The following is a 72,089-nucleotide window of genomic DNA, read 5'->3' on the forward strand; positions in this document are numbered from 1 at the left end:
ACGAAAATCCGACGTAAAAAAAATGCGATGGCATTTTTGTAATTTTTGCGAACTTTTTTTACATCGCACCTGGTAGGGTCTGACGTAAAAAGTCCAATCTACGTCGGACCCTACCAGGTCCGACGTAAAATAGACGCAAATTTGAATAAGAGAGCGCGAGGCACACCGCGCGCATTCACTTTTCATTACTTTTCGTTTTTTTCTCTGTAAACCCTCTCCCTCTCCTTTGTTACTAAATCATTTTTTTGTTTTTTGCAGAGGGATGAACTCTTTGTTACTCATTTGCACATTGTTGCTGCTCCTCAGGTATGAAATAAGGTTTCGTTAACACTTTTCTACTTAGCATTGCTACTCTGGCTATCTGTTTTATTGGATTTTTTGGTTGTTCTATTTGTATAGGTAGTGGACTTTTTTTTTTGTTGTTCTATGAAGCATAATGGCTAGTTCTACAAGCAGAACGGCCTGTTCTGCAAGCAGAACGGCCTGTTCTGCTTGGAGAACGGGTCGTTCTGCTTGGAGAATGGGTCGTTCTCCAAGCAGAACGAGCCGTTCTGATTGCAGAACGGGTCGTTCTGCCTGCGTTCTTATGTTTTTTTTGTTTTTTTACTACTTTTTTACGTTGGATTTCGTAATGTCCGACATAAATTTACATCGGGTTTGCAGGTCCGACGTAAAATTTACGTCTCCCGCTTCTACGTCAGTACGTTTTCTGACGTAAAAAGCCTAAAATATCCGACGTAGTACACCTCTTTTGTACTAGTGATTACATTGCTCAATAACTTTATATTAAATGTGAATTTTATAAATTCAATCATTAGATTGAAAGTTTTTTACTCTTTGATCATATATGCAAAATTTTATATGAATTCAAAATGATTTGATACTTCATTCTTGTAAAACAAAATTGACGTAATATATACATTCCAAATAAAATATGAGCACTTTGATTACTTGATATAAACATATAAAGTGATATGAACTTTCAATCTAACGGTTAGATTTACAAAATTCACATTTAATATAAAGTTATTGAGCGGTGTAATACTTAGTAAAAGTTATCATTTTAAAATATATAAATTATTACTTAAACTTTTAATTCAATTTATAATAAATAATTTAAATTTTATCATAAAATTAATTTTAAATACAAATAAGTAGATTGTTAATTATAAAAGTAAGTATATATATAAATAAAGATTAATTAAATATAATATAATAATTATTATTAGTAATATAATTATTATATATACTATTATATATTTATAACAGTCCAGATACACCAAAATGATAAGGATCCAAAGATAGTATAAGTATGAGATTGGATAGTTGAGGATGACTTAAATGAATAAATTTGTACTACTTATACTAACAACATGCATCTGCTTTTCGGTAGCTTATCTCATCAGAACTTTACAGTTAAGTGTGTTTGACTTGGAGTAATATATGGTTGGGTGACCTTCTGGGAAGTTTCTAGAAATTGTGTAATTAAGGACAAAACGTGCTAAAAAGTTTAAGTATTGTGAAATAAAATCCTTAAGAGGCCATATATGAGTGGTTTGTAGCGACCAAATTTGCGACGTCTATAAAATTTAATAAAATAAAAAATAAATATTTAATGACTGATTTAGTGACCAATTTATTCGGTCACTAATTTGGTCCCATACACTTCAGCGACCAAAATCATTGCAACCATTTTGCGACCGAAATTTTCAGTCGCTAAATAGATACCGAAAATTTTTCCTGTCGCTAAACAACTTAGTGACCAGGATTTTAGTGATTGATTAAATTCAGTCGCTAATTTTGTCGCTAAGGTAAATAACGACCGGTTTTAGCAATTTAGCAACCGATTTTGGTGGTCCCTAAATTGCATATTTTTTGTAGTGACGGTAAAGGTATATTCTAAAAAATATTTCATGTTCCAAAAGACCTTACATAGCATCCTGGTAACTTATATTTGAAACCCTTAAATTAAATTTGTTTCGTTTATGTCTCTTTAGTTTATAGTTATATGATAATGAAATTGAGGTGTTTGAATGTACAAATATAAAATTAAAGTTATCATATTTTTTTTACTTCTTATTCTTATTTTTCATTCTTCTGATGGGAAGTATTATGGAATCTTTAAATGTTGATTGGAAACCAAGAGTAGATATGGAATTTGATCATTTAGAGGTAGCTTGGCAATTTTGGCTTGCTTATGGTGCACATGTTGGTTTTGGAGTTAGGAAACAATATGTGAATTTAAAAAAAAAAAAGATGGTACTGCTACCTCATGTTGATTTGTTTGTTGTAAGGAAAGGCTACGATTGATAGACAAAAGGGATGTTTTGGTTAGTGTAGACCCCTAAAATTGTCCGGGTCGGAAATAAAGCTTGAAGACTCTCGAAGACTGAAGGAAGATCAGCCAGAAGGACTCCTGGAAGGCCCTAGGAGGGTTCTCTGTAGGTCTAGAGGTCTTAGAATAGCTTAAAATAAGGAAGTGGAGGGAATGAAGCCCAATACGGCCGTACTAAACTTAATACGACCGTATTGAAGCTTCAATATGGCCGCAGTGAACTCAATACGGCGTATTGAAGTTTCTGAAACTTCAATACGGCCGTACTGAAATCAATACGGCCGTATTGAAGCTTCAATACAGCCGCAGTGAACTCAATACGGCCGTATTGAAATTTCTGAGTTTCAATACGGCCGTATTGAACTTCAATACGACCGTATTAAAGTTCAAAAATTTCAATACGGCCGTATTGATTCTGTAGCCCGTATTGGGCCTGTTCCCTATAAATATGACGTCAATTGGACGTCATTTGACACTTTTACACTTAGTTTTGACTCCCTCCTTGAGTATTCTGGGGTTTTTGAGCAGTGTTCTGCCCTAGAAATCTCTCTGGGAGTCGATCCGACGAAGTTCTGGAATTCCGAGCACTTAGCTTGGAGATTCGAACCTAGTCGAAGGGAAATCCTCCGGATTTCCATAGTCAAAATTTTATAGGAGGGAGCGAGCGGGCTTGTAGAGTGAGGGAACGCCAAAAAGCTTCCCAGTTTTACGAAATATATAAAAGCACGCTTCAAAGGTTTCTTCTTAAAGTCCTTCCTTTTACTGCTTTCTGTGTGCATATTTAAACTGTCATCATGTAGATAGTTAATTTATAATTGCTTAGAATAAATAGGGGTAATTTAGTAATTTTACACTGTTATTTTAGAAATAATCTGTCATAGGGAACCCGAAAGGGGCGTTGTGGGGTGCTAACACCTTCCCCACGCGTAACCGACTCCCTTACCCAACTCTGGTTGTAATGGCCAAAGTTGATTTATAAAATCAATTGCCTTATCCCTTTTTCCAATGTTTTGAGTAAAACATTGGTGGCGACTCCACGAACCCTCCTTTTGCGAAAACCACTAATCCATGGAGGGTCCCGCTTGGGATTAATATGGATTGGTGAGACATTTAATAAATAAATTGGATAAGATCGACAAGGTCTCAGTTTGAGAATAAGTCGTTCTAATAATCCAATACATTTTCAAAACTAAAATAAAAGCGAGCTCGACCGTCTTCGCGACCGCCGAGGCCCGTTTGGGCCGGTGGCGACAGATGGCGACTCCGCTGGGGAAGCCTCGAGAGTCAGTCCCATTTAGTGACAGATTATGTTTAACAAATAATAGTTAAAAATTACTTTATTACCCCTCACTTGTATGATAACATGTTTATCTATTTGGCTTTAATAACTGTTGTATTTTTAAATTTACGCAATTGTTTGAAATAAAAACTGCACACAAACCTTTGCACACAACAGTTCCCTCTATACCCGGGGGCATGAGTGATTAACCATAGGGAGTGGATGTTAGTACGGCCGGTTGTCGAATGGGTCTATAGGTGCCCGTAGACCGTTGTCGGAAAACATCACTCAAGGTGATAACCATGAACTTGAGTCCGACGGTGCCTTGGAGCTTTCCATCGACCTACGACGAGAGGAATTGGGTCCCTATAATGGGGGCACCTTGGGGGCCTTTGACCAAGTGAGAACAGTTAGATCCTCCTTGAATATGCACTTTTCTGCAGGAGACCCCTACCTCGTGATTCGCTCGTGACTGTTCGTGGATGAGTGAATTGTTTGTGTAAATGCTTATGTGCAATTGTTTGTGCATTAATAAATAACCTCGTGATAAGGTCTAAAAAATAATCCCCATGCATGAAAATGTCATGACATGAGAGGAAAAACCAATGTGTGAAAATATAATAAAAGTAAGGAGCATAGGCATCATTATCAATAATACCTCATGCATCCTCATCATCATTTATAGGTTCACTAATACCCTCTCGATGTGAGTGAAAGAGACCCGTGACTATTGAGATTCTCCGTTGTGGAGAGATAATAGCCTAGGGAGGGTGATAAACTTTCATCTTAAAAAGGCAGCGCCTCAAAGATGAAAGATTATCAAGCTCACATCAAGAGTGTATTCATATCATAAATAAGCTAATTAGAATAAACATTCATTTTAGAAAGTGGCTGGTCATCTCTCTGTCCTCACACGCGCAAAGAAAATCAAGAAAATGGAAGCGCTGGAGGACCAAAACAAGTAGCTTACAGCCGAACTCTCACAGCTCAAAGAACAAATGGCGCAAATGATGGAACTCATGCGTCATCACAATATACATGGATCACACCACGGTGACCATGAGTCCCATCATCATGAGGAGGAGGAGCATGAAGAAGATCCTCCACATGCCATACCTATTGGGGCTGGAATCATGATTAAAGAGCCCGAAGTTTCAAAAGAACAATTCCACGCCCTAGAGGATCGGCTAAGGGCTATGGAGGGGCATGATTTTGATGTCAAAGATGCCGCCGATATGTGCTTGGTGAGGGACATTCAATTCCCTCCTAAATTTAAAGTGCCAGATTTCCCGAAATACGTGGGATCGACTTGCCCCAAAAGTCATCTCACCATGTATTGCCGAAAAATGGCTGCATATGCTACCAATGAAAAGCTCTTAATTCATTGCTTTCAAGAGAGCTTGGCTGAAACTGCACTCAATTGGTATATGCAGCTGGATGGAAATCAAGTGTGCACGTGGAGGCAGTTGGCCGACGCCTTTCTCAAGCGCTATAAGTATAACATCGACCTAACACCCGATAGGTCCGATCTTCAAGCCTTGAGCAAGAATAATGATGAATCTTTCAAGGCGTACGCCCAACGATGGAGGGAGTTGGCGGCACAAATAGAGCCCCCGCTGTCGGATAAGGAGACGGTGTCCTTGTTCATAAACTCGTTGACCGGTCCCTATTATGACAAGATGATAGGGAACACGACAACACTCTTCTCGGACATCATCACCATTGGCGAAAGAGTGGAACAAGGGCTGAAAAGTGGGAAGCTAGCTGGGCTTTCCCAATCATTTGAAGCCAAGAAGACCTACGGGAAGAAGAAGGAGGGAGGAGTCAATGCCGTAAATATTTCTTCATCTTCTTCCACTTCGAAGTCAGGAAAGTCGCAATATAACCCTGTGAAGAAGTTTGATAAACTTCCGACCACATATAGCGACCTCCTACCGAAGCTAGTGGAAGCACGTCTTCTAGCTTACGTTCCACTAAAGAAGATTGATCCACCTCATCCCTATTGGTACAAACCGCAAGACAAATGTCTATACCATTCGGGGGCATCGGGGCATTCAACTGAGAAATGTAGAGCTCTCAAAAATAAGGTCCAAGACCTTATCGATGCTGGGTGGGTCACTTTCGATTCGACAGCACCCGACGTGAGCGAGAATCCTCTACCAAAGCAGGAGTAGAGAATGGCAAGCCATGATAGGGCCCCTCCACTTTTTTCTTTTAGGGACTCATGATCAGTACCCGAGATCATGAGGACCTTTTCACGTAAATAAGGGTTTTGTACAGTTCTACATACATATATCAATAAAGAGGCATATTTCACACATTATTCTCTCATTTTGTTCTATTCTCTCTCTCTCATTAATATTAATAAACTCTAAACCTAAACAGAACCAATAAAATAATTATGTCTGTAATTGTTCGCTCTGACCGGGATCCAAAAGTTGAGGATGAATGGGTTGAGTTGGACAGTAATGAGGAGACCATCTCTCCGGATCTGCAAAGACTGCTAGATCAAGAAGCTCGTCTACTCCAACCGTGTCAAAAGAAATTGGAGACCGTGAATTTGGGGTAGGGCCGAGAAATAAAAGAGGTCAATGTTGGGACCCATATCGGTGATGAAATAAGGACACATGTTTCCACTATGATTATAATAAAATCATTCTTCATTGCTTCTTTTCTTGCTTATAATAAAATTCTAAACCGCATCATTTTTAACCCTGTTTGAATAAACATGAATGAGGTTAAAATCATCTTAATAATAATAAACCCACATCATTTTGTGTGGAAGTGTGCACGACAACTTGGAGCACCTTTCCTTGGCCTCAATAAGTGCCGTCATGGATAAAAAGAAATCCATTCAGGATAAAAATCCTTTAAAATAAAAAAGCTCGGCAGGAAACCCAAAAAAGGGGGCTGCACAAAAATAAGAGCAAAAGACCCGCTAGGAATCCCATGGAAGGGTGACCTAGGCAAAAGTTAGGGTTGCAAAAATAAACAAAAACAAAAGTCCGCTAAAACGCCACAAAAGGGTGTTTTAGGCAAAAATAAGGACAATCAAAAAACAAGAGAAATCCATGATGGTACCATGAACCGAATTCAAAAAGAAAGGTTCAAGAGAAGCTATCCAAGTTGTCAAAATCACAACGTCAATAAACAAAGATTTTCTTAACTTCATAAGTGTTTAATCAAACAAGCCTAAACACATAAGCCCACCTTGGCCAAACATTCTTACAAAATCCATTTTTCAAAAATAAAATAATCCCCTCTAAAACACAAACTTTTGAAAATATATCCTTTCCTTCTTTTCTCTCTTGTCCCAAAAGATTTTGGAATAATCTAGTGGAAGCATGGAGAAATAAATCATCACTGATAATGGATCTAATCTGAACAACCAAATGGTGGAAGAACTGTGCCAAGAATTCAAAGATCCAACACAACTCTTCCCCATATCGGCCAAAGATGAACGGGGCAGTCGAGGCAACCAATAAGAGCATCAAGAAAATAGTGCAAAAGATGGTTGTCTCATTTAAAGACTGGCATGAGATGTTACCCTTCGCTCTTCATGGCTATAGGACTTCAGTACGCACGTCTGCAGGAGCTACTCCATTCTCCCTCATCTATGAGATGGAGGCAGTTTTTACTCGTCGAAGTCGAGATACCTTCTCTAAGGGTAATCGTGAAAACAAAACTTTCCAAGGCAGAATGGGTTCAAAGCCGATACGACCAGTTGAACCTTATCAAAAAGAAACGGCTGAACGCCATATGCCATGGTCAAGCCTATCAGAGGAAGATCAAAAAGGCTTTTGACAAAAAAAGTCCACCCTCAAGTCTACCATGAGGGAGAGTTGGTAATAAAGAAATTGCTATCAGCTCAAAAGGACAAAATCGGAAAGTGGGCCCCAAATCACGAAGGACCGTACGTGGTAAAGCGAGCTTTCTCAAAAGGAGCATTAATCCTCACAGACATGGATGGAGAAGAACTTCAATACCCAATCAACGCTGACGTGGTAAAGAAGTACTATGCTTGAAGACGTTGCTTGCATAGGCCCGCTAGGATGAAAACCCAAAAGGGCGTCCTAGGCAAAAGTTAGGGCAAAATAAAAAGCCCGCCAGTACAAGGGTACTAGGCAAAACAAAGGCAAAATTATCCCCGCTAGGATACGTCCTAGGCAAAAGTTAGGGGCAAAAGAATAAGATGTAAAAGCAAAGCAAGCAACGATCGCTTGAATCGAAAACCGAAAGGCGGTTCAAGTGATTATCTTCTAGAAGCAAGCGTCTTGCAGCATCTACACTCCTGGCTCAGGCCGAAGCAATTAGGGGAACGTAAAGAGCAACAATTACAGATATAATTGTTAAGCCCAATGTATATAGCCTACCCTGGCCAGCCATTCTTCAGAAATTTCCTTCTGTATATCTTTCTGTAAAAAAAACACTTGTGAATATCAAATAAAATATCCATTTGTTTCTTTTCTCTCTTGACCATGTGATTATGCCTCTAAATTGATGTTTCAAAAATTGTACGAAACTCTTTTAATAATCGGTCAAATAAAGAAAATTGGAGGGGTTCCTATAAAATCCATAATCTCCTGCATAAAGGCTCACAAAAATACTCCCTCGCGTCAATGACAGAAAGTCCTCCAAGAAGAAGAGGATAGGGAGAGCCACTCACTTTTCTAAATAAATGAACAAAAATAAAAAAAATTGTATTGCATTTGTGCATCACACACACATTAGTTGCACATTCAAAGACCTTATCATGAGGCAACCGCATAAAATAGAAAAATAGAAAATTGCTTGTGTATGACAGCAGCAAACAAAATGCAAAGATTCAGAAAATCAACAGCGTCATACAGAATAACTGAGCCTGGAGAGGCTTGCCGAAAGAATACTCTCAAAATAACTGAGCCTGGAGAGGCTTGCCGAAACAATACTCATACAGAATAATTGAGCCTGGAGAGGCTCGCCGAAATAATACTCTCAGAATAATTGAGCCTGGAGAGGCTTCCTAAATAATACTCTCTCATAATAACTGAGACATTTCTGTACAGAAAAAGCCAAAAAATGACAAAAAAGGCAAAAATACAGAAAAAGCCAAAAAATGACAAAAAAGGCAAAAATACAGAAAAAGCCAAAAAATGACAAAAAAGGCAAACATACAGAAAAAGTCAAAAGTCGACAAAAAAAAAAAAAAAAAAGACAAAGATTTCACATCTTTCAGAATAACTGAGCCTGGAGAGGCTCGCCGAAATAATACTCTCAAAATAACTGAGCCTGGAGAGGCTTGCTGAAATAATACTCTTTCAGAATAATTGAGCCTGGAGAGGCTTGCAGAAATAATACTTCCTCAGAATAACTAAAGCCTGGAGAGGCTTGCAGAAATAATACTCCCCAACTGTACAGAATAAAAGAGCCTGGAGAGGCTCGCAGAAATAATACTCCCCAGAGAAATCTCAACTCAAGCTCACGGAACAAATCCCCAGCGAGAGCTATCAAAGCAAAATCGTCAAAATCCCCAATGGAAGTACGATCTCCCAAGCAGAATATCCAAGTCAAAGGACTTAAACTTCCTCAGTGAAGATAGCTCTCCAGCTCAAGTGTTGAGTGAGGCTAAGCCTGCAGAGGCTTCCTAAATAATACTCTGGGATACATAAGATCCCTCATTCCCCAATCGCCTACTCAAGAGGCACTCCTTCAAAAAGAGGAAAAATAAAAAAGATCAATAACCATTCCCCAAGAGGAATCCGGCACTCAGCCGAACACTGAACTTCAAATCCCCAGTCGCCTACACAAGAGGCACTCCTTCAAAAAGGAAAACCCAAAAAAAAAGAAAAAAATCAATAACAATTCCCCAAGTGGAATTTGGCTTTTTAGCCAATCATTGAACGTCAAGCTGATACGCCTAACAGAAGAGGCTAATCAAAATCAACGACAGAATCCCCAGCGGATAACAGCCTACACAGAGGCGACAAAAATCAGAAAACCCAAAAGAGATACCCGAATAAAGATAACCGGGATACTCCACCAACGTCAAAGGACGTCAGCCAAACATAAGGCATCGCTCAATTCAAGAAGAGCATCTGTGTCTACACCCCAAGGAAACAGAAATTCCTCAATGGGTACCAACAATGCAATGCAAGTTGGGGCACAGGAACCTATGACTGACTGCACATCCCCTAGACGGATCCCTGCATTATCCAGCCCTCAGTGGCACCAAAATCAAACCGTCGAAGCAGCATCGTGGACTGTGGAGACAAAAATCATCTCAAATCCCTGGAGAGGGCAAACTCACATTGCCAATGTCGTCAAGAACACGGAGGCAGACCCTGGAGAGGGCAAACTCACCCTGGAGAGGGCAAGACTCACGCACAAGTCTGGAGAGGCGACGACTAATACTCACCCTGGAGAGGGCAAGACTCACGCACAAGTCTGGAGAGGCGACGACTAATACTCACCCCGGAGAGGGCAAACTCACCCTGGAGAGGGCAAACTCACGCACAAGTCTGGAGAGGCGACGACTAATACTCACCCTGGAGAGGGCAAACTAACCCTGGAGAGGGCAAACTCACCCTGGAGAGGGCAAGACTCACGCACAAGTCTGGAGAGGCGACGACTAATACTCACCCCGGAGAGGGCAAACTCACCCTGGAGAGGGCAAACTCACCCTGGAGAGGGCAAGACTCACGCACAAGTCTGGAGAGGCGACGACTAATACTCACCCCGGAGAGGGCAAACTCACCCTGGAGAGGGCAAACTCACCCTGGAGAGGGCAAGACTCACGCACAAGTCTGGAGAGGCGACGACTAATACTCACCCCGGAGAGGGCAAACTCACCCCGGAGAGGGCAAACTCACCCTGGAGAGGGCAAACTCACCCTGGAGAGGGCAAGACTCACGCACGAGCCTGGAGAGGCGACGACTAATACTCACCCTAGAGAGGGCAAACTCACCCTGGAGAGGGCAAGGCTCACGCTACCAAAGTGACTAGAAGCGCGGAGGTATGCACCAACCTGGAGAGGCTACTCAACAATTTTCCCACCTGAAGACACTACAAGTCGGAAGGATGGCTTATTCCCCGGACAATTGGGTCAACTCCTTTACTTGTCAATCGGTACACCAAAAGGCCGTTTGACTAAGTAAAGGGGGGGCAGCTGTAGACCCCTAAAATTGTCCGGGTCGGAAATAAAGCTTGAAGACTCTCGAAGACTGAAGGAAGATCAGCCAGAAGGACTCCTGGAAGGCCCTAGGAGGGTTCTCTGTAGGTCTAGAGGTCTTAGATTAGCTTAAAATAAGGAAGTGGAGGGAATGAAGCCCAATACGGCCGTACTAAACTTAATACGGCCGTATTGAAGCTTCAATATGGCCGCAGTGAACTCAATACGGCGTATTGAAGTTTCTGAAACTTCAATACGACCGTACTGAAATCAATACGGCCGTATTGAAGCTTCAATACAGCCGCAGTGAACTCAATACGGCCGTATTGAAATTTCTGAGTTTCAATACGGCCGTATTGAACTTCAATACGACCGTATTGAAGTTCAAAAATTTCAATACGGCCGTATTGATTCTGTAGCCCGTATTGGGCCTGTTCCCTATAAATATGACGTCAATTGGACGTCATTTGACACTTTTACACTTAGTTTTGACTCCCTCCTTGAGTATTCTGGGGTTTTTGAGCAGTGTTCTGCCCTAGAAATCTCTCTGGGAGTCGATCCGACGAAGTTCTGGAATTCCGAGCACTTAGCTTGGAGATTCGAACCTAGTCGAAGGGAAATCCTCCGGATTTCCATAGTCAAAATTTTATAGGAGGGAGCGAGCGGGCTTGTAGAGTGAGGGAACGCCAAAAAGCTTCCCAGTTTTACGAAATATATAAAAGCACGCTTCAAAGGTTTCTTCTTAAAGTCCTTCCTTTTACTGCTTTCTGTGTGCATATTTAAACTGTCATCATGTAGATAGTTAATTTATAATTGCTTAGAATAAATAGGGGTAATTTAGTAATTTTACACTGTTATTTTAGAAATAATCTGTCATAGGGAACCCGAAAGGGGCGTTGTGGGGTGCTAACACCTTCCCCACGCGTAACCGACTCCCTTACGAACATTGGTGGCGACTCCACGAACCCTCCTTTTGCGAAAACCACTAATCCATGGAGGGTCCCGCTTGGGATTAATATGGATTGGTGAGACATTTAATAAATAAATTGGATAAGATCGACAAGGTCTCAGTTTGAGAACAAGTCGTTCTAATAATCCAATACATTTTCAAAACTAAAATAAAAGCGAGCTCGACCGTCTTCGCGACCGCCGAGGCCCGTTTGGGCCGGTGGCGACAGTTAGAAAGCATAGAGTTGAGACTAGAACTGATTGTAAAGCAAGAATTTCACTTGCGGTGAAAAATGGTAAATTTATCCACTACAAGAAATTTTGAAATTACAAACGACTAAAATCCGTGGCGTAACACTTCATTTTTGACGAATTACAGACGGACAATAATCCGTCAAAAAATTGCTCGTCTAAAACATTTACCGACGGATTATAATCCGTGGGTAACTTTATGACGGAATTACCCATGAATTTTGTCTGTGGGTAATTACCCACGGATTTGATCCGTGGGTATTGTTGATAATATTTTTAAAAAATTATTTCAAAATTATATTAAATAACATCCTTATTTAGTGTAACCATTTCTCATATCTGACTTTTCAACAGTTCCACTCCATGACACTTCACGCAACTCCTCGTTGAACTCTTCACCAATCAGAGCTCTCCATGGGTAATCCTTTTTGAGATATTCGCATGCTTTTAGGATCAAAGATTAACCCTACAAACCCAACAAATTAACACAAGACTTTTCAACTTGCCTTGTCGTCACTTGCACATTTTTCTGGAAAACTTCCCAAAAGGTCACCCATCCTTAAATTAACCCATATCAAGCACGCTTAACTGTGAAGTTCTTAAGGAATAAGCTACCAATGTAACACCCCAATTTTCAAAAAGGTTATTATTATTATATTATTATTATTATTAGATGGTATTTGGTCATAATTATTTTAATAATTATAGAGGAATATTATTTTGTACGTTTTAAATAATTATTATTTTGGACAATTATTTTGTACGTATTAAATAAGTATTTTTATTAGCATTTTTAAATAAATATTTATATGTTTTAAGAGAAGGTTGATTTTATATGATATTTTGTTATTGAAATTATATTATTATATTTAGGGTCAGAAATATATTATTATTATAGAGAAAAAATATTTTATAATATACATGTATTTATTTTATTTAATTATTTTGAGGAAAATTAGAAGTGGGTTAGAAGAGAAGGAAAATGGGTTGGGTTGACCCAGTCCAATGGATTAATTTTAAGAAAGGAGTCAGGTGGTGTTAACCCTATCTGCCTCATTTGCGTTCTAAAGGGTTAGGGAAAAAAAGAGGAGAAACAAAGAGCTCTAAGGAAGAGTACTCAGGAACGATCTTAGATCACACCAAGACCATTCATCTTCTGCTCATCCAGGTACGGGGGAGATGGGTTTCTTCATATGTGAATATAGGGGTGTTCGGGTAGTGAGGGCAATCCCTAAGTCCCTCTAGAAACTCTATTTAAAATTCTGAACGATTATCTGTGCAATCGATGTTCTAAATTCTTAATTCATTTGGAAGAACTTATTTCTCGAATTGTCTTTGAATTTCATTGGGGCTTTCTTGTTAATTCTTTATCCTTAAATTTGATGACTTGAATTTTATGTGTTAAGAAGAGTTTAGATTTTTTTTTTGTAAAACCAATGGAAACCAATTTTTGAGGCTTGAGATGTGTATGGATTGATTTGGAACGTATGAAGAATATAAATGGAGTTAAACTGAACCAACGGGGTGTAGAAGTAGTGAAAATTGGTAAAAACCTTGTTGAAACTCGTAAAACGCAGGTTTAATTTCACAGAGGGGAGTCTGGGCAGAGATTTGGGTGCTCAGCGCCAGTTTTGGGCGTCGGGCGTCGGGACCCCGACATACGTTTGTAATTTTGAGATATATTTCTGGGTAGTTATCCAAATCGAGTGCCGTTTGTTTTGTTAGAAACTAGACATCTGGGGATACCATTTAGACACAAGAATCGTGTAAAAATATTAATATTTGATCAAGTTATGTGAGTTGCAATTTGAGCCTTCCAATCTGTGTGCGAACCACAACATCAATTTTTGTGAGCCCTGAATGGTAACCTAAACGACTTTATTAGGATTTGTGTTCTTCATGAAAGTTGTAGATATTGATGTTAGGATTCTAATGGAGTTGGGATCACTTAGAAAGGATATGTATATCTCGAGTTATGGTTAAATTATTAACTGAATGTCATAGATATTGTGATGTGTGTGAAGAATTATGTGAAATTTGTGGTCTATGATGTTGATAACTTAATGATAGGTACCTAGCATGTGAGGATGATATTGCATGGATTGTTATTGACATGTGATGATGTTATATAATGGAGATGCATTAATTATGAGTTACGTGGGATGCATGAGTTGCATGAGACTTATGAGTTGCATGTGGTGCTTGAGAAGCAAGACGTGGCTATATTGCATTGGACCCTGGGCCCAGAGAGGGGTTGAGACAGGGGGGACCATGACGGGAGGCATTCCATGCGTGGGCCGTTGGGTGTTTAACTGCGCAGCTCACTGGCCACAGAGGGTTTAACGGTGGGTGGATTGCCTTTGCACGGGCCGCTGGGTGTTTAACCGTGCAACATACCGGCCTTGGGAGGGTGTGAGAACGGTATGCCCGCATTGGCAACAACTAAGGGAATTGACGAGGTACGCCCATTGTGCGGAGTGCCAAGTTGAGACTCTTAGGAGAGGAGATGTGTATGAGCATATAGTGAGCATGTGTATGAAAGCTTGTATGATTGAAAAAAATGATGTTTGGTAATTATATGAGATGTATTTGTTGTTTATAGTTAATGATGATATTTTGGTGCACGGTGTGGGGTGGGAATTGGGTAGCTCTATGTTCATATATATGATGTTATCTATCTCTCACCGTCCTGTTTTTATGTGGTTTTCTTTTAGGTGAAGATGAAGGAACTCATAGTGTTGAGTTCTAAAGGGAAAGGGTTCTGCTCTGATAGGATGTGACATTGGGGCATGAATTTAGGACGCTTTAGTTATGAATTGTTATTTGTCGTTTGAGGAGACTTATTTTTAAGAGTTTTATATTCACCTTATATTTGTAAATTCTGGATTTCTTTCATTTTTCTTTAGAGACCTTGATAATTTTCTTTTAAGAGTAAAACTTTATTATTATTATTATTATTATTATTATTATTTCTATTTATTTCAAGACTTGTGAACCTATGAGTTTTTATTAAAATATGTGGACCCTTCTGGATGTTATATTTATTGAATTATTCTTATTGTTGTTACTTATCTATTATGGGGTAGAAGGGTGTCACATTTAGTGGTATCAGAGCAGGTCGATCCAATCGGCCGTGAGTTATGAGTCTATTATGCTTGTTTGGTAGATGAATGATGGAATATGTTTTGCTTTATGATGAGGATAATGATGATGATGATGATGTTTCCCTTGTGTTGTTAGTGTTGTGCTTACACTTATATTGTTTTCTCAGAATTTGGCTGAAAGACATGATATAGCTTAGTTGAGGCTTTTCATGATTGCTTATTTGTTTTGATACTTCTTGCTTACGTAAGAAGTAGTGGTTGAGTGGTATCGCTCGTATTGCAAGCATATGTGCCAGTAGTAGTGGACGAAGCCTTGCTAATCAACTAGAAATTATTGGGACCTTAGATTTGGGTGAGACATTGATTTGTCGAGAGTTTACGGTTAATGGAGTTTCTAGAATCTATTGTTGTAGCGATTGAATCCAAGGAGGTTATATATGAGAATTGGAGTTTTGGTATCCTTGATGAGAGATTGAAATGTTGGTAATTCCCTTGAGTGTTGGTGTTGGCATGTTTACCGTTTATGGTTTAGGTAGTGTCGCCACCCGCCGAAACGGACCTTGGCAATCGCGACGATGGTTGGACTCTTTTTAATGTTTTGAAAGTGGTGGATTGATAGAACGACTTATTCTCAAACTGAGACCTTGTCGAGCTAACAATTTTATTAAATGATTCACCAATCCATGTTAATCCCAAGCGGGACCCTCCATGGATTAGTGGTTTTCGTAAAAAGAAGGGTTCTTGGAGTCGCCACCAATGTTTTACTCAAAACATTGGAAAAAGGGATAAGGAAATTGATTTTATAAATCAACCTTGGCCATTACAACCAGAGTTGGGTAAGGGAGTCGGTTACGTGCGGGGAAGGTGTTAGCACCCCACAACGCCCCTTTCGGGTTCCCTATGACGGATTATTTATTAAATAATAGCGTAAAATTACTAAATTACCCCTATTTATTATAAACGATTATATATTAAATATCTACATGATGACGAATTTAAATATGCAACAATCAGAAAGCGGTAAAAGAAGGGATTTTTAGAGAAGAAACCTCTTGAAGCGTGCTTTTTATATATCAATGAAGTTTAGGAGGCTTTTTGGCGCTCCCTCCCTCTACAAGCTCGCTTGCTCCTTCCTAAAAAATAATTTTTGACTATGGAAATCCAAAAGATTTCCCTTCGACTAAGTTCGAATCTCCAAGCTAAATGCTCGAAATTCCAGAACTTCGTCGGATCGACTCCCAGAGAGATTTATAGGGCAGAACACTGCTCAAAAACCCCAGAATACTCAAGGAGGGAGTCAAAACTGTGTGGAAAAGTGTGGAATGACGTCCAAATGACGTCCTATTTATAGGGATGAGGCGCAGTACGGCCCCTGGGTTCAATACGGCCCGTATTGAGTTTTTGTACTTCAATACGGCCGTATTGAATTCAGTACGGCCGTATTGAAATACAGAAACTTCAATACGGCCGTATTGGTTTCAGTACGGCCGTATTGTAGTACAAAATGTGCAGTACGGCCGTACTGAACTCCAAGGAGGCCGTATTGAGCTCCAAACCTCCCACTTCCTTATTTTTAGGTACTCTAAGACCTCTAAACCTACAGATAGTCATCTTATGGTCTTCTGGGAGTCCTTCTGGCTGACTTTCCTTTGATCTTTGAGAGTCTTCGAGTCTTATTTCCGACCCGGACAATTTTAGGGGTCTACAGCTGCCCCCCCTTTACTTAGTCAAACGGCCTTTTGGTGTACCGTTTGATAAGTAAAGGAGTTGACCCAATTGTCCGGGGAATAAGCCATCCTTCCGACTTGTAGTGTCTTCAGGTGGGAAAATTGTTGAGTAGCCTCTCCAGGTTGAGTTTGCCCTCTCCAGGGTGAGTATTAGTCGTCGCCTCTCCAGGCTCATTGCATACCTCGGTGCTCTGGACATCTGGGTAGCTGAGTAACGCCTCTCCAGGCTTGTGCATACCTCGGTGCTCTGGACATCTGGGTAGCTAAGTATCGCCTCTTGTGCATACCTCGGTGCTCTGGACATCTGGGTAGCTGAGTATTGCCTCTCCAGGCTTGTGCATACCTCGGTGCTCTGGACATCTGGGTAGCTGAGTATTGCCTCTCCAGGCTTGTGCATACCTCGGTGCTCTGGACATCTGGGTAGCTAAGTATCGCCTCTTGTGCATACCTCGGTGCTCTGGACATCTGGGTAGCTGAGTATTGCCTCTCCAGGCTTGTGCATACCTCGGTGCTCTGGACATCTGGGTAGCTGAGTATTGCCTCTCCAGGCTTGTGCATACCTCGGTGCTCTGGACATCTGGGTAGCTGAGTATTGCCTCTCCAGGCTTGTGCATACCTCGGTGCTCTGGACATCTGGGTAGCTAAGTATTGCCTCTCCAGGCTTGTGCATACCTCGGTGCTCTGGACATCTGGGTAGCTGAGTATTGCCTCTCCAGGCTTTGTGCATACCTCGGTGCTCTGGACATCTGGGTAGCGTGAGTTTGCCCTCTCCAGGGATTTGTGATAGTTTTGTCTCCACAGTCCACGATGCTGCTTCGACGATTGTTTTTGATTTTTGTGCCACTGAGGGCTGGATAACGCAGGGATCCGTCTAGGGGATGTGCAGTTACTCATAGGTTCTTGTGTCCCAACTTTCCATTGCGTAGTTGGTACCCATTGAGGAATTTCTGTTTCCTTGGGGTGTAGACACGAAGATGCTCTTTCTGATGTGAGCGATGCCTTATGATTGGCTGACGTCCTTTTGACGGTGGTGGAGTATCCCGGTTATCCTTATTCGGGCGACTCTTTTTGTTTTTCTGGTTTTGTTGCCTCTATGTAGGCTATCATCCGCTGGGGGATTTTGTCGTTTTGTTGTGATTAGCCTCTTCTGTTAGGCGGATCATCTTGACGTTCGGTGTTTGGCTGGATGCCGAATTCCGCTTGGGGAATATTTATTGATATATTTTTTATTTTTCTCCTTTTGTAGGGGTGCCTCTTGAGTAGGCGACTGGGGATTTGGGGATCTTATGTATCCCAGAGTATTATTTAGGAAGCCTCTGCAGGCTTAGCCTCACTCAGCGCTTGAGTCAGAGAGCTATCTTCCACTGAGGAAGTTTCAAGTCCTTTGACTGAATATTTTGCTTGGATGATCGCGCTTCCATTGGGGATTTTGACGATCTTGCTTTGATAGCTCTCGCTGGGGATTTGTTCCATGAGCTTAAGCTGAGGTTTCTCTGGGGAGTATTATTTCTGCGAGCCTCTCCAGGCTCAGTTATTCTGAGAGAGTATTATTTCGGCGAGCCTCTCCAGGCTCAATTATTCTAAGAGGGAGTATTGTTTCGGCAAGCCTCTCCAGGCTCAATTATTCTGAGAGAGTATTATTTCGGCGAGCCTCTCCAGGCTCAGTTATTCTGTGGGAGTATTATTTCGGCAAGCCTCTCCAGGCTCAGTTATTCTGAGAGAGTATTATTTCGGCAAGCCTCTCCAGGCTCAGTTATTCTGTACAATTTGTTGGGTTTTCTGTATTTTTCCTTTTTGTTGATTTTTGGCTTTTTCTGTATTTTTGCCTTTCTTGTCGATTTTTCGGCTTTTTCTGTTGGAGGGATCTCAAACACACTCACAGATGAAGTATGCAGAGGAATGAAGATGTTGTGATGAATGAGAATGGACCAATACGGGCCTTATTGAATTCAATATGCCCGTATTGGCGTGGACGTTATGGCTAATGCTGCCGTATTCATTTCGGTACGCCCGTATTGAGTTGAAAATTTGTTCATAACCCTGATTTTAGTACGGGTGTACCGAACATGATACGGGCGCATTGTTTTTTCTGAAGTTTATATTTTTTGTTTTTTTTTGTTTTTTTGTTTTTTTGTTTTTGTTTTTGTTTTTGTTTTTTGTTTTTTCAATAAATAGAGAATAAGTGATCTTCCAGTACACCTATCATCTGTATGCATGTATGCGGTATGATGCACCTAATTCTATTTGATTTATTTTTTCAAAAGAATTAACCGATGCGTTTCTTTGTTTGAGTTTTGCCATTCCTCCAGACGGGTTGTGCGCTGCTGATTTACATAACCGAGGAATGATGCGTGTTATATCAAGATGGGCGTCATCAACCCAGTGATTCTTCCCTTCCTTTAGAAGACATGTCAACCCTCCTATTGACCACTATATCTCCATGTTTCCACTAGATTATCCTAAAATCGTTTGGGACAAGAGAGAAAAGAAGGGAAGGATATATTTTTTCGAAAGTTTGTGTTTTAGAGGGGATTTATTTTTATTTTGAAAAATGGTTTTTGTAAGAATGGCTGGCCAAGGTAGGCTTATGTGTTTAGGCTTGTTTGTTTAAGCACTTATGAAGTTAATAAAATCTTGTTTATTGACGTTGTGACTTTGACAACTTGGATAGCTTCCCTTGAGCCTTTCTTTTTGAATTCGGCTCATGGTACCATCATGGATTTCTTTTGCTTTTTGATTGTCCTTATTTTTGCCTAAAACACCCTTTTGTGGCGTTTTAGCGGACTTTTGTTTTTGTTCATTTTTGCAACCCTAACTTTTGCCTAGGTCACCCTTTCGTGGGATTCCTAGCGGGTCTTTTGCTCTTATTTTTGCGCAGCCCCCTTTTTGGGTTTCCTGCCGAGCTTTTTTTATTTTAAAGGATTTCTTTTTATCCATGATGGCACTTGTCGAGGCCAAGGGAAGGTGCTCCAAGTTGTCACACACACTTCCACATAAAAATGATGCGGGTTTATTGTTAAGATGACAATCTTAACCTCATTCATGCTTATTCAAACAGGGTTAAAATAATGTGGTCTAGAATTTTATTATAAGCAAGAAGAGAAGCAGTAAGAAATAATAAAGAATGATTTTATTATAATCATAATGGAAACATGTGCCCTATCGAGGCTCGGGGGTCGGGCTGTCCCCGAGGAGTAATCTCTAATAGTCATCAGGTCTATACATCCCTATTGGAAGGAGAAAAGCACTTGATGACGACGACCGGCCTTGACGCTTGTGAACCGGCCTTCCTAAAGATCTGGCTTAAAGAACGTCGAGAAGGATCTTGGTTCCTCTTCGTCCTTTGATCTTTATTAGGGTTGTATCCTAACCCTTGTTTCCCTGGATTATCCTTGATAATAGGTAGCTCGGGAGTCCCTTGGGAGTCCTTGCCAAGTCCTTGTCCGGGCAAGTATCCGTTCTTGGTAAGCATGTAGGCTACCTTCTTCATTTCTTGGGGAAACGTTTCAACATTGGCACTTTCCAATGCTTGGAAGGCGGTCTCTAGATTTTCCTCCTCGGATTCTTTATTTTCCTTTCCTTTATTCTTGGGAGCTTTTATCATGAAGATCATTGGGAGTGTAGATCCTGCCACTCCTAGTCATGCCCCCAAGTCCAGCGATGTTAGAGAAATCGCTGTTGGCAGAAAAATGGATGTCATATATCCATGGCACAGCCTTATTTGATTCATAGGGAAAAGGCCTTGGAGTAGTGATCCTTAACGGTGTCGGACCTTCCCCTTTGTTCGTCTTGATTACCAACAACGAAGTTGTCGTGTGCTCGCTTGGCGCAGTTGTTGGTTTGCATTTGATAACAAATGGCGTGCGATCCACTCTTTGATTATACGCATCGATTAATTCTTTCTTTTTATTAATGTTTATTATTAAATTACTTGGAGAGATGTATGCAAATGAATGACTATGAAATGCAAAGGCAATTGAGAGATTTCATAAATCAAAAACTTGATTTCATTGATCATAGAAAGTGTACAACTTATCATACAATGCTTTGAAGCAATTTTTTACAATATGAGAAAAGCCGATAAAAACCCACAGGCGGGTTCATTTTTCTCCTCCATTCGTCTTCGGCTTCCTCTACATGGCGTGCCATTGCTTCAACTTGCGTATGGACCGCTTGGCTCATATCATCACTGATCTTCTGAGCGTCCTTCGCCTTTTGAATATGATAGTTGATCATGGCCTGCAGTTCATTAAGTTCGTCTTCGGCTCGATCCTTCTCCTCTCGGAGTCTAGCCATTTGTGCTAGTCCTTCCCTTTCCCTCTTGCGGAAGTTGGAAAGGCTTGCGGTTTGTTGTTGAGCAACTTCCCGCCATTGTTGTGCGTCGGATCGAGTCAAGAGCAGATCGTCTTGCATGTCCTTGATCAACTGTGCCTGCCTTGCATGCTCGGCTTCAAGGCGTGCTATCTTTGCGTTAATTTCTTGGAGTTGACTACTCGGTTCAACCTTTGGCATTTTGGATGCCCGAGTAGCCTCCTCATTGAGGTTAGCACACTCATCCTTGAGCCGCTCTATCTCGTGGTCCTTCTTCTTGCATTGCCTTTGTAGACCATCGATGACGAAACTGGATTCTTCATTTTTCTCTTCAAGAACTCTCATTTGAGCTCCCATAATTTCCAGCTTCTTGGTCAAGGCGTCGACTTGTTCTTGCATTATCCTCCTTGTAGTTGCGGTTGCGCAAGAGGTGGATGGTTGGGACACCCCTCTCTCGCTCCTCCATATCTCGTAGTCGGTGGAGGCGGATACCCGAGGCTTTCCAAGCTCTCGATCTCCCTCATAGATTGGTTTCTCTCACGCTCTAATGACAGCGTGCATATCCCTCAGATGCTCGGAATCAAAGGAGAAACACAACCCTCCAAGCTCCTCTTGAACAGGAACAATCTGAGTCCTCATCAGTTGTCTCATAACCAATCTAGGTGAGTAGGCTATGCAACCTCTGAGGCCCATCAATGGTATGCTTGGATAACTACCGCATCTTGTCAATACATTGCTCGGACGGAACCAAGGGCAAACCCACGTGAAGTGCTCAATACTCCACTGTTCCATCTCTTCCTTCCATTCGGAAGCATATCGGCGGCGTACGAGGATCTTCGAAAAACTTCTCAAAGGATCGGGCAAGTTCCCCAGGTGACTAGAGGCATAAAAGTGTGTGATGCCCCACACATACAACAAAGAGGTGCAGCATCGAATAGTCTTCCCTTGCTTCTGCTGAGATAGGTTGACAGAAAGCAAGGTGTCAGCAAGAATGGCAGGCACGGGACTCTTCATGTGTACGTCCCAAGCGAAGAAAACGTCCATGGCAGCGTGGTCCACTGTGTTAGCGTGAAAGGGGAATAAGATCGTCCCAAACACGGCTAACGCTAGAGTCTTGTTGAAAGCTAACCAATCTCCCTCATCAGCCAAGGAGGAAAGGTGGTCTTCAATCATAGCAAGCTTCCAACCCCTGATACTGCCGTTCCCCACTAAAGCAGATGATCGTGATGGCAGTTTGACTTGAGTTGCGACCCTCTCTACGGCCACATGATTTTCATGGAAGATATAGACCCCGGCTGATTTGGGCCATCGAAGCATGAGCTCGTACTCCTCGAGAGTAGGAACTAAGTCAAACTGAGGGAACTCGAAACAATGCAGATCGAGACTCCAAAAATGGACCAATGCTCTCAGAAAAGCTGGATCCACACAAATCTTCATCAAGTCGAGGACTCGTCCATAAGATTTTTCGAACTCCAAACGAGCCTCTCGCGGCATCAAGGAACAGAGGTGATCCAACCTCTCGGCACGGTACAATAAGAAGTCCACTTTCTTCAATTGCCCTTGTATTCCCCTAGATCCCTCCATAATCTACAATAAATGCATGATATGAAATGGTGATGTTGAATATGCATGCATAGTGTTTATTTAACTAAGCATTATCATGTTTTCGGGATATTCCTAAAATGATGCATGATATTGCTTGGTTTGGATAAATAACCCTTTTTTTTTTTTGGGTATTTTGTTTTTTGTATTTTTTTTTGGTGAAAAGGGAAACTACCTATATGAATGTGATGAAGGTAGATGTTAACACCATGCAATGGAAGATTCTTATTCCTATTTATTCTTATTTTAAAAAGGAATGTTGTATGTTTAAAGAAATGCAATGTATGCTCAAACAATTTCACATAATCAATGCACAAACAATTCACTCATCCACGAACAGTCACGAGCGAATCACGAGGTAGGGGTATCCTGCAGAAAAGTGCATATTCAAGGTGGTTCTAACTGTTCTCACCGGTCTGAGGCCCCCAAGGTGCCCCCATTATAGGGACCCAATTCCTCTCGTCGTAAGTCGATGGAAAGTTCCAACGCACTGTCGGACTTGAGTTCATGGTTATCACCTTGAGTGATGCTTTCCGACAACGGTCTACGGGCACCTATAGACCCATTCGACAACCGGCCGTACTAACATCCACTCCCTATGGCTTACCACTCATGCCCCCGGGTATAGAGGGAACTGTTGTGGGCAAAGGTTCGTGTGCAGTTTGTATTTCAAACAATTGCGGAAAATTAAACAAACAACAGTTATTAAAGCCAAATAGATAAACATGTTATCATACAAGTGAGGGGTAACGAAGTAATTTTAAACTATTATTTTAGAAATAATCCATCACTAAATGGGACTGACTCTCGAGGCTTCCCCAGTGGAGTCGCCATCTGTCGCCACCCGCCGAAACGGACCTTGGCAATCGCGACGATGGTTGGACTCTTTTTAATGTTTTGAAAGTGGTGGATTGATAGAACGACTTATTCTCAAACTGAGACCTTGTCGAGCTAACAATTTTATTAAATGATTCACCAATCCATGTTAATCCCAAGCGGGACCCTCCATGGATTAGTGGTTTTCGTAAAAAGAAGGGTTCTTGGAGTCGCCACCAATGTTTTACTCAAAACATTGGAAAAAGGGATAAGGCAATTGATTTTATAAATCAACCTTGGCCATTACAACCAGAGTTGGGTAAGGGAGTCGGTTACGTGCGGGGAAGGTGTTAGCACCCCACAACGCCCCTTTCGGGTTCCCTATGACGGATTATTTATTAAATAATAGCGTAAAATTACTAAATTACCCCTATTTATTATAAACGATTATATATTAAATATCTACATGATGACGAATTTAAATATGCAACAATCAGAAAGCGGTAAAAGAAGGGATTTTTAGAGAAGAAACCTCTTGAAGCGTGCTTTTTATATATCAATGAAGTTTAGGAGGCTTTTTGGCGCTCCCTCCCTCTACAAGCTCGCTCGCTCCTTCCTAAAAAATAATTTTTGACTATGGAAATCCAAAAGATTTCCCTTCGACTAAGTTCGAATCTCCAAGCTAAATGCTCGGAATTCCAGAACTTCGTCGGATCGACTCCCAGAGAGATTTCTAGGGCAGAACACTGCTCAAAAACCCCAGAATACTCAAGGAGGGAGTCAAAACTGTGTGGAAAAGTGTGGAATGACGTCCAAATGACGTCCTATTTATAGGGATGAGGCGCAGTACGGCCCCTGGGTTCAATACGGCCCGTATTGAGTTTTTATACTTCAATACGGCCGTATTGAATTCAGTACGGCCGTATTGAAATACAGAAACTTCAATACGGCCGTATTGGTTTCAGTACGGCCGTATTGTAGTAGAAAATGTGCAGTACGGCCGTACTGAACTCCAAGGAGGCCGTATTAAGCTCCAAACCTCCCACTTCCTTATTTTTAGGTACTCTAAGACCTCTAAACCTACAGATAGTCATCTTATGGTCTTCTGGGAGTCCTTCTGGCTGACTTTCCTTTGATCTTTGAGAGTCTTCGAGTCTTATTTCCGACCCGGACAATTTTAGGGGTCTACAAGTAGCATGTGAGTTTTATTTTCTAAGTCTGTTGTGCTAAATATGTGAGTTGTTTGGTTTAGGATTGTAGTGGGAAGCTTGAATATGAAGTTGAGGTGTGAGTTTGGAAGGGTTGATGTATTTTTGTGGCCTTAGATATATTGATATACTATTGCTGTTTGGTGTAGAGGATATTTTCGCTGCAGTTTTGTTGTGCCATTATGACTACCATATTGACAGATTTAGATTTTATGATCTTCATAAATGTTGTAGCCTTAGACGTTATCTTTCCAATGGAATTGGAATCAGGTAAAACAGAGGTCTAGAACTCCAGTTATAGCTACTTTGGTGATCAAAGGTCTAGCTGTAAGCGCCGAATATATCTGCTGCGGTTTTTGAAATTTTTAGCTAAGAAGATGATCTTTTAGAATTTTATGTCTTCATAAGAGTTTTAACTTTTTTCTCTTAGCTTTCTTTTGAGATAGGTTTGAGATCATTTGGATGAGTATAACTCTCTAGGTATCATTTTCTTTGATCATTGTTGAAGGGATATGTATGGTGTCATGATATTTTTGAATCGTTAGACAATGCAAGGATAAAAATTGATTTTTGTCATGATTCTAAGATGTTAGGTGGATTGAGAGGTTGTTTAAGATTGTATGATGTTATGTGGTAAAGTTGGTTCATGTACATACTATATGGAGTAAATGGTGATTGATTCGTACATGCTTAGGAATGATATATATCGATTGTTTGAAGTAGATATTCTAATATGATTTGATATGCATGTATGTTGATATGAGGATAGATGACCTTATGGATCAATTAGCGGGTGTTTAGTAAGGTTGACCTTAACGTGTGCTATCATCAAATTGGAATTGAGAGTGAGCATTTATCCAAGATAGCTTTAGGCTAAGTTATCTAAGTATGAATTTTGGTTGTATAAGAAGAGTTTTCTAGGTCCTGTAATTTTAGTGGGGGTATAATGTAGATCTATCTAAGGTAGAAGTTGTATTTCAGTGGGTGATACCTAACTCAATTAGTGAGGTTAAGTGTCTTTTTAGATAAGCTTATTATTATAGGAGAGTTATTGAGGAAATTCTTAAAATAACATTACCTTAGACTAGATTGACGAGAAAGAGGAGTTGCCTTTATGTGGGATAGTGAGTGTGAGAGTAGTTTCCAAACTCTTAAGGAAAGATTGACTAGTGTTAATATTACTGGATTTTAGTAAGCCTTTTATGGTATATAGTAGTGCTTCTAAGATAGGTTTGGGCGGAGTGTTGATGCAAGAAGGAATGGTAGTAGCTTATGCTTCTAGGAAATTGAGAAATCACGAGAGGAATTACCTTACCCATGACTTTAAGTTAGCGGTTGTAATATTTATACTAAGATTTGGAGACACTACCTATATGATTCTAAGCTTGAGGTATTTAGTGATCATTAGAGCCTTAAATATCTTTTGACCAAAGGAGATAGTTGGAATTTCTTAAGGACTAGGATTTTAATCTTAGTTGTTATCTAGGTAAAGCCAATGTGGTGATCGATGCTTTGAGTAGGAAACATTTATATTTGCTTTTCCTTATGATTAGAGAGATGGATCTTTTAGTTCAAATTAGGGATTTAAGCTTGACTTATGAGGTTATCCTTAGTAGTGTGAAACTAGGTATGACTCGAATAACTAGTCGATTGTTAAAGGAAAATTGGAGGAACATAATTTGTTGATTCATTTTGGTGATAAGATATGAGGCTATAGGACAAGATAATGGATAAGTGTTTATCTCGGGTATAGATGAAGTGGTAAGACTTTGAGATCTAGTATGTGTACCTAGTGCACTTATGCTTAGGTGGTTGATCTTTAGAGAGGGTCATAGAAGAAAAGCTAATATTATGGCAGATACCTTGAGTAGGATGATCTTTCATCTATCGTCTTTGATGATTTAAGGTTGGATTTGATTGAAGAGTTTATAGACTTAAGCTTGATGTGTGAGCTTACCTTTAGAAGCATTGAATTGAGTATGTCGAAAGTGACTAGTGAATTAATGGATGAGATTAGAAAAAGCCCAAGAGTCAGATCCTTTCTTAGTGAACCAAGTGAAGAAGATTGATAGGAATATAGGTAACCTTTTCTGAGTAGGAATAGATGTTGTTTTGAGGTGCAAGAACAAAATTTGGGTGCCTAGTAATCCCGAATTAAGAGATGATCTTAGAGGAAGGACAAAAGAGTACTTTTAGCATCCACTTAGGAACTATTAACATGTATCAGAGTGGCGCAGCGGAAGCGTGGTGGCCTAAGGTGAAGAGAGGAGGAGAGGAAGTTTGTGTACTCATGTTTAGTATAATATAAGTCTAAGACAGAACATCATAAGCCTTTTAGGACTTTTGTAACCTTTAGATGTCCCTGTTTGGAAGTGAGATAATGTGTCTAGACTTTGTTGTGGGATTGCCTAGGAAGTTTAGGAAGAATCTTGAGTTTAATGAAGGAGTCATAGTCGAACCTCTTCATTTCATAAATTCCAGGACGAATTTCTTAAAAGGGGGGGAGTATTGTAACACCCCAATTTTCAAAAAGGTTATTATTATTATATTATTATTATTATTAGATGGTATTTGGTCATAATTATTTTAATAATTATAGAGGAATATTATTTTGTACGTTTTAAATAATTATTATTTTGGACAATTATTTTGTACGTATTAAATAAGTATTTTTATTAGCATTTTTAAATAAATATTTATATGTTTTAAGAGAAGGTTGATTTTATATGATATTTTGTTATTGAAATTATATTATTATATTTAGGGTCAGAAATATATTATTATTATAGAGAAAAAATATTTTATAATATACATGCATTTATTTTATTTAATTATTTTGAGGAAAATTAGAAGTGGGTTAGAAGAGAAGGAAAATGGGTTGGGTTGACCCAGTCCAATGGATTAATTTTAAGAAAGGAGTCAGGTGGTGTTAACCCTATCTGCCTCATTTGCGTTCTGAAGGGTTAGGGAAAAAAAGGGAGAAACAAAGAGCTCTAAGGAAGAGTACTCAGGAACGATCTTAGATCACACCAAGACCATTCATCTTCTGCTCATCCAGGTACGGGGGAGATGGGTTTCTTCATATGTGAATATAGGGGTGTTCGGGTAGTGAGGGCAATCCCTAAGTCCCTCTAGGAACTCTATTTAAAATTCTGAACGATTATCTGTGCAATCGATGTTCTAAATTCTTAATTCATTTGGAAGAACTTATTTCTCGAATTGTCTTTGAATTCCATTGGGGCTTTCTTGTTAATTCTTTATCCTTAAATTTGATGACTTGAATTTTATGTGTTAAGAAGAGTTTAGATTTTTTTTTGTAAAACCAATGGAAACCAATTTTTGAGGCTTGAGATGTGTATGGATTGATTTGGAACGTATGAAGAATATAAATGGAGTTAAACTGAACCAACGGGGTGTAGAAGTAGTGAAAATTGGTAAAAACCTTGTTGAAACTCGTAAAACGCAGGTTTAATTTCACAGAGGGGAGTCTGGGGAGAGATTTGGGCGCTCAGCGCTAGTTTTGGGCGTCGGGCGTCGGGACCCCGACATACGTTTGTAATTTTGCGATATCTTTCTGGGTAGTTATCCAAATCGAGTGAAGTTTGTTTTGTTAGAAACTAGACATCTGGGGCTACCATTTAGAGACAAGAATCGTGTAAAAATATTAATATTTGATCAAGTTATGTGAGTTTCAATTTGAGCCTTCCAATCTGTGTGCTAACCACAACATCAATTTTTGTGAGCCCTGATTGGTAACCTAAACGACTTTATTAGGATTTGTGTTCTTCATGAAAGTTTTAGATATTGATGTTAGGATTCTAATAGAGTTGGGATCACTTAGAAAGGATATGTATATCTTGAGTTATGGTTAAATTATTAACTGAATGTCATAGATATTGTGATGTGTGTGAAGAATTATGTGAAATTTGTGGTCTATGATGTTGATAACTTAATGATAGGTACCTAGCATGTGAGGATGATATTGCATGGATTTTTATTGACATGTGATGATGTTATATAATGGAGATGCATTAATTATGAGTTACGTGGGATGCATGAGTTGCATGAGACTTATGAGTTGCATGTGGTGCTTGAGAAGCAAGACGTGGCTATATTGCATTGGACCCTGGGCCCAGAGAGGGGTTGAGACAGGGGGGACCATGACGGGAGGCATTCCATGCGTGGGCCGTTGGGTGTTTAACTGCGCAGCTCACTGGCCACAGATAGGGGTGGGTATGCGGACCGGTCCGGCCCGTTTAAGGCCCGGTCCGCGAAATCCGCATTTTTAACGGGCCGGATAAATCCGGTCCGCAAAATAAATGGACTTAAATCTTCAAGTCCGTATCCGGCCCGTGAAGCCCGCGGATAAACGGATAAGTCCGCGGGCCCAATTAAATCTAAATTTTTTTTAATGAATATTGACACATTTAATGAGATTTTGAATTTCTTTTCCTTTATTTAACCTATGAAAACATGAGGAAAAAAAATACATATAAAATGATATAAATATACTTCTAATAATAACATCAAACATTATAAATAATAAACCAAAGTCTTAAATAACAAAGTTTACACATTCTAAATTTCTAATAGAAATATTTAAGTCTCAATGCCTTTAAAATTTAAAGTCCAAGCATACCAACTATTAACCAAATATTAAAGCCTTACTACCTTAAAACTTTAAAAGTCTTAATACACAACCAAACAAATATAAAACATTTGTAAGTCTAAGTACATCAAAGTTTAAATATCTTAAAACATCAAAGTCTTAATTAATATCTTAAAAACAAACATAAAATTCTAAGTCCAATTAAATCTATAAAATATAATCAAGCATCTCCAATAATAACATTTGAGTCCATATTTGATGTAGGTTGATCATCATTCTCTATCTCCTCATTTTCATCCTCTTTTCCTACAAATCATCACAACATCATAAGCCATAATATTAGTTAAAAGTAAGCTAGTTAAAATGGTAAATAATTTATTGAAACATCTATGAAGATAATTTAAATATTTACCATGCACATCAAATCCTAATTTCCAATTTCTAGTACATATTAATGCTTGAACATTTTCGGCAAGAAGTGAAGTTCGATATTTATTGAGCACCCGTGAACCAATACTAAATGCCGATTCTGAAGCAACAGTTGTTATTTGAATGCTTAAAATGTCACATGCCATCAATGCAAGTTCTGGAAACCTAACTTTATTCTCCATCCAATATTGCAAAAGATCCAAATTTGGGTGATATTGAGAAGAAAGTTTTTGCTCCTCTAGATATGTGTCCAATTGAGATTTACCCACATGTGACAAATTATCATTCTCATATTGCATAAACTCCTACATTAATTCCATAAAAAAATAGTGAGTACAAGTAAATAAAAAAATAGTCAAAGTTAATTAAAATAAGTAAATAAGATAAAAAAAATATAGAAAAGTATAACTTACATTCACTATAAGCCATTGTGATGTTGATGAGTTTCCTTTAGCAAAAGTACTAATTGATGGAATTTCTTGTGATGAACCAACATTGGAAGTTGTTTCTTTTGAATACAACTTAACATATTCATTATATAGAGTATATAATTTGTGCTTCACAACTTTCAACTTTGCTTGACAAGCTATTGGATCAAGACCAAGCTTTGAATAACAAAACTTCAAAAATTCAAACTTAAAACGAGGATCTAAAATGCATCCAAAGGAAAGCACAATGCTATATTCACTCCAATATTTATCAAATTTCCCTCTCATTTCACTTGCCATGACTCTAATCATATCATCTTCATTTGAAATATTTTTAATCAACAAGCATTCAATTTTCCACACTTGCATGAAATACAAATTAGATGTGGGATAAGAAGAACCAGATATCAATTCAGTGATTTCATAGAATGGACGTAAAAATTCACACATTTTTTCTCCTCTATCCCATTCTTCATTAGTAGGACAATTCAAATAGCTTCTATCTTCAAATGCAAGACTAGTAAAAGCACGACGATACAAAAGTGCACTCTCAAGCATCAAAAAGGTTGAATTCCACCTAGTAACAACATCTAAACACAAACCCATCTTTGTATTAATACCACCAACTTTAGCAACGCAAGCTTTAAAAGACCTCATTCTTCCCTCTGAACCTTTAACATACTTGATGCTTTCTCTAATTTTATGAATAGCCCGACCAGCAACTTTCAACCCTTCTTGAACTATAAGATTTAAAATGTGAGCAACACATCGAATATGAAAAAATTCACCACCACACAATAAACCATCATTTTGCAAAAGAAGTCTTTCCTTCAAATAATCTTGCATTTTGTCATTGGAAGAAGCATTATCCAAAGTTAATGAAAATATTTTTGTCTCAATCCCCCAATCTTCCAAGAAACCATATATGATTTTAGCCATTTCACGCCCAGAATGTGGAGGAGGAAAATGAGAGAAATTAAGCATTTTGCTATGCAACTTCCAATTTTGATCAACATAGTGTGCAGTCAATGAAATATAACCCTCTATAGTACAAGAAGTCCACACATCTGAAGTCAAGTTTATTCTGCCAGGAAGTTTAGACAACACTAGTTTCAATTTTTCTTTTTCACACTCATACATTTTGTTTATATTTGAAGTGGCCACACGCCTAGATGGTATCTTAGCATCAGGATGCAAATATTGTATCAACTCTCTAAACCTCTTACGTTCTACAAAAGAGTATGGGAGATCATGTTCTATTATCATCATAGATATCATGTCATTTAACACATTTTGATCAATTATTCTACTCCTTATTTTTCCAGAATGATCAAGAACTAGTTTCCCAACATCGGAATCAGCAAATGTTTTTGGCCTATTCTCACATCTTTTCACGTGAAGAATTAAAGTTGAAGTGCCACTGAGACTCCCACCACCCACAAGGTCTTTCTTACAATACTTGCATTTAGCCCTTATTTTCCTATCAGGATGTTTAATAGGTTTTTCAAAGTAACTCCACACAGAAGATGAAAGACTCCTACACCTTTTAACTGGCATTTTAGACTCACCAAGTTCATCTTCTTCATTATCTGAAATGTTATTCTGCTCTACATCATCATTAACCTCAACACCTTCATCTAACAAATTCTCAAAAGATTCCATAATGCAATTAAAGCTGAAATTATTAAACCAAAATTTTCTTATTATGCTGAAATAATTAAAATCATACAACTAAATCATAATGAGTACCAACAACGTAAGATGAACTAATGAAGTCAAGTTTCGATCTCATAAATTAAATCAATCATATATACCGAGTCAACAGCCTCTAACTTAATGCCAGTAGACAGAATAAACCGTCTAACTTCAAGATCTACAAACTGAATGTTCCTTCCACAGCCAAGAATCAAAATCTCTGGCAAAGAATAAATCAAAGTGGCATTTAATATATAAGATTAAAAGCAATTGGATAAGTAAGCATAACATTCAATTTAGTAACATAATAAAAAAAAGGCAATGCCTGGAAATTAACACAGTAATTAACTGTACAGGGAACAATATATCAAAGAGATCAACTGAGAGAAAAAGAGAAAGAACAGTAGAAAAGATAATTAGATAATAAGTAGCAAGCAAAATGATATTACTTCACTTAATTTGCATAATTGTAACAGTGGGATATGTATCTGCTTTAAGGTCCTAACTAAACACTTCAAAAACTACAAGTGCATGTACAATTGTATAGCAGTACAGGGACCACCAGTCTTCAATATATCAACCACTTCCAAAGTGAATTAGAAAGTAACATAAATTTGGTAATACTTCATCCATAGAATAATCGATCATGAACTATCCCTGCCTAATGCCAAATAGGAGAGATAAAAGGAAAACTAGAACTGTACCAAAAAATAGGGAAAAAAATAGAAAGTCAAGGAGAAAAAAGAATGTCAAAACTAAAAAACCAACCTGGAATAGGGCGAACAATTTGGAAGAGTGACAAGCTGCAACAAGGAACAAGATGACAATAAGATAAAGCAAGACTAATTAATGCCTATTCTCCTAAACGTGCAAGTGTGCAACAGCCAACAACCAACAAGAACCAGAACGGGAAGCAGCGGAACGCTTCCAGCCACGAACCAGAACGGGAAGCAACACGACTGCACGAGAATGCTTCCAGCCACGAACCAGAACGGGAAGCAGCACGACTGCACGAGAACGAAAGATTAGAGTGAGGCCGTGCGGTGCGGATAATAGAAGAAAAAGAGGATTATGAAGGGGCGGTGGAAAAGTGAAAACACACGGCATTGAAGGGAGGCAGCAGAGATGAAAGGAATTAATTTATGAGTTAGGGTTTTCATTTTTTAAGTTCCACATTTAAACGGGTAGTCCGCGGGCTCGCGGATTAAATCCGCAAAATCCACGGACTTAACGGGCCGGACCTAAAAAGTCCATATGATTATACGGATTAAAAAAATTGAGCCCGTTATCCGTGAAGTCCGCGGACTTACGGACCGGTCCGCGGACTCGAGTCCATATACCCACCCCTAGCCACAGAGGGTTTAACGGTGGGTGGATTGCCTTTGCACGGGCCGCTGGGTGTTTAACCGTGCAACATACCGGCCCTGGGAGGGTGTGAGAACGGTATGCCCGCATTGGCAACAACTAAGGGAATTGACGAGGTACGCCCATTGTGCGGAGTGCCAAGTTGAGACTCTTAGGAGAGGAGATGTGTATGAGCATATAGTGAGCATGTGTATGAAAGCTTGTATGATTGAAAAAAATGATGTTTGGTAATTATATGAGATGTATTTGTTGTTTATAGTTAATGATGATATTTTGGTGCACGGTGTGGGGTGGGAATTGGGTAGCTCTATGTTCATATATGATGTTATCTATCTCTCACCGTCCTGTTTTTATGTGGTTTTCTTTTAGGTGAAGATGAAGGCACTCATAGTGTTGAGTTCTAAAGGGAAAGGGTTCTGCTCTGATAGGATGTGACATTGGGGCATGAATTTAGGATGCTTTAGTTATGAATTGTTATTTGTCGTTTGAGGAGACTTATTTTTAAGAGTTTTATATTCACCTTATATTTGTAAATTCTGGATTCCTTTCATTTTTCTTTAGAGACCTTGATAATTTTCTTTTAAGAGTAAAAATTTATTATTATTATTATTATTATTTCTATTTATTTCAAGACTTGTGAACCTATGAGTTTTTATTAAAATATGTGGACCCTTCTGGATGTTATATTTATTGAATTATTCTTATTGTTGTTACTTATCTATTATGAGGTAGAAGGGTGTCACAACCAAAGTGTAGATGCATCTCGTTGGTATAAATAATACAAATTAATTTCTTTAAGTCATCTTCGACTATATAATCTCATACTTGTACAATCTTTGGATCCCTCTCATTCGAGTATATTTCACAAATTACAATATAATATAATACTATAATTTTTTTATCTAAATTAAAAAATATTAATATTTTAGTTTGTGTATTTCACAAGTGACATTTTTATTTATTATAATTAAATTTATAATAAATTATATATAAAAATAAATATTATAGTTAAATCAATAAATCATATTTAAAATTTGATAAATATATATTAAATGAAAATTAGTAATTAATCAAAGAATAATCAACTTCTATATATAAAGCACAAATGTCTTTCTTGTACCATAGCGTTTTTAGAGACTTTTCTTTAATTATAAGAATTTTATATATTTTTAAATTTTTTTATCTAATTTAGTTTTTATTTATCATTATTACTTATAAATTAATTTTATTATTTTTAATATAAATTATTAATAAAAATAATTACCCATGGATACATCCGTGGGTAATTATCTAATTTAATTTTTATTTATCATAATTATTTATAAATTAATTTTATTATTTTAACATAAATTATTAATAAAAAATAATTACTCATGGATATATTCATGGATAATTTCGTAGGTAATTATCTAATTTAATTTTTATTTATCATAATTACTTATAAATTAATTTTATTATTTTTAAAATAATTTATTTATAAAAAAATAATTACCCACGAATTTATTTATGGATAATACCCATGGATTTATCTGTCGGTAATTACCCACGGATTTATTCGTCGGTAATTACCGACGGATAAATCCGTGAGTAATTATCTAATTTAATTTTTGTTTATCATAATTACTTATAAATTAATTTAATTATTTTTAAAATAAATTATTAATAAAAAATAATTATCCACAGATTTATCCGTCGGTAATTACCTACGGATAAGTCCGTGAGTAATTATCTAATTTAATTTTTATTTATTATAATTACATATGAATTAATTTTATTATTTTGAAAATAAATTATTAATAAAAAATACTTACTCACGGATACATCCGTCGGTAATAACGTTGGTAGTTTTGTGGGTATTGTTGATAATATTTTTTAAAAATCATTTTAAAATTGTATTAGATAATAATCTTGTTTTATTAAAAATAATATAATTCAAAATTGGTAAAATTATAATAAATGTTAAGAAATTATCTTTTAATTTTAGACTATCATGCATCAATATATCATTTCATTAATTATATATTTCTCAATATATCAATAAAATTAACTATATAATATGAAAATATATTGATAGTAAATTATTATTTTATACTATCATTTAATTATAAATTTTATATATATAATAGTTGGTATGGTAAATTAATTAGCATAAGAAAATTAGTTAAGTATTTAAGAATTTAATTTGTTAATCTTTTATCATTAAATTTTTTAAATTTACCGACGAATTTTTTTTCCATTTTTTATGAACAATATTTTAGACAGTTAATCCGTGGGAAATATCTTTCTGAAACATCATAATTTTCACACGAAAAAAATCCATGGGTAATATCCATCTGAAATTTCAGACGGAAAAAATTCATGGGTAATTTTTGTCGGAATCAATTATTTTTCAGACAGACACATATCCGTCAAAAAAATTCATCGATAATGTTATTTTTCAGACGGATAATTATCTGTGGGAAAAGGTCTGTCGATAGTAAGTGTTTTTTTTTGTAGTGATCATCCATGAATTTATAGAGGAACATAATCACCCTTTGCAACTTCCAGAAACAATGCATAGGCTTGCATCACATAGAAAGATAACTGAAGTCCAAGCTTATGAGATTGATTTGGCTAATGAATCTGAATTAAGGCAAAAGTCAACGTTTCAACTAATGAGTACACTTGCGGGCCATATAGCTAATATTGGATACACACGCATAGATGTTAAAAATTATCTCAAAGCAAAAAGAAAAAAGGAGTATGGTGTATGGTGAAATAGGATGCCTTTTACAATATTTTCAACGACAATTGTTGGAGAACCCATCTTTTTTCCAAGCATACCAAATGGATATAGATGAACAAATCGCAAATGTATTTTGGGCTGATGCAAATATGATATTGGATTATGGGTATTTTGGTGATGTTGTGTCATTAGATACTACACATTGTACCAATTATGCAAATAGGCCACTTACTTTATTTTCCAGTTTCAACCATTATAGAGGTACTGTCATTTTTGGTGCAGCATTATTGTATGATGAAAAAACTGAATCATTCAAATGGTTGTTTAAGACATTCTTAGAAGCAAACAATCAACAAAAACCTCAAACTATCTTTACTCACCAGGATCAAGCAATGGCTAAGGCACTTTTTGAAGTGATGCCCAAGACTATCATCATGGTTTATGTACTTGGCACTTGTTACGAAATGGAATTAAGCACCCTGGTAATTTGATGAAAGAAGGAAGTTATTTTTTAAGAGATTTCAAAATATGCATGTATGACCTTGACACTAAAGAAGAGTTTGAGATGGCTTGGAATTGATTGATAACAGACTATAATGTTCATGATAATAACTGGATTAAATCAATTTATGCCATAAAAGAAAAATAGGAATCATGTTACATGAAAGAAATATTCACACTTGGGATGCGAAGTACTCAACTTAGTGAAAGTTTGAATTCTAATTTCAAGTCTTGCATGAATCCAAATGTGATTATTATCTAATTCTTCAAACACTTTGAACGAGTTGTTGAAGAAAAGAGATATAATGAGTTAACTCATGAGTATGACTCTTTGCATAAGCTTGCAATGTTGAGATATGAGTTGTCACCAATACTCGTACAAATGGATAAAGTATACACTCACATTGTATTTGACTTATTTCAAAATGAATTTAAACTTTTCTTAGCTTCATGCATATTGAAGAGAAATGAATTCTACTCTTTATGTTAATATGTCATCACTAGGGTCAACCACGAAGGGTCTTGGAGAGTATCATTTGATCGTGCTTCAAACTCTATATAACTTGTAGTTGTAGAAAGTTTGAAACATTTGTCATACTTTGTTCACATGCATTGAAAGTATTTGAAAATAATGATGTTAAGGTTATTCCTGATAAATATATTATAAAAAGATGGACAAGAGAAGCCCGTAATGGCATTGTCCATGCCAGGGGTACGCTCGTCCTTGTAGCATCACTTACCCAAGGTTCGTATCATCCCTGGTCATTAGTGCGAGGAACCACAATCACATCACAGTCACATCACAATCACATCACAATCAATTCATCACAATCCACATAAATCTTACAATTAACACTATGCCGAGGCCACGCCACAACTGACATAAGTGATAGGGGTTAATTGCCTCACTCATCCCACATCATGCCAGGGTCACGCCCTCCCTGTAGCATCACTTACCCAGCGGCCGTGCCATCCCTAGTCATTGATGTGAGGAACCACAATCACATCACAATCCACAAAATCTCTTGCAATTAACCCTATGTCAAGGCTGCCATATTTGACATAAGTGATACGTGTTAATCATCTTACTCATCCCACACCATGCCAGGGTCACGCCCTCCCTGTAGCATCACTTACCCAGGGGCCGTGCCATCCCTGGTCATTGATGTGAGGCATCACAATCACAATCATAATCACATCCACACAACATCTCATTTCATAGCTCAATTTCATATCACATACACAATTCCATATACACAATAGATAAGTCTAACAAAATAAGGGTTTATACACCCCTCAAGCAATTCACATCTAGATCATCAATTTTTAACAAGTAATATAACAATGACATTCATAAATTAATATAATAATCAACGGAATTACCAATTTAATATAATTTCAACATAACGGTAAAACCCCCAATTGTTCCAAAACCTAGCTCACAGGCAGTTTTCTACAGTTTCGTTCTCCCTCTCAGATCATCATTCTTACAAATTAAATATATATTTCTAATCCTCAACACATACAGAATCCAATGGGATCATCAATTCCTTAAACTGAAATAATCCAATTTTTCCAAAACCTAACCTACAGACACTTTTCTATAATTTCGTTCTCTCTCCCAGAGTATCATTTTTACAAATTAATCATATATTCATAGTCCTAAATACATACAGAATCACATAAGACCAATAATTCTCCAAACAGAAATAATTATAAAATTATTCATAATCCCCTTCTACCCAATTTCCTCATGTAACTTTGCATACAAATAATCCCCTTTTCTCCCGTACCTGGATAAACAGCAATTGAACTAAAACAGGGATCTCTTGGTCTCCTCCTCTAAGTGCCCCTTGGTCTTTAGAGAGAAGAAAAGGAAAAGAAGAGAGAACAGAAGATAATAGGAAGAGAGAATGAAAGATGTGTGAAAATGACAGGTGAGGGGCGCTATTTATAGGATTTCAGGCTCACCTACCGGAACGGCCCGTTCCAAAAGTGGAACGGCCGTTCTGGACCCCTCGAAACTATGCAAAATTCTCAACTGGAATGGCTCGTTCTCAATCCCAACAGAACGACCCGTTCTCCCACCAAAACGGCCCGTTCTGCTTCTCCAATTTTGGGCATTTTTTTTGTTCCGGAACGGCCCATTTCACTTTTGAAACGGCCCGTTCCGGGCAATCAATTGGGCCTCTGGCCCAGCGATTTTGGGCTGTTACAATACTCTCCTCCTTTATGAAATTTTGTCCCCGAAATTTTTGCAATGGTAGACTCTTCGCTTCTTACTTTCTAATTCTTATGCAACCTCACTACCTTATTGATGTACAACTCTATCAATTTCACCAAAAGATATCTAAGGGCAAAACAAGTAAACTTGGCGAGCCTATCCACTAAAACACAAATAGAATCAACCTCTTAAGCGTCTCAGACAAACCTACAATTAAGGCCTATCCACTCATCATCTTACTTCCAAAATGGGACGTCTAAGTGCTACAAAAATTCCTAAAGACTTCTAGCATACTAAACGAGTATACAATTTCTCTACTTCTCTCTTCACCTTAGGCCACCATGCTTTCGCTGCACCACTCTGATACATCCTCCTAAGGTCCCGATACATCTCATTAGCTCCTAAATATATGTTAAGAGTACTGTTATGTCCTTCTTCTAAAATCATCTTTCTTAATTCAAGGTTACTACACACCCAAGTTTGTTCTTGCACCTCAAAACAACGTCGATTTCTACTCAGAAATGGTTATCTATACTTCTACCAATCTTCTCCACTTGGTTCCCTAAGAAAGGATCTGACTCCTAGGCTTCTCTAATCTCGTCCATTAATTCACTAGTCATTTTCAACATAATCAATTCAATGCTCCTAAGGATAATCCCACACACCAAGCATAAGTCTTTAAATTCTTCAATCAAATCCAAGCCTTAAATCATAAAAAATGATATATCAGAGGTCATCATAATCAAGGCATCTGCCACAATATTGGTTTTACTTCTATGATCATTTCTAAAGATCAAGCACCTAAGCATAAGTACACTCGGTATTCATATCAGATCTCTAATTTCACCACTCCATCTACACCCAAGTCAAACTCTTATCCATCACCTTATCCTATAGCCTTATATCTTGTCACCAAAATGAATCAACTAATTATGCTTCCTCAATTTCCTTCAACAATCCATTTGTTCCTCAAGTCATACTTAGTCTCACACTACTAAAGGTAACCTTATAAGCCCAACTTAAGTCTCTAATTTGAGCCAAAAGGATTCATCTCTTTTGTCACATAATTAACTACTTCAGTCAACAGATAATTAAGGCTCAAACGATCAATAAATACCTCAAGCTTAGAATCATATAGGCAGTGTCTCTAAGTGTCTCTAATTATTACAACTACTAACTTAAAATCATAGGTAAGGTAATTCCTCTAATGAATTTTCAATTACCTAGACACATAATCTACTACCCTTCCTTCTTGCATCCATACTCCAACCAACCCATCTTAGAAGTATCACTATATACCACATAATACTTACTAAAATACGGTACTATTAACACTAGTCAATCTTTCCTTAAGAGTTTGAAAACTACTCTCACATTTGTTATCCCATACAAAGGTAACTCTTTCCTAGTCAATCTAGTCAAAGGTAATAGTAAGCGACCTAGAGAAGTAAGCGACGAAATGCTTTGGGGAGTTAAAAATAAGCATAGGTCCAAGAATTCCCGATATAGATTAACCTTTCGAACTACTGCTGAATCCATGGGTAGGAAAGAGACAACCTGGTAAACTGAAACATCTTAATAACCAGAGGTAAAGAAAGCAACAACGATTCTCGTAGTAGCGACGAGAGAAATGAGTGCAGCCTAAACCGTGAACCGCTATCTTAAAAATTTACTCAATAAATTTCCTATAAACTATCTCAATAAAACTCCTAACCTCACTAATTGACTTTTGGTATCTCCCACTTAAGCACAACTTCTACCATAGGTAGATCTACATTATATCCGCGCAAGAAATTACAAGGTCTAGAATACTCACCTCATACAATCAAAAATCATACTTAGATAATTTAGCCTAAATCTATCTTGGATATATCTTCAGAATTAACTCTAATATGATGATATCACATCTTAAGGTCAATCTTACTAAACACACAACCATTCACTAATTAATCCATAAGGTCATCTATCCTCATATCCACATACATGCATATCAAATCATATTAGAATACCTATTTAAACCTTCATATATACCATTCCTAAGCATGTACGAATCAATCACCATTTACTCCATATAGCACGTACATGAACCAACTTTACCACATAGCATCATATCATCTTAAACAACCTCTCAATAAAAATAAAAAAAAAATAAAAAAACTTCTAAACATCATATCCAAATCTTATTTTTATCCTTGCTATGCCTAACAACTCAAAAACATCATGACAGCATATACCTACCTTCAACAACTGTCAAAGAAAAAGACACACAGAGAGTTATACTCATCCAAATGATCTCAAACCTATCTTAAAAGAAAGCTAAGAAAATAAGCTACAACTCTTATGTAGACATAGGATTCCAAAAAAAATCATCTTCTTAGCTAAAAATTTCAAAAACCTCTGCAGATATATTCGGCGCTTACAGCTAGACCTTTTGATGTGATTCCACTTGGAATGCACAAGAACTCTTCAAGCCTTCACGGATATCCTTGGAGTAGCTTCAGGGATGGAGACTCCACAAGGCTCAATGTGACCTAAGCTTGCATAGAAGCTAAGTCCGGAGAAGATTAGGGTTCCTAGCTCTACAAAGAGAAGCACTCAAGGAAGGTAGAGTTTAGGAAGCTAGGTGACTTCGGAGAGATGAATTCAAGAGAGAAAAACTCATCAACATAATCCAAAGTAAGTTTACAAGTCTCGGCCAAAATGATTTATAGGATAAAATTAGGTTAAGGTGACCTTGGGTTAGCCTAAGGTTAAGTGGAACCAAGGTAAGGTTCACTTAACCTTAGGCGCCCAAAATTTGAATTCAAAATTCAAATTTTGGTGCCTAAAACCCGGATCACCCATGTGCTAGCTCATTTGGCATGTAATTAGAAGTCCATTTGAGTTGCATTTCGGATCACACCATGTGCATGTGTTGCACATGGCCGAAATGCACACTAAATGTGATTCTAATTACATGCTAATGCAACTTCACATGTAACCTAAATTACCCTAAATTCAAATGACCTCTAAATGCAAATCCTAAGCTACATGGCCGGAAATACAAGGCCCAAAAGAAATACAAGGCACTAAGGCCAATCTTATACTAACCCTAATCTACTTGGGCTTGAGTCAAAGCCCAACAAAACAAAGAGATGGGCTTTCCTTGGGCTTGGGCCCACTCCTCATGTATCTTCCTTGCCATAGCCCTAGTAGTTGGGCCCTTAGCCCATGGGCTTCCTCCATCACCTTTGATCACCAAAGTAGCTATATATAACTGGAGTTCTAGACCTCCGTTTTACCTGATTCCAGTTCCATTGGAAAGATAACGTCCAAGGATACAACTTTTGTGAAGATCATAAAATCTAAATCTATCAATACGGTACTCATACTGGCACAACAAAACTGCAGCAAAAATATCCTCTACACCAAACAGCAATAGTGTATCAATATATCTAAGGCCACAAAAATACCTCAACTCTTCCAAACTCACTCCTTTCCACCTCAAACTCATATTCTCAGATACAACCTCCTTGGATTCAATCACTACCACTATAGATTCCAGAAATTCCATTAACTGTAAACTCTCGACAAATCAATGTCTCACCCAAATCTAAGGTCCCAATATTTTCTAGTTGATTATCAAGGCTTTGTCTACTACTATTGGCACATATGCTTGCAACACGAACAATACCACTCAACCTCTACTTCTTACGTAAGAAAGAAGTATCAAAACAAATAAGCAATCATGAATAGCATCAACTAAGCTATATCATGTCTTTTAGCCAAACTATGAGAAAACAATATAAGTGCAAGCTCAACACTAACAACGCAAGGGAAACATCATCATCATTATCATTATCTTCATCATAAAGCAAAACATTGTCAGAGTACACACAATTAAATAAAAAATAAACATAGTCGTTAATCATTAGCACATCAATCAGTTCCACAATTCATTTCATCATTCATCTACCAAACAAGCATAGCAGACTCATAACTCACGGCCGATTGGATCGACCTGCTCTGATACCACTAAATGTGACACCCTTACTACCCCAACACATATATTGTAACTTTACAAATAAATGTTTAAAAAAAAAGTAAAAGGGTTCACATGAGAAACTTCAAAAATCGTTCTTCAATAACCACAATAATAAAGATTTAGAAAATGAAACACAAGAGTTTACAAATTGTTTTCAAAATGATATTTACAATTCCAAATCCATATAAAAATTCTGTTCTAAAAGTCCTCTGCCCCGATGTCATAATATCAGAGCATACCCCTAATTTAACTGTTGGCATTCTAGATGTCACTCGCAGCCGGATCTTCCTCACCTAAAACATCCACAAAATTGTACGGTGAGAAAAGAAAACATTTATATGTAAAGTACATACAAACACACAACATATCATCTCATTATAACTCGATACTCAACGAAATATTCATAAACATTTCGATGTATCATAAATTTATCAATCGTGCATCATCATCACGTCACAATTCGCAATCACCACAATCATCACAAATCTTGGAATCAACCCTATGCCAAGGTCACGCCTATAGCATCTCTTGCCCAAGGTCGTGCCACCCCCGACATAAGTATTAATTACCTCACACATCCCACACCATGCCAGGGGTACGCTCGTCCTTGTAGCATCACTTACCCAAGGTTCGAATCATCCCTGGTCATTAGTGCGAGGAACCACAATCACATCACAGTCACATCACAATCACATCACAATCCACATAAATCTTACAATTAACACTATGCCAAGGCCACGCCACAACTGACATAAGTGATACAGGTTAATTGCCTCACTCATCCCACACCATGCCAGGGTCACGCCCTCCTTGTAGCATCCACTACAAGGAAAATGATAAATTGCGACGGACAAATTGCGACGATTATCTAGAAACCGTCGTCGCTTTGATATTGCGACCCTTCATACGACAGTTTTTCAAAATCGTCGCAAAATTTGTAGAACATTGTGACACCCTCTACCCCAACGTTAATACACAATAAATGTAAACAATAATTTCTTTTTCTTCTTTTTGGGTAAATAAAATCTTTCATAGTTTAATAACATCTTTCATGTATAAAACAACTGCTTCAAATCTCATAAGGTAGAAGATTCACATTCGTAACTCATCAATCATAAAAAAAATTCAAAGATAAGTATTAAGCTCAAGAAATCATATAAAGGAGAATATATATTAATTCCAGTAAAGGTGGCAGTGCCTCCTAGTTGTCGCCACCCGCCGAAACGGACATTGGCATTCGCGACGATGGTTGGACTCTTTTTAGTTTTGAAAAATGATGGATTGTTAGAACGACTTATTCTCAAACTGAGACCTCATCGAACTAACAATTTTGTTAAATAATTCTCACCAATTCGTATTAATCCCAAACGGGACCCTCCATGGATTAGTGGTTTTCGCAAAAAGGGGTTCTTGGAGTCGCCACCAATGTTTTACTCAAAACATTGGAAAAAGACATAAGGCAATTGATTTTCGCAAATCAACTTTGGCCATTACAACCAGAGTTTGGGTAAGGGAGTCGATTACGTGTGGGGAAGGTGTTAGCACCCCACAACGCCCCTTTCGGGTTCCCTATGACAGATTATTTCATAAATAATAGCGTAAAATTACTAAACTACCCCTATTTATTAGAACGATTATAAGTAAACTATCTACATGATGAAAGTTTTAAACGTGCATTGCAACAATCAAAAAGCGATAAATGAAAGCGGTAAAAGAAAGGATTTGGAAAGAAACCTTCGAAGCGAGCTTTTATATATTCAAAAAGGAGTTAGGAGGCTTTTTGGCGCTCCTTCCCACTACACGTTCGCTCGCTCCTTTCCCTAAAAATAAATATTAACTATGGAAATCAAAGAGATTTCCCTTCGACTTGTTCGAGTCTCAAGCTAAAGGCTCGTGAACTCAAGAACTTAGTCGGATCAGCTCTCGAAGAGATTTCTAGGGCAGAGAATAGCTCAAAAACCCAAGAATACTCAGCAAGAGGGTGGAGAAATGCTCCAAATGTGTGGAAGGACGAGCCAATGATGTCCCATTTATAGGATTGAGGCACAGTACGGCCTAAGGAGTCAATACGGCCCGTACTGAGTTTTTGAACTACAGTACGGCCATACTGAATTCAGTACGGCCATACTGAATTCAGTACGGCCGTACTGGAGTTCAAAAACTTCAGTACGGCCGTATTGATTTCATTATGGCCGTATTGTAGTTCAAATGGCTCAGTACGACCGTACTGAACCTCTAGGAGGGCGTATTGAGCTCCAACTCCTCACACACCCTTATTCTAAGCTACTCTAAGACTTCTAGACCTACAAAGAATCATCCTAGGGTCTTCCAGGAGTCTTTCCGGCTGACTTTCCTTCGGTCTTCGAGAGTCTTTGAGTCTTATTCCGACCCGGACAATTTTAGGGGTCTACAGCTGCCCCCCCTTTACTTAGTCGAACGACTTTTTTGGTGTACCGGTTGACAAGTAAAGGAGTTGATCCAATTGTCCGAGGAGTAAGCCATCCTTCCGACTTGTAGTGTCTTCAGGTGGGAAAATTGTTGAGTAGCCTCTCTAGGTTGAGTTTGCCCTCTCCAGGGTGAGTATTAGTCGTCGCCTCTCCAGGCTCGTGCATACCTCGGTGTTTCTGACGACCTCGGTAGCGTGAGTTTGCCCTCTCCAGGGTCTGCATGCCTCTGTGTTTCTGACGACGTTGGCAGCTGCATACCTCCGTGTTTCTGACGACGTCGGTAGCTGAGTATTAGTCGTCGCCTTTCCAGGCTCGTGCATACCTCGGTGTTTCTGACGACCTCGGTAGCGTGAGTTTGCCCTCTCCAGGGTCTGCATGCCTCCATGTTTCTGACGACGTTGGCAGCTGCATACCTCCGTGTTTCTGACGACGTCGGTAGCTGAGTATTAGTCGTCGCCTCTCCAAGCTCGTGCATACCTCGGTGTTTCTAACGACCTCGGTAGCGTGAGTTTGCCCTCTCCAGGGTCTGCATGCCTCCGTGTTTCTGACGACGTTGGCAGCTGCATACCTCCGTGTTTCTGACGACGTCGGTAGCTGAGTATTAGTCGTCGCCTCTCCAGGCTCGTGCATACCTCGGTGTTTCTGACGACCTCGGTAGCGTGAGTTTGCCCTCTCCAGGGTCTGCATGCCTCCGTGTTTCTGACGACGTTGGCAGCTGCATACCTCCGTGTTTCTGACGACGTCGGTAGCTGAGTATTAGTCGTCGCCTCTCCAGGCTCGTGCATACCTCAGTGTTTCTGACGACCTCGGTAGCGTGAGTTTGCCCTCTCCAGGGTCTGCGGTTTGCCCTCCCCAGGGTTGCATACCTCCGTGCTTCTGGTCACTTTGGTAGCGTGAGTTTGCCCTCTCCAGGGATTTGTGATGATTTTGTCTCCACAGTCCACGATGCTGCTTCGACGGTTGTTTTTGATTTTGGTGCCGCTGAGGGCTGGATAACGCAGGGATCCGTCTAGGGGATGTGCAGTTACTCATAGGTTCTTGTGTCCCAACTTTCCATTGCGTAGTTGGTGCCCACTGGGGAAATTCTGATTCCTTGGGGATGCAGACACAAAGATGCTCTTTCTGAGGTGAGCGATGCCTTATGATTGGCTGACGTCATTTCGACGTTGGTGGAGTATCCCGGTTATCCTTATTCGGGTGACTTTTTTGATTTTCTGGTTTTGTTGCCTCTGCGTAGGCTGTTATCCGCTGGGGGATTCTGTCGTATTGATCTTGATTGGCCTCTTCTGTTAGGCAGATTATCTTGACGTTCGGTGTTTGGCTGAATACCGAATTCCGCTTGGGGAATGGTTATTGATCTTTTCGGATTTTCTCTTTTTGAAGGAGTGCCTCTGAGTAGGCGAAGGGGGATTGAGGATCTTATGTATCCCAGAGTATTATTTATAAAGCCTCTTCAGGCTTAGCTTCACTCGTCGCTCGAGTTGGAAAGCTATCTTCCACTGAGGAAGTCTAAGTCCTTTGACTCGGATATTTTGTTTGGATGATCATGCTTCCATTGGGGAATCTTGCTGATCTTGCTCTGATAGCTTTCAATGGGAATTCGGCCCAAGAGTGCAAGCTGAGATGTCTCTGGGGAGTATTATTTCGGCAAGCCTCTCCAAGCTCAGTTATTCTGTACGATTGTTGGATTTTCTGAATTTTTGCCTTTTTTGTCGATTTCGGCTTTTTTCGGCTTTTTCTGTACAGAAATTAAAGTGCTAAAGAACTTTGAACTCGAAAGTGGAAAATTTCATTAATCAAACGGAATGAAATTTGTACAATGATGATAAAAAGAGTGGGGCACAGCCCGATCAATCAAAATAAACAAAAAACAGGAAAACACAGCAAATGGCCGGTCTTCATTCCTCTGCCGGCGGATCCTGTGGAGGGTCTGGGAAGCGACGATGCAGCCAGACTGACATGTTGTCAAAATCCTGTCTCAGGGCGTCAATGATGTGCTGCGCAGTGTCGAATCGGGCGTCGATGCTCTGCTGCAACGCGTCGAAACGAGCATCAAAGTAGGCCCTGTCTTGTTGCGAGGTGTCGGCCTCTGTCTGCGGGTCCCCTTCATCCGGGAGCTCGATGTTCTCGAAAAGCTCACTGAAGGTGTCGCGGGTGGTCGCACGTACATATTGCCTCCCTGCCTTAGCAATGATCTTCATATTGAGCAGGGTGGCAGCATTGATAGGCTTGGGCGCCAACTCCCCCGCATCTACGCCATCAGGGCACCCCCAAGTCTCGGCGAGTCGTGAAAGGAGCGTAGAGACCAAAATGTATCCTCGCCGAGCGTCGCTGCCCTCTCTTGCCCCCAGATTCTTTATATGTTCGAGAAAAAAGAATCCGGGGTTGGCCTTCTGCCCGGTGGCCATGTAGTAAAGAGCTAGCAGATCCTGCCGCGTTACTGACTCTAGACTCTTCAGTCTGGCGTGGATGGAGCCGGTGATCAGCTTGTGGCAAATCCGGAGCGCAGTCGGGAGCCGGGTACCCTTTACTCCAGCGTGATAATCCATCTGACCCGTGACCTCTCTCCAAATCTCGGTCGGGGTCAGATTATCAGGGCACTCACAGACGGCGTCTCGATATTCCAACTGATCGGCTCGCCGAAAGAAACCAGCCTGGACGTTGAATTCATCCAGTGTCAGGGAGCGGTATCCTCCCTTCATCCAGAAGTCTACAGAGTAGACCGTTGCGCTGTGGCTGTTCGTCGACTCTGTGACACCGACGGTAGCCAGAAATTCCTTTGTCGCGGTCGGATAGATCTTAGGGTGGGGATCAAGGAGGAACCCCCATCCTATGGCATCGATGTAGCCTCTAACCTCATCTTCCCATTCCATTGCCCGAAGGATGCTGAAGTCGAGCACCCTCGACGGCTGGAAGACGAATGACTCGAGGAAATCCAACCTCTCTTGGTGCCGCGCGGTCATTTCAAGTTGCGCAGGGACCCTCTGCCTCTTCCCCACTAAGGCAGATGATCGTGATGGTAGTTTGACTTGAGTAGCGACCCTCTCCACGGCCACATAATTACCATGAAAAACATAGACCCCTGCTGATTTGGGCCATCGCAGCATGAGCTCGTACTCCTCGAGAGTAGGAACTAAGTCAAACTGGGGGAACTCGAAGCAGTGCAGATCGAGACTCCAAAAGTGAACCAATGCTCTCAGAAAGGCCGGATCCACACATATCTTCATCAAATCGAGGACTCGTCCATATGATTTCTCGAACTCAACACGAGCCTCATGTGGCATCAAAGAACAGAGGTGGTCCAACCTCTCGGCACGGTATAACACGAGCCTCATGTGGCATCAAAGAACAGAGCCTCATGCATGCATTGTGTTTATTCAACTAAGCATTATCATGTTTTTAGGATGCTCCTAAGATGATGCATGATATTGCTTGGTTTGGATAAATAACCCTTTTTTTTTTTTGGTATTTTGTTTTTTGTATTTTTTTGGGTGAAAAGGGAAACTACCTACATGAATGTGATGAAGGTAGATGTTAACACCATGTAATGGAAGATTCTTATTCCTATTTATTCTTATTCTAAAAGGGGAATGTTGTATGTTTAAAGAATGCAATGTATGCTCAAACAATGTCACATAAACAATGCACAAACAATTCACTCATCCACGAACAGTCACGAGCAAATCACGAGGTAGGGGTATCCTGCAGACAAGTGCATATTCAAGGAGGTTCTAACTGTTCTCACCGGTCTAAGGCCCCCAAGGTGCCCCCATTATAGGGACCCAATCCCTCTCGTCGTAAGTCGATGGAAAGCTCCAACGCACTGTCGGACTTGAGTTCATGGTTTTCACCTTGAGTGATGCTTTCCGACAACGGTCTACGGGCACCTATAGACCCATTCGACAACCGGCCGTACTAACATCCACTCCCTATGGCTTTCCACTCATGCCCCCGGGTATAGAGGGAACTGTTGTGTGCAAAGGTTCGTGTGCAGTTTATATTTCAAACAATTGCGAAAATTTAAACACCCATCAGTTATTAAAGCCAATTAGGTAAAACATATTATCATACAAGCGAGGGGTAATGAAGTAATTTTAAACTATCATTTTAGAAATAATCCATCACTAAATGGGACTTACTCTCGAGGCTTCCCCAGTGGAGTCGCCATCTGTCGCCACCCGCCGAAACGGACATTGGCATTCGCGACGATGGTTGGACTCTTTTTAGTTTTGAAAAATGATGGATTGTTAGAACGACTTATTCTCAAACTGAGACCTCATCGAACTAACAATTTTGTTAAATAATTCTCACCAATCCGTATTAATCCCAAACGGGACCCTCCATGGATTAGTAGTTTTCGCAAAAAGGGGTTCTTGGAGTCGCCACCAATGTTTTACTCAAAACATTGGAAAAAGACATAAGGCAATTGATTTTCGCAAATCAACTTTGGCCATTACAACCAGAGTTTGGGTAAGGGATTCGATTACGTGTGGGGAAGGTGTTAGCACCCCACAACGCCCCTTTCGGGTTCCCTATGACAGATTATTTCATAAATAATAGCGTAAAATTACTAAACTACCCCTATTTATTAGAACGATTATAAGTAAACTATCTACATGATGAAAGTTTTAAACGTGCAATGCAACAATCAAAAAGCGATAAATGAAAGCGGTAAAAGAAAGGATTTGGAAAGAAACCTTCGAAGCGGGCTTTTATATATTCAAAAAGGAGTTAGGAGGCTTTTTGGCGCTCCTTCCCACTACACGTTCGCTCGCTCCTTTCCCTAAAAATAAATATTAACTATGGAAATCAAAGAGATTTCCCTTCGACTTGTTCGAGTCTCAAGCTAAAGGCTCGTGAACTCAAGAACTTAGTCGGATCAGCTCTCGGAGAGATTTCTAGGGCAGAGAATAGCTCAAAAACCCAAGAATACTCAGCAAGAGGGTGGAGAAATGCTCCAAATGTGTGGAAGGACGAACCAATGATGTCCTATTTATAGGATTGAGGCGCAGTACGGCCTAAGGAGTCAATACGGCCCGTACTGAGTTTTTGAACTACAGTACGGCCGTACTGAATTCAGTACGGCCGTACTGGAGTTCAAAAACTTCAGTACGGCCGTATTGATTTCATTATGGCCGTATTGTAGTTCAAATGGCTCAGTACGGCCGTACTGAACCTCTAGGAGGGCGTATTGAGCTCCAATCCTCACACACCCTTATTCTAAGCTACTCTAAGACTTCTAGACCTACAAAGAATCATCCTAGGGTCTTCCAGGAGTCCTTCCGGCTGACTTTCCTTCGGTCTTCGAGAGTCTTTGAGTCTTATTTCCGACCCGGACAATTTTAGGGGTCTACACCAGTTAGGAATTAATATATCACTTTCAAATCATGTAATAAAATAGTATGACAAAGATCTACATTTTGGTCTTTTCTCAAGAACGTTCAAAATTACAAAGGAAGAGAAAATTAAAACTTTTAAAATAATAACATCCCAAAAAAACAAGCCTAGCTATGCCCGATGTCACATCCTATCAGAGCACGCCCAACTGAAGCCTTAAGCCTCATTACCAACATCCTCATGATGCTGATTACCTGCAACATAATTTAAACATATACAAAAACAACAAGGGAGTGAGAAACATCTCACTCAGTTTCAGGTGCAGAAATAAAGGTTAGATAGCACCCACACACACACAACAAATATAAGTCACATATAAACAATACACATACATCATCAATATCACATATATACTCATTTATCATGCAATGATGTCATGGACTTGACTCATAAATACATGCATGTGGCGCCATACGGAAGATTCACAATTCATCGTTGGTGACCCTAAGGTACACCTGGTTACATCACTGGTGACCCTAAGGTACACCTTGTTAGCATGTTACATCGTTGGTGACCCTAAGGTACACCTTGTTAGCATCTTACATCGTGGGTGACCATAAGGTCCACCTTATTACATCGTGGGTGACCATACGGTACACTTTATTAGCATGTTACATCGTGGGTATGCGGCCTCAGCGGCACACCTGGAGTAATATATGCATATGATGCATATCATAAATTCATAATCTAATGGACTCAACATTTAACTCATTACAGAATTTTATTTAATACATCATATCATTATTCTTCATATTCTCATAACCATAACTTGTCTCAATAGTTCATTCTTAGGTCTCATGTCTTTTGTCCATATTTCACAAGGTCATGTCATCAATACTCCTCATAAGGTCCGCACAGGTATTCACAGAGAGCATTCTTGTTAATATTAAAACTTATTTATTTATATCATTAACTTCATATTCATTTATTACTTTCCACAAAGAACAAAGTAGAATAAATAGAAAATCGGACAGAACAACGGCATCTTCAACAAAAATAAAGTAGAGTAAATAGAAAGTCAAACATAACAACGACACCTTCAACAAAGAACAAAATAGAGTAAATAGAAAATCAAACAGAACAACGGCACCTTCAACAAAGAACAAAGTAGAGTAAATAGAAAATCAAACAGAACAACAGCAAGGGATTGGGGGCCAATCCGACAAACAACTATCCAACAATTATCCCCACACCCCCGAGCGAGGTTCTCACTCCCCCCTTACCTGGATAAGCAGGAGTTGGAACTTGGGCAGGGCCTCCTCCTCTGGATTCTCTCTTTCTTCCCTCTCTTTCTTTCTTTCTTTCTCTCTTTCTCTCTCTCTCTCTCTCTCTCTCTCTCTCTCCTCTTTCTCTCTCTAAGATTTCACCTTCTCACTCAGTATATAATTTTTCACCCCTCAGCCTCCTATTTATAGGCAAACTGATGTACCCGGAACGACCCGTATTGAATTCGGAACGGCCCGTTCCGGATCCTTCGAATTTGTGCAAATTTCTCAACTGGAACGGCCCGTTCCAAAATCGGAGCGCCCGTTCCCAAAAAGCAGAATGGCCCGTTCTGAAACCAGAACGGCCCGTTCTCAATCTCAGCAGAACAGCCCGTTCCAGGCCCGTTCTGGGTCTTTAAAAACAAGCATATTCTTTCTTTTGGAACGACCCGTTCTGCATTTGGAACGGCCCGTTCCGACACCCAGAAATACCCTTATTCCTTTATTAAAATTACGAAAATGCCATCAATAATTACGAAAATGCCATCTTTTTTAAAAAAAACTGGGTGTTACAAACATTGTGACGGTTTATGATAAATCGTCGCAAAATTTGTTTAACATTGCGACGGTTTATCAAAAACCGTCGCAAAATTGTTCAACATTGCGACGGTTTATCGTAAACCGTAGCAAAATTTGTTGAACATTGCGACGGTTTATCATAAACCGTCGCAAAATTTGTTAAAGATTGCGACAGTTAATCATAAACCGTCGCAAAGTTTTTTTAACATTGCGACAGTTAGTCATAAACCGTCGCAAAATTTTCAGCATTGCGACGGTTTACTATAAACCGTCGCAATCTACAAGACAATTTTTTTATTAAAATTAATTTTTTTTAAGTATTACGTATATTATCTTAATAAACTTATATTTTATTAACAATTTTATATATACTTCCTTTAACATGAGGTACATGATTTTTTTTTTCTTTATATAATTTCAAAATTGTGACTAGAATATAAATTATCTTTCAACAAACTTATGAATTTATCTTGTATGTAAGATGTGTTAGAGTATATAAATAAATATAATTATCATTTTATAACTTAATTTTTGAGTTATCAGATCACATATTATTGAATAATTTACAATGTTAAATTTTATAAATTTTATAAATTTTATTTTAAATTCCATCTTTATAACACTATTAAAAATATAAAAATAAATATATTAAATTTTATAAAAATCCAGTTTAATTTGTTTATGATATAAGTATGTTTTTAATATCTAATATATATTTTTAGATGATAATTTATTTTAAAATATATCTTATAATAACAATTCTAAATGGAACATAAATCTTCAGATTTTTCTTATTTTTATTTTTTTAATTAATATATACAATTTTACTATTTTGATTGTTTCAATCAACGTATACAATAAATAAAAAATACAAAAGATAAACATGCATGGACAAATTTTATTTTATCAAAAAATTATTTATTTTAATATATTACATTATATATGTGAATATTAAGACATATATATATATATATCAATATATATATTATAATTAAATTTTTTTAAAATTAATTCATTATTAAGAAATTTTTTTTATCAATGAGAATTAATTTCTTTCAAAAATTTGACAGATATCAAATAAATAAATATTTTTTTCAGAATCTATATTTTATTTTATTATAATATAATTTTTATTTTTTAAAATATATTATTTTTTAGATGAAAAATTATGTATATGTCAAATAGTAGTGGGGGCAAGTGCCCCACTATTCTAAACGTGCATTCGTCCCTATATATATATATATATATATATATATATATAGATATATATAATATAGGGAGTTATAATTATGCCGGTGTAACTTTTACTAAGTATTATGATGCTCAATAAATTTATATTAAATGTAAATTTTGTAAATCCAACCGTTAAATTGAAAGTTCATATCACTTTATAAGTGTATATCAAATTTTGTTAAAATTGAACAACTGGAAGGTAATCAAAGTGTTTATATTTTAGTGTATTTTGAAATGAATATATTACATCAATTTTATTTTATAAAAATGAAGTATCAAATCATCTTGGATTAATATGAAGTTTTGTATATATAATCTATGAGAGATATGAACTTTCAATCTAACAGTTGAATTTACCAAATTTACATTTAATATAAAGTTATTGAGCGGTGTAATATTTAGTAAAAGTCACATTTAATATATATATATATATATATATATATGAGGGGGATTATAATTACATTGGTGTAAATTTTACTAAGTGTTACACCGCTCAATAACTTTATATTAAATGTGAATTTTATAAATTCAACCGTTAAATTGAAAATCTTTTACTCTTAAATCATATATACAAAATGTTATATTAATCGAAGATGATTTCTTATAAAATTAAATTCAATCTGTCGAAAAATTTATATTTTCGATGAGAAAATTTTTGTAGGAAAAGCTATATTATTGATGGAATATTTCAGAAAAATTTATATTTGTCGAAAATGTAAGAACTGGTTTTAAATTTGATATGAAAATATTATGATATAATTAGATAAGATTTTAAGTTAGTATTTTATTAATGGTTGACAATTAAAAAATAAAATAAGGATAAATACATTTGTTTGAATATTATATGTTTGATTTAAGATAACTTACAAAATAACTCTTGGTAAAGTTATTCCGCTCAATAACTCATGGTGTGTGTTGAATTTCATTGATCCAATTAATTGTTAATTTTAAAGTTATTAAATTTTACCAATAATTAATATAAAAAATTTAATTAGTTTTGGAATAAATTATTTGCTAATTAACAATATAATTGAAATATTAATTAATTATTTTAAATTATTTAACTAAAATCTTATTGACAATTTACTATATGATCTTAATATTTTTGTATAACTAATATCTGCTTTTAAATTTGATATGAGAATATTATATATAATTAGATAAGATTTTAAGTTAGTATTTTATTAATAGTTGATAATTAGAAAATAAAACAAGGATAAATGCATTTTTTTGAATTTTATATGTTTGATTTAAGGTAAATAAATATATTAAATTAATTAATAATTATTTAAAATATTAAAATTTAATTTATAAGTATGTAATAAATAAATATTTATAATTTTATAAATTATATTATCATTATAAATTATAAAATTAAATAATTTAAATAATTTTAAATAGAAATAAGTAGATGTTAATTATAAAAGTAAGTACATATAAATAAAGAATAACTAAATATATTATTATTATTTGCACTATCCGTACTGCGTAACCGAGCTCGGAGCTCAGCGCCGCAACGCAAACCGACCTCGAACGCGCACCACGTGACGTCAGCTCGGTATTTATATGAATCATAACTGATCCTCGAAGATCTCGCCCCAGACGATGTCCATTATCTAATCATATTACACCTCATCTCAGGCCCAAGGCCCAAAACAACCCTAGTTCACACCAAGGTACGTGCATTACTTATACGAGACTATTACTCATACAAACCCTAACTTTAGCATCGGAGTCTCTTTTGCAGGTACCACCCCCATCTTGGAACACTAGCGTACCCATGAAGGAGGTTCACCGATCTTACCTGGCGAATCACCTCTACGGCAGATTTTCGTAAGAACATTTGGCGCCCACTGTGGGGTCGATCGAGACAGCCCTTATCGGCCACCCGTATGGTATTCACCAGAAGCCACAACAGACGTGTAACAGATGACGCTGAACACTCTATCACCATGGACAGCGACGCTGCAACCTTGAGAAGACTGATCGACCAAGTCGAACAGATGCGACAGCAGCATGACACTGACCTGCGCAACATGCATGCCAAGCACGAAGCCGACTTGGCGGCAGTGCGGACAGCCAACGCAGCGAACCTCGCGGCATTACGCGAGGAAAACGAGCGCATTCGCGCCCAACTCCAGCAACGACACTCTGATCACCCCTCCAGCTTTCAACTCAACCCCAGCAGAGCAATGTGAGGCCAGGTAAACCAGGAAGCAGGATCAACTCCCCTACGGGAAGTGGTCTGCACGATCGTGGGAGGTTTCGCAGGAGGAGGCGCCAGCAGCTCGGCCCAGAAAAGGCACCTGCGCAATGCCAACCACGTACACTTCACTACCCCCGCTTCGCACCAGAGCTCTCCGATGATCACTTTCACCGACGACGACTATGCCGGAGTCTACCCCAACCAGGACGACCCCATGGTTATAGCCGTAGCGTTAGCTAATTGGGAGGTCCACAAGACCCTGGTCGACCAAGGGAGCTCGGCCGACATCCTATTTTGGCCAACGTTCCTCAGGTTAGACGTCCCCCACTCTCTCATACAACCTCACACAGAACCCCTAGTCGGTTTTGCAGGAAGGAGCGTCCACACCCGGGGGTATGTGGACCTACTAACAACTTTCGGGGGCATCCCCGGACTCAAGGCGGATCATGGTTCGGTACCTCCTCGTGGAAGCCGACACCTCCTATAACATCATCATCGGCAGGCCAACCTTGAATCAGCTCGGAGCGGTGGTATCCACCCCACACCTCACCATGAAGTTCCCAGGACACGACGAGAAGATCATCTCCGTCAAAGCAAACCAGAAGGTGGCACACAATGCTATACCGAAAGCCTAAAAGTTGCCCCACTTGGTGAACAATGCAAGAGCAACCTCGCCATCGTGGCTCGCACCGACCACGGAAAAGTCACCGACCTCGACCCAAGATCCGACACTCGCGACGAGCGGCCCAGCCCCGTTGACGAGCTCGATGACCTCCAGATCGGGGAACTCCCCAGACAGACCACGAAGATCAGTAAACAGTTGACCCCAGAGTTGCGACAACAGCTCGAAACAGAAATCCTCAAAAATGCCAACCTCTTCGCCTGGTCCAGCGCTGAAATGCCAGGCATAGACGCCAATTTCATCTGCCACAGGCTAGCGATACACAGGGAGGCAAAACCAGTCGCCTAGAGGAAGAGGAAGGTCGGTGGCGAAACACAGAAACTACTCAACGCTAGCTTCATCCGTGAAGTCAGATACACCACATGGCTGGCAAACGTGGTCCTGGTAAAGAAGAACTCGGGGAAGTGGCGTATGTGCGTCGACTATACCGACCTAAACAAAGCATGCCCCAAGGACTCATACCCTTTGCCGAGCATTGACAGGTTAGTCGACGGAGCCTCCGGACACGCCCTCCTCAGTTTCCTTGACACCTACTCGGGTTACAACCAGATAATGATGTACCCACCTGATGAGGTACATACGTTCTTCATCACCGACCACGCCAGCTACTGCTACCGGGTGATGCCCTTCGGCCTAAAAAACGTAGGGGCAACCTACTAGCGGCTAATGGATAAGGTTTTCCATCAACAGATCAGGAGGAACATGGAAGTTTATGTCGACGACATGGTAGTCAAGACCACCTCGGCAATAGACCATGCTACCGACCTCGCCGAAGTGTTCGCCCAGGCCAGGAAGCATAACATGCACCTCAATCCGGAGAAGTGCGTCTTCGGTGTCCAGGGAGGTAAGTTCCTTGGCTTCATGATTACGAGCAGAGGAATTGAGGCCAACCCCGAGAAGTGCAAAGCCATCATCCAGATGCAAAGCCCACAAACAGTGAAAGAGGTCCAACGCCTAGCCGGATGGTTAGTCTCACTGTCCCGCTTCATCCCCAAACTCGCGGAGAAGGCAGGGCCAATCTTCACCCTATTAAAGAAGCCAAAGGGTTTCCTGTGGACAGATCAGTGCGAAGAAGCGTTCCAAAACTTCAAATCTTTCCTCACAACCCCACCGATCTTACAGAGGCCGGATCACAACACCGACCTCCTTCTCTATTTGGCAGTAGCCGAAAACGCCATTAGCGCAGTCATCGTACAAGAGCACCAAAAGGTACAGACACCTATCTACTTCATCAGCCGAGTCCTCCAAGACGCAGAGAGAAGATACCAAATGATTGAAAAGCTGGCATTGGCGCTCGTCACCGCAGCCCGGCGGCTACGACCCTATTTCCAGAGCCACCAAGTGCTAGTCAAAACCAACTATCCCATCAAACAAATCCTGAGAAAGCCCGAGCTCGCCGGATGTATGATCACCTGGTCAGTTGAACTATCCGAGTTCGGCATCCAATACGAAGGTCACGGACCCCTGAAGGCCCAATGCTTAGCTGACTTCGTGGCCGAGCTCACGCCAGCTACTGCCGAGGAACCCCAGGTATGGACCTTGCATGTTGATGGGTCCTCCAACTCTAAAGGCGGTGGTGCAGGTATCATCCTGGAAGGGCCAAACCAAGTCGCCTTGGAGCAATCCCTCAAGTTCGGCTTCAAGGTGACCAATAACCAGGCGGAATACGAGGCACTCCTCGCAGGCCTAAGGCTGGCTCGCGACGTCGGAGCTCGGAGAGTGAGCTGCAACAGTGACTCAAAACTCATGGTGGAGCAGCTTAGTCGGACATACCAGGCAAAAGACACTATGCTGCAGCGGTACTTTCACACTGCGTCCCACCAGATCTCATCCTTCGACGAATTCACCATAAAACATGTGCCGCGAGAACAAAACACCCGAGACGACCTCCTATCAAAGCTCGCCAACTCCAAAAGGCCCGGGCAGCACCGGACCATCATCCAGGAAACCTTGCACTCGCCCAGACTAGACGACAAAATCATCAGCATCAGTGACAATGAAGACCTGGGATGGATGGCAGGCATCTGGAGTTACTTGAAAGAAGGAGTCCTTCCCGAGGATAAGAACGAAGCTCAGAAGATAAGGATGAGATCGGCCAAGTTCATCATCATTGGGGATGAGTTATTCAAGCGTGGTATTTCCTCTCCACTGCTCAAATGCCTGACGGCGCCCTAGGCAGCCTATGTCATCAGGGAAATTCACCAGGGGATATGCGGCATGCACTCTGGCGCGCGCTCAATGGCAACCAGAGTACTCCGAGCTGGGTACTACTGGCCCACTCTAAAGTCGGATTTCCAAAGCCACATCCAAAAATGCAAAGAATGCTAGTAGTTCGGCAACGCACATCGACAACCGCCCGAAACTCTCCACCACATGATGTCGGCATGGCCTTTTTCCCAATGGGGAATGGACATCCTCGGGCCATTCCCCCCCGTGAAGGGACAACTAAAGTTCCTCCTGGTAGCAATCGACTACTTCACCAAATGGATCGAAGCATGCCCACTCGCCAAAATCACCACCGAGAACGTGCAAAAGTTCACCTGGAAAAATATCATTTGCAGGTTCAGAATTCCTCACGCCCTCGTCACTGACAATGGTAGGCAGTTCATCGCACAAGAATTCGAGGACTTCCTCCACGAACTTGGAATCAAACACCTTGCGACCTCGGTGGAACACCCCCAGACCAACGGCCAGGCCGAAGCTACCAACAAAGTCATCCTCCGGGAACTCAAAAAGCGACTAGGAAACGCCAAAGGGCAGTGGCCCGAGGAACTCCCCAGCATCCTCTGGGCGTATCATTGCACCCCTCAGTCAACCACGCAAGAGACGCCCTACAGGATGACCTACGGAGCCGACGCAATGATCCCGGTAGAAGTCAGCGAAACCTCCCACAAACGCCAAATCTTCAACGGCGAACAGAACGCCCAAGAACTGGCAGCCGACCTCGATCTAGTGGACGAGCTCAGAGACGAAGCCCGAATCCACGAAGAGGCTTGCAAGCTCCGAGCATCCCGAAGATATAACACCCGAGTAAAACCTCGATCTTTCCGAGTGGGCGACTTGGTGTGGCGGTTGTTAGGCGAAGCACGGAAGGACACGTCAGATGGGAAGCTCGCACCCACCTGGGGTGGCCCGTTCCGAGTTACAGAAGACTTGGAGAACGGAGCTTACCGACTAGAGGAGCTCAACAGAAAACCTATACCGCGAACTTGAAATGCTACGCATCTCTAGTTTTATTTTAGTTGAAATCTGTACGAATGAGTTGTGCACTCTTTTCCCGCCTCAGTCTTTAGTCCCAAAAAACAGAAAGATGGGTTTTGGCTGAGAGGGTTTTTAACAAGGAACATTTACACAATCAATGAAAGAACTCATTCCGTTCTACTTATATCTCTCTAACTTCACATTATTTTATGTTTTACTCAAACTTGGGGTCGAATACGAACCCTAACACGTCTATCCATGGTCGAGTACGAACCCTAATGAAAAACCCGAGGTCGAATCCGAACCTCGACATGAGTAAGGTCAAGTCCGAACCCTCACAAAGGTTACCTAACGAAAAACCCGAGGTCGAATTCGAACCTCGGTACACCCGAGGTCGAATTCGAACCTCGGTATACTCGAGGTCGAATCCGAACCTCGACATGAGTAAGGCCAAGTTTTAACCTTCACGCAAATTTAAGGTCGAATTCGAACCTCGATTCATCAAGGTCAAGTTTGAACCTTCACAAAAATTTTAAGGTCAAGTTTGAACCTCCACATGAACTCAATCTACGGTCCAGTCTGAACCATCACGAAAAGCTAAAAGTCGAGTTCGAACCTCGGTTTTATCACGGCAAAATTTAAACCTTCATGTAAAAAAATATACACATATATATATACAAGCAAAGTTCTCAGGATTCAACACTTGAATCCAAAACAAAAATAAATTACGATTACAAAATCGGCCTACACAGAGGCATTATCGCTGGAGCTATCCTCAACATCGTCCTCTTTGACCAACTTCCCAAAGCGAACGACCTTCTCCACATGCATACCGGAGAAGTCAAACCCTGGCACAAGAAGCTTGGCTTGACGAGCAGCCTTGAGGAAGCCCCTCTTATGCTCCACCACGATGGAGCTCTTAACATCCTCAAGTCTCCTTTGCAACGCCGCCTTCTCGGCCTCCAGCGACGAAAGGTCTACTCTCTGGGCAGCAATCTCCTGCACTTTGCTACCAATAATGACCTCATCGCGGAGACTCTCCTCGATCACAGAAACCAGCTCGCCCTTCAAAAATGCGACTTCATCTTCCAGAGAGCGAACCTGTTCCCGAGAAGACATCACCTCGCCCCGGGTCGAGGTAACCAGCCCCTGCAACTCGCCCACCCGAGCAGCATACTCTTCATTGGAGCGAAGGGCGATCCCCAAGGACTTCTGGGCCCTGGCGAGCCCCCCCCCCCTCGCCGTCTGGAGCTCGGCCCCCTGCATCCTCGCTTCACCAAGGGCGGCGGTTAGAACCCCGTTCTCCTGCTTCAGGACCTTATTCTCATCCTTTAGAGGCTGAATAAGGCTCCTCAACTTCGCCATGTCCTCCTGTTGCCTCGACCACTTGTGTTTCCAGTAATCCACAATGGCCGCTCCTCACTGAAGGAAGATCTGGGCGGCATCAAAACTTCCCATTGGCCCAGCCGACTCGATCATCGCCTGATCAGCCGTGCTCAACGACCCCTTCGAAAAAAACTTCTCCGGAGTCACCGCGGCACTCCACAGGGAGTCGACCTCCTCTGACGCACTCAAATGCTCCAGCCGCATGGGCGCGCCCTCTTGCGCATAGCGATACGCAAGGTACGGTCGCTTCGGCTTCGGCACCGGACCAAGGATAGGGGGTCTGGAGCTCGACCCTTCCCTACAGACACTCTCCTAAGAACAAAAGTCACCACAAAGGTAAAATGCCAAATGCCACAGAAGGGCCAACGACTCACCCCACCGGCCGAAGCAGCAGGTACGGCACCCCGGACCACCTCCTCGCCAGCATTCCCTACCTATAGAAAACAACCTCAAAACCAAACGCCAAAAAAGAGAAACAAGATTAAGAGAAGAAAAATACTCACCACAGCAACCTGCTCAACAGCTTGAGTCGGCGCCTTGCCGGGTTGGACGACTAGCTCAGCAGCCAACGCCACCTCTCCAGCAAGATCCACCTCCCCAGTTCCAATGACCTCGGAGGCCACCTCCCCTATCTCGTAAGGGGCAGAGGTCCCCCCGACCTCTCTCTGTCGCCACCGGCCCGAAACGGGCTTTCGGCACTCGCGATGGATGGTTGGACTCTTTTATTTGTTTAAAAATATGGATTGCTAGAATGACTTATTCTCAAACTGAGACCTCATCAAACGAGCAATTTTATTAAAAGGCTCACCAATCCATGTTAATCCCAAGCGGGACCCTCCATGGATTAGCGGTTTTCATAAAAAGGAAGGGTTCATGGAGTCGCCACCAATGTTTTACTCAAAACATTGGAAAAAGAAGTTTAAGGCAATCGATTCAAAAATCGACTTCGGCCATTACAACCAGAGTCGGGTAAGGGAGTCGGTTACGTGTGGGGAAGGTGTTAGCACCCCACAACGCCCCTTTCGGGTTCCCTATGACAGATTATTTCTAAAAATAATAGTGCAAAATTACTAAATTACCCCTATTTATTCTAAGCAATTATAAATTAACTATTTACATGATGACAGTTTAATATGCACACAGAAAGCAGTAAAAGAAGGGATTTTTAGAAAAGAAACCTCTTGAAGCGTGCTTTTTATATATCAAGTAAAACTGGGAAGCTTTTTGGCGTTCCCTCGCTCTACAAGCCCGCTCACTCCTTCCTAAAAATAATTTTTGACTATGGAAATCCGGAGGATTTCCCTTCGACTAAGTTCGAATCTCCAAGCTAAATGCTCGGAATTCCAGAACTTCGTCGGATCGACTCCCAGAGAGATTTCTAGGGCAGAACACTGCTCAAAAACCCCAGAATACTCAAGGAGGGAGTCAAAACTCAGTGGAAAAGTGTGAAATGACGTCCCATTGACGTCATATTTATAGGGAAGAGGCTCAATACGGTTTCTGGGGGTCAATACGGTCCGTATTGAAGTTTTGAACTACAATACGGCCGTATTGAATTCAATACGGCCGTATTGAAGTTCAAAAACCTCAATACGGCCGTATTGAAGTTCAGTGCAGCCGTATTGAGTTTAATGCAGCTGTATTGAACTTCAATACGACCGTATTGAGTTCAGTGCGGCCGTATTGTAGTTTAAAATGTTCAATACGGCCGTACTGAACTCTTGGGAGGCCGTATTGGGCTTCATTCCCTCCACTTTCTTATTTTTTGCTACTCTAAGACCTCTAAACCTACAGATAATCATCCTAGGGTCTTCCAGGGTCTTCCAGGAGTCCTTCCGGCTGACTTTCCTTTAGTCTTCGAGAGTCTTCAAGCTTTATTTCTGACCCGGACAATTTTAGGGGTCTACAGCTGCCCCCCCTTTACTTAGTCGGACGGCCTTTTGGTGTACCGGCTGACAAGTAAAGGAGTTGACCCAATTGTCCGGGTGATGTGCCAACCTTCTGACTTGTAGCGTCTTCCGGTGGAAAATTGTTGAGTAGCCTCTCCAGGTTGTTGCATACCTCGGCGCTTCTGACAACCTCGGTAGCTAAGTTTACCCTCTCCAGGGTCAACTTCACTCGACGCCCGAGCTGGAAGTTGAACACCAACGTGCCTCTGACGACGCTGATGGTTGAGTACTGTCTCTCCAGACCTTGAGTACCGTCTCTCCAGACTTTGAGTACTGTCTCTCCAGACCTTGAGTACCGTCTCTCCAGACTTTGATTGAGTACCGTCTCTCCAGACTTTCTTTGAGTACCGTCTCTCCAGACTTTGTTTGAGTACCGTCTCTCCAGACTTTGTTTGAGTACCGTCTCTCCAGACTTTCTTTGAGTACCGTCTCTCCAGACTTTGTTTGAGTACCGTCTCTCCAGACTTTGTTTGAGTACCGTCTCTCCAGACTTTGTTTGAGTGTCGTCTCTCCAGACCTTGTTTGAGTACCGTCTCTCCAGACCTTGTTTGAGTACCGTCTCTCCAGACTTTGTTTGAGTGCCGTCTCTCCAGACCTTGTTTGAGTACCGTCTCTCCAGACCTTGTTTGAGTACCGTCTCTCCAGACTTTGTTTGAGTGCCGTCTCTCCAGACCTTGTTTGAGTACCGTCTCTCCAGACCTTGTTTGAGTACCTTCTCTCCAGACTTTGTTTGAGTGCCGTCTCTCCAGACCTTGTTTGAGTACCGTCTCTCCAGACCTTGTTTGAGTACCGTCTCTCCAGACTTTGTTTGAGTACCGTCTCTCCAGACTTTGTTTGAGTATCGTCTCTCCAGACCTTGTTTGAGTACCGTCTCTCCAGACCTTGTTTGAGTACCGTCTCTCCAGACCTTGTTTGAGTACCGTCTCTCCAGACTTGTGCATACCTCGGTGCTCTCGACAACTGGGTAGCTGAGTATTGCCTCTTAGGCTTTGAGATGATTTTGTCTCCACAGTCCACGATGCTGCTTCGACGGTTTGATTTTGATTTTGGTGCCGCTGAGGACTGGATAACGCAGGGATCCGTCTAGGGGATGTGCAGTTACTCATAGGTTCTTGTGTCCCAACTTTCCTTTGCATAGTTGGTGCCCATTGAGGAATTTCTGTTTCCCTGGGGTGTAGACACGAAGATGCTTTTCTGATGTGAGCGGTGCCTTATGTTTGGCTGTCGTCCTTTCGACGTTGTGGAGTATCCCGGTTATCCTTATTCGGGTATCTCTTTTGGGTTTTTGGATTTTGTTGCCTCTGTGTAGGCTGTTATCCGCTAGGGGATTTTGTCATTGGTTGTAATTGGCCTCTTCTGTTAAGCGTATCAGCTTGACGTTCAATGATTGGCTGAGAGCCGGATTCCACTTGGGGAATGATTATTGATCTTTTGGATTTTTGATTTTCCTTTTTTTTTTTGAAGGAGTGCCTCTTGTGTAGGCGACTGGGGATTTGAAGTTCTTATGTATCCCAGAGTATTATTTAGAAAGCCTCTTCAGGCTTAGCTTCACTCTTCGTTTGGAAAGCTACCTTCCACTGAGGAAGTTTAAGTCCTTTCGACTTGGATATTCTGTTTAGATGATCAAGCCTCCCTTGGGGAATTTTGCTGATCTTGGTTTGATAGCTTTCACTGGGGAATTTGGCCCGTGAGTGGAAGCTGAGATATCTCTGGGGAGTATTATTTCGGCGAGCCTCTCCAGGCTCAATTATTCTGTACAGTTTGTCGAGTATTATTTCGGCAAGCCTCTCCAGGCTCAATTATTCTGTGGGAGTATTATTTCGGCAAGCCTCTCCAGGCTCAATTATTCTGTATGATGAATTGGTTTTTTGTTCAGCCCGAGAATGCGAGCTGAGACGTCTTTTGGAGAGTATTATTTCGGCAAGCCTCTCCAGGCTTAATTATTCTGTGGGAGTATTATTTCGGCAAGCCTCTCCAGGCTCAGTTATTCTGTATAATTTGTTGGATTTTCTGTATTTTGCCTTTTTGTTGATTTTGGCTTTTTCTGTGTTTTTGCCTTTTTTGTTGATTTCAACTTTTGCTGTATTTTTTGTTGATTTTGGCTTTTTCTGTATTTTTGCCTTTTTTTGTTGGTTTTGGCTTTTTCTGTACAGAAATGTCTTTGAGGAGTATTATTTTGGCAAGCCTCTTCAGGCTCAGTTATTCTGAGAGAGTATTATTTCGGCGAGCCTCTCCAGGCTCAATTATTCTGAGAGAGTATTATTTCGGCGAGCCTCTCCAGGCTCAGTTATTCTGAGAGAGTATTATTTCAGCAAGCCTCTCCAGGCTCAATTATTCTGTACAAACTGAGGAGTATTGTTTGTACCCTTGCCTTTTTTCGTTTTCGGCTTTTGTTGACTGCTGTCATACACAAGCAATTTTTCTATTTTTTCTATTTTATGCAATTGCCTCATGATAAGGTCTTTGAATGTGCAACTAATGTGTGTGATGCACAAATGCAAGTTTTATTATTTAATGTTTTTAGAAAAATGAATGGCTCTCCCTATCCTCCTTTTCTTGGAGGAATTTCTGTCATCGACGTGAGGGAATATTTTTGTGAGCCTTTTATGCAAGAGATTATGGATTTTATAGGAACCCCTCCAATTTTCTTTATTGACCGATTATTAAGGAATTTCATACAATTTTTTTAGAAATACCAATTTAGAGGCATAATCACATGGTCAAGAGAGAAAAGAAATGAATAGATATTTTATTAATATTCACAAGTGTTTTTACAGAAAGATATACAGAAGGAATTTCTGAAGAATGGCTGGCCAGGGTAGGCTATATACATTGGGCTTAACAATTATATCTGTAATTGTTGCTCTTTACGTTCCCCTAATTGCTTCAGCCTGAGCCAGGAGTGCAGATGCTGCAAGATGCTTGCTTCTAGAAGATAATCACTTGAACCGCCTTTCGGTTTTCGATTCAAGCGATCGTTGCTTGCTTTGCTCTTTCATCTTATTCTTTTGCCCCTAACTTTTGCCTAGGACGTATCCTAGCGGGGATAATTTTGCCTTTGTTTTGCCTAGTACCCTTGTACTGGCGGGCTTTTTGTTTTGCCCTAACTTTTGCCTAGGATGCCCTTTTTAGGGTTTTCATCCTAGCGGGCTTATGCAAGCAACGTCTTCAAGCATAATACTTCTTTACCACGTCAGCGTTGACTAGGTATCGAAGTTCTTTTCCATCCATGTCTGTGAGGATCAATGCTCCTCTTGAGGAGGCTCATTTTTCCACGTATGGTCCACCGTGATTTGGGGCATACTTTCCGATTTTGTCCTTTTGAGTTGGTAGCAATTTCTTCATTACCAACTCTCCCTCATGGTAGACTCGAGGGTGGACTTTCTTGTCAAAAGCCTTTTTTGATCTTCCTCTGATAGGCTTGACCATGGCATATGGCGTTCAGCCGTTTCTTTTTGATAAGGTTCAACTGGTCGTATCGGCTTTGAACCCATTTTACCTCGGAAAGTTTTGTTTCCATGATTACCCTTAGAGAAGGTATCTCGACTTCGATGGGTAGAACTGCCTCCATCCCATAGATGAGGGAGAATGGAGTAGCTCCTGCAGACGTGCGTACTGAAGTCCTATAGCCATGAAGAGCGAAGGGTAACATCTCGTGCCAGTCTTTAAATGAGACAACCATCATTTGCCCTATTTTCTTGATGTTCTTATTGGTTGCCTCGACTGCCCCATTCATCTTTGGCCGATATGGGGAAGAGTTGCGGTGTTGGATCTTGAATTCTTGGCACAGTTCTTCCACCATTTTATTATTCAGATTAGATCCATTTTCAGTGATGATTTATTTCTCCATGCTTCCACTAGATTATTCTAAAATCTTTTGGGACAAGAGAGAAGAGAAAGGAAAGATATTTTTTGTTCTGAAGTTTGTGTTTTAGAGAGGATTTATTTTTCAAAAATGGTTTTTGTAAGAATGGATGGCCAAGGTAGGCTTATGTGTTTAGGCTTGTTTGATTAAACACTTATGAAGTTAAAAAGTCGTGTTGTGATTCGACAACTTGGATAGCTTCCCTTGAACCTTTCTTTTTGAATTCGGTTCATGGTACCATCATGGATTTATTTTCGTTTTTTTGATTGTCCTTATTTTTGCCTAAAACACCCTTTTGTGGTGTTTTAGCGGACTTTTGTTTTTTGTTTATTTTGCAACCCTAATTTTTGCCTAGGTCACCCCTTCGTGGGATTCCTAGCGGGTTCTTTGCTCTTATTTTTGCGCAGTCCCTTTTTTGGGTTTCCTGCCGAGCTTCTTTTATTTTGAAAGATTTCTTTTTACCCATGATGGCACTTGTCGAGGCCAAGGGAAGGTGCTCCAAGTTGTCGTGCACACTTCCACACAAAATGATGTGGGTTTATTGATTATTAAGACGATTTTAACCTCACTTATGTTCATTCAAACAGGGTTAAATAATGTGGTTTAGAATTTTATTGCAAGCAAGAAAAGAAGCAATAAGAAATAATGAAGAATGATTTTATTGTAATCATAGTGGAAACATGTGCCCTATCGAGGCTCGGGGGTCGGGCTGTCCCCGAGGAGTAATCTCTAACAGTCATCGAGTTTATACATCTCTATCGGAAGAAGAAAAACACTTGATGACGACAGCCGGCCTTGATATTTGTGAACCAGCCTTCCTAAAGATCTGGCTTAAAGAACGTCGAGGAGGATCTTGATTCTTCTTCGTTCTTTGATCTTTAACAGGGTTGTATCCTAACCCTTGTTTCCCAGGATTATCCTTGATGATGGGTAGCTCCGGAATTCCTTGGGAGTCCTTGCCTAATCCTTGTCCTGGCAAGTATCCGTTCTTAGTGAGCATATGGGCTACCTTCTTCATTTCTCGGGGAAACGTCTCAACATTGGCAATTTCCAATGCTTGGAAGGCGGTTTCCAAAGCTTCCTCTGCTGCATCCACATAAGGTATGGTGGATGGCTTGCTGATGAGTATGTCATCTTCAGCTTGTATGGTCACCAGTTTGTCACCCATTATGATTTTGACTTTCTGGTGGAGCGTAGAGGGAACAACTTTCGCATCATGAATCCAAGGTCGGCCGAGGAGACAGCTATATGCGGGAGAAATGTCCATCACTTGAAATTCGACGTTTGAAGATGGTGGGTCCAATTTGGATTGGAAGATTGACTTCTCCCACCACTTCTCTTTTAGAACCGTCGAAAGCTCGGACGATCATGTTGCTCGGGCGCATTTGGATTCCCTTGATTGCCACTTGCTCGAGCGTTCTTTTTGGCATTACGTTTCAAGGAAGATCCATTATCTACCAAGATTTTAGCGATGTGATACTCCTTGCACTTTACAGAGATGTGCAAGGGCTTGTTGTGATTAGGTCCCTCGGCGGGGATCTCTTCATCGGTGAAAGTGAGGTGATCATTAGCCGTGATGTGACTAACAATCCCCTCAAACTTGTCTTGGGAGATAGTGTGCGACACATATGCCTCGTTCAAGACTTTCAACAGAGCTTGCCGATGCAGTTCGGAGCTTAGGATCAACGACAACAGCGTAATCTTTGCTGGCGTCCTATGAAGTTGATCCACGATGGAGTACTCGCTCTGTCGGATAAACTTTAACAGCTTGTCTGTCTCCTCCTCGGATTCTTTTTCCTCGGTTTTCTCCTTTTCTTTTCCTTTATTCTTGGGAGCTTTATCCTGAAGATCTTCGGGAGTGTAGATCCTGCCACTCCTAGTCATGCCCCCAAGTCCAGCGATGTTGGAGATATCGCTGTCGGCAGAAGAGTGGATGTCGTATATCCACGGCACAGCCTTATTTGATTCGTAGGGGAAAGGTCTTGGAGCAGTGATCCTTAATGGTGTTGGACCTTCCCCTTTATTCGTCTTGATTACCAACAACGGAGTTGATGTGCGCTCGCTTGGCGCGGTTGTTGGCTTACACTTAATAACAAATGGCGTGCGATCCATCTTGAACATACGCATCGATTATTTCTTTCTTTTTATTAATGTTTATTAATGATTTATTGGGAGGGATGTATGAAATGCAAACCTAGATCCCTCCATGATCTTTGATAAGAATGCATGATATGAGATGATGGCGATGAATATGCATGCATTGTGTTTATTCAACTAAGCATTATCATGTTTTTAGGATGTCCCTAAGATGATGCATGATATTGCTTGGTTTGGATAAATAACCCTTTTTTTCCTTTTTTTTGGGTATTTTGTTTTTTGTATTTTTTGGGTGAAAAGGGAAACTACCTACATGAATGTGATGAAGGTAGATGTTAACACCATGTAATGGAAAATTCTTATTTCTATTTATTCTTATTTTAAAAGAATAGGAATGTTGTATGTTTAAAGAAATGCAATGTATGCTCATACAATGTCACATAATCAATGCACAAACAATTCACTCATCCACGAACAGTCACGAGCGAATCACGAGGTAGGGGTATCCTGCAGAAAAGTGCATATTCAAGGTGGTTCTAACTGTTCTCACCGGTCTGAGGCCCCCAAGGTGCCCCCATTATAGGGACCCAATTCCTCTCGTCGTAAGCCGATGGAAAGCTCCAACGCACTGTCGGACTCGAGTTCATGGTTATCACCTTGAGTGATGCTTTCCGACAACGGTCTACGGGCACCTATAGACCCATTCGACAACCGGCCGTACTAACATCCACTCCCTATGGCTTACCACTCATGCCCCCGGGTATAGAGGGAACTGTTGTGTGCAAAGGTTTGTGTGCAATTTATATTTCAAACAATTGCAGAAAATTAAACAAACAACAGTTATTAAAGCCAAATAGATAAACATGTTATCATACAAGCAAGGGGTAATGAAGTAATTTTAACTATTATTTGTTAAAAATAATCTGTCACTAAATGGGACTGACTCTCGAGGCTTCCCCAGTGGAGTCGCCATCTGTCGCCACCGGCCCGAAACGGGCTTTCGGCACTCGCGATGGATGGTTGGACTCTTTTATTTGTTTAAAAATATGGATTGCTAGAATGACTTATTCTCAAACTGAGACCTCGTCAAACGAGCAATTTTATTAAAAGGCTCACCAATCCATGTTAATCCCAAGCGGGACCCTCCATGGATTAGCGGTTTTCATAAAAAGGAAGGGTTCATGGAGTCGCCACCAATGTTTTACTCAAAACATTGGAAAAAGAAGTTTAAGGCAATCGATTCAAAAATCGACTTCGGCCATTACAACCAGAGTCGGGTAAGGGAGTCGGTTACGTGTGGGGAAGGTGTTAGCACCCCACAACGCCCCTTTCGGGTTCCCTATGACAGATTATTTCTAAAAATAATAGTGCAAAATTACTAAATTACCCCTATTTATTCTAAGCAATTATAAATTAACTATTTACATGATGACAGTTTAATATGCACACAGAAAGCAGTAAAAGAAGAAACCTCTTGAAGCGTGCTTTTTATATATCAAGTAAAACTGGGAAGCTTTTTGGCGTTCCCTCGCTCTACAAGCCCGCTCACTCCTTCCTAAAAATAATTTTTGACTATGGAAATCCGGAGGATTTCCCTTCGACTAAGTTCGAATCTCCAAGCTAAATGCTCGGAATTCCAGAACTTCGTCGGATCGACTCCCAGAGAGATTTCTAGGGCAGAACACTGCTCAAAAACCCCAGAATACTCAAGGAGGGAGTCAAAACTCAGTGGAAAAGTGTGAAATGACGTCCCATTGACGTCATATTTATAGGGAAGAGGCTCAATACGGTTTCTGGGGGTCAATACGGTCCGTATTGAAGTTTTGAACTACAATACGGCCGTATTGAATTCAATACGGCCGTATTGAAGTTCAAAAACCTCAATACGGCCGTATTGAAGTTCAATGCAGCCGTATTGAGTTTAATGCAGCTGTATTGAACTTCAATACGACCGTATTGAGTTCAGTGCGGCCGTATTGTAGTTTAAAATGTTCAATACGGCCGTACTGAACTCTTGGGAGGCCGTATTGGGCTTCATTCCCTCCACTTTCTTATTTTTTGCTACTCTAAGACCTCTAAACCTACAGATAATCATCCTAGGGTCTTCCAGGGTCTTCCAGGAGTCCTTCCGGCTGACTTTCCTTTAGTCTTCGAGAGTCTTCAAGCTTTATTTCCGACCCGGACAATTTTAGGGGTCTACACTCTCCCACCCCTCTTTCGTTTTTGGTTGATCTTCAGGGGGGAAACCTCCTCCTCTGGAGGCTCGGAAACCCCGAGCTCGGTCACGTTGAAGCAGGGCTTCAACTCGAGCCACAAGTCTTTCCCTAAAAGGCCTACAAACAGAAGATAAGACACGTCAGCAAAAGAAAGTTTACACAAACCTCAATAAAATACCAAGATACAAAACACTCACCCTCCAGGACCCTCTCCCGGTGTGCCGAGTTCGCAAGCGACAAGATCGACTTGCAGTCCAACGGGCGGGGCAAAGCCGAGAGACTCTCAACGACGACAACCTCCGAAGCCGTTAAATCCAAAGGGTTCACCCCGTGAAACCTCGACAGTTTAGGGCACCAGTAAAAGGGGAACTTTGGCAGTCCACCAAAATAGAAATCCCCATCCTCCAAAGGGTCGACATCCACAAGGACTACCCGGAAAAACTCAGACTTGAAATTCTTATAAGATTGGGAGTAAAGAGTGAATAAACCCCCTTCTTTACTCCCGTTTAAAGAAAGAATGCCATACGGCGAAACACCCAGCTTCAGCTGGTAGAAATGAAGGAAAACGCGAAGGGACAACTCCAGCCCTAAGACCGCGGACAAGACCTGAAACGCCTTCAAAAAGCCCCATCTATTGGGGTGCAGCTGACAAGGGGCCGCGCTGATATAGTTCAAGAAGTCACACTCAAACTAAGTGAAAGGAAGACAAACGCCTAGGTCCCTGAAGAAACTCTGATAAACATAAAAGTGGGGGGATCGGTCGACTTCCCCATGAACACACCCTCACCAGCCGGGCAAGGCTCGAGCCGAATCATCCGGGAAATGGTGGGGTCGCAAATCCGGTGCGTCTTCCAAACCGCATCAACCTCCAGGCGCGACCTGAACACACTTTGGACG

At 40.2% G+C, this 72,089-nt stretch overlaps 1 protein-coding gene and 1 pseudogene across 1 annotated transcript; one reads left to right on the forward strand and one right to left on the reverse strand.

Annotated features, from left to right (window-relative positions):
- Nucleotides 1–1,813: 1,813 nt before the first annotated feature.
- Nucleotides 1,814–39,875, forward strand: LOC145958914 (protein FAR1-RELATED SEQUENCE 5-like; annotated as a pseudogene).
- Nucleotides 29,559–33,083, reverse strand: LOC145958857 (zinc finger BED domain-containing protein RICESLEEPER 2-like). The gene is made up of 4 exons (XM_083076396.1): nucleotides 32,659–33,083; nucleotides 30,181–32,110; nucleotides 29,751–30,072; nucleotides 29,559–29,644 (listed from the first exon to the last, which is right to left on the reverse strand). The coding sequence occupies exons 2-4, from the start codon at nucleotides 31,855–31,857 to the stop codon at nucleotides 29,559–29,561; spliced, it is 2,085 nt and encodes a 694-aa protein (XP_082932522.1). The 5' UTR covers nucleotides 31,858–32,110; nucleotides 32,659–33,083.
- Nucleotides 39,876–72,089: the final 32,214 nt, after the last annotated feature.

Source organism: Cajanus cajan, chromosome 6 (assembly GCF_000230855.2).
Source record: "Cajanus cajan strain Asha chromosome 6, NIPB_CcT2T_4, whole genome shotgun sequence".
NCBI lineage: Eukaryota > Viridiplantae > Streptophyta > Magnoliopsida > Fabales > Fabaceae > Cajanus > Cajanus cajan.

Bases quoted from the DNA above. Each gene is read 5' to 3' on its own strand.
- LOC145958857 (XM_083076396.1), bottom strand. From the start codon at position 31,857: ATGGAATCTTTTGAGAATTTGTTAGATGAAGGTGTTGAGGTTAATGAT. The intron at 30,073-30,180 runs GTAAGTTATACT...GAATTAATGTAG, and splicing joins CACAATGGCTTATAGTGAAT to GAGTTTATGCAATATGAGAA. The intron at 29,645-29,750 runs GTAAATATTTAA...GATGATTTGTAG, and splicing joins ATTAGGATTTGATGTGCATG to GAAAAGAGGATGAAAATGAG.